Genomic DNA, 72,089 nt, shown 5'->3' on the forward strand with positions numbered 1-72,089 from the left:
GTGGAACTGTAAGCGGGATATACATAAATCCCTGCAGTTCGTGGTATATAGAAAAGCAGTGGGATACCTAGAATAAGCCCCTGCTGTAAACTAAGAGGTCAATAGCCTTGTGTGTGTTTTTTCATCACATCGTGGAGGGGAGGGATAACTAAGATAAGCCCCCCTGCACATGTGATAGCCGTCTGTTGGCCTAAAGTCACCCCAACCCGTGACGTAGGGGTGACGGTCACGGTGTGACTCCTGACCCATTGCTGACAGCGGTCAGGGGAATCGTGACAATTGGTGGCAAGGCGGTGGGATATCTTAGAGCATTAGTGATTTGGTTTGAGTAATCATTCCTCTCACTAAAAACTTGCAGAAAGTTCTTGCGAGGACTCTGCGCAAATAAGTTTGGAGAACGAACTCAGTGCTTTTTAGTTGTGAGACAATTGCGTACTGGTAATTATCCCCTCCCTTTCTCTTCGTTTTTCTATCCTATCTTTTATTTGGCAACCATGGTTGTGCTGGGAGAAACCTTCTATGAGCAGCAGACCAGAGACACCCTTGTCGCCTTATGCAAGTCACAGCACATTGACTCTGCAAGCAAAAACAAAGCCCAACTGGTCGCAGATCTGGTGCAATGGGAAGCCGCTCGAGACCAATCTCAGAGCTCAGAGGCCGCAGAAGCCAGCACCAGCGAACATGGTGCTGCAGCAGAGGTCCACCCACTGAATGCTGGCCCTGTTAGCAATCCAGGCGAATTGGACCCCCACCTGCAGGCGGCCTTGAAAGAATTCCCCATTGACGACCATGAGGGACGTCGGCAGCTGATTCAGCAATACCGGCAGGAGGCCCAGGCCCAGCAAGCCGAGAGAGAGGCCCGAGCTGAGAGAGAGGCCCGAGCTGAGAGAGAGGCACAGGCCCAGCGAGCCGAGCGGCAAGCTGAGCGGGAGTACCAGCTGCAGTTAGCCCGACTGCAAATGCAGGGGTTGTCTCAGACCAACCGTGAGCCTAGCAGCGCTCAGACACCGAAGCCCCGGCCTGATCACTTTCCTGTTATGGAGAAGGACGGAGATTTGGACACTTTTCTGCGGGCCTTTGAGAAAGCCTGCAGGCAGTACCAGCTGCCTACAGATGAATGGGCACGATACCTGACACCAGGGCTGAGAGGCAAAGCTCTGGAGGCGTTTGCTGCCCTCCCTCAAGAACAAGATGGTGACTATGAGGCCATCAAAAAGGCTCTGATAGCCAAGTACCAGCTTACACCCGAGGTGTACCGTAGAAAGTTCCGGACCCTCCAACGTGGCCCACACGACAGTTACAGTGATGTGGTGCATGGACTGGGGACCCACTTTGACCAGTGGACCCAAGGACTGTCAGTGACCACCTTTGCGCAGCTGCGAGACCTGATGATCAAAGACCAGTTCTTTCATCTTTGCCCAGCTGAGGTGCGACAGTTCGTGATGGACAGAGAACCCAAAGACGTGACGAAAGCAGCGCAGATTGCCGATGCCTATGAGGCCAACCGTAGATCGGAAGTGCGGAAGCCAGTCACCACCAGCTGGAGAGGGGGTAAGCCTGCAACCAACGCCAGTACCCCTGCCAGCCAGCACACCCGAGGTCCTGGCCCTGTGGCCAACAGCACCAGACCTACCACCGAACCTCGCACGTGTCACACCTGCAAGCGGCCTGGGCATATCAGTACCTTCTGTCCAGACAGGCCGAAGAACACCCCAGCCAAGGCCCCAGGGCCTAATGCAGCAGTTCTTTTGGTGGGTGGTGTGGTTGGGAGGGTGTGTGACAACGTGCAGCCCGTCACTGTGGGAGGCCATGTTGCTACAGGTCTCAAGGACACCGGGGCTGAACGAACCCTCATCCGACCCGAACTGGCGGCCCCTGAAGAAATCATTCCGGGGAAAACCCTAACTGTCACTGGGATTGGGGGCATCAGCTGTCCCTTACCGATGGCCCGGGTTTTTATTGATTGGGGTGCTGGGAGCGGGGTGAAGGAAGTGGGGCTGTCGGATAATTTGCCCACTGATGTTTTGTTGGGAACTGATTTGGGGAGGATGTTTGCATACTACGTCCCTGACACCCCTCCCCAATCTACTAATAAGGGTAACGTTAACCCTGATGATGATGATGATGATGGGAAATCGCATGTGTTACCTGACCATGCTTTATCTTGTAATGATGCATCTAATAACCATTTTTTCCCTAGGATTGATGGTGAAAATGTTGTACCTGTGCCAGCGGAACCTGATAATGATTTTTCTGTGAAGGTTAATGTGTCCATAGGTACAGGCGTGCCCAGCCACGTCGCTCAGCGGAGTGAGACGGCTGAGGAACCCCTAACAGGGGCAAGTGTCGGTGCTACAGGAAATGGGGAGATGCATGGGAACCGTGAGGAAGGTGACGCCATGAAAGTGACCAGTGCCACCGAGGAAGGTAACTGGCCCATAAGTAGCACTGCCCCTGGAGTGTTGGGGGTGGATGGGGAGGTAGAGCCCATAGCAGCGCCGGCTGATGGGCCTGTAGAAATCCCCGGGGAGACAGCCTACGTAGCTGCTGTCACCCGCAGTCAGAGTGCCCGGAACGCAGATAACTGTCTGCCTTCCGGACCCTCCTCAGTCCCCACTGTGACTGAACCAGAGGTGGACCCAGAGCAGGTCCAAGAGGGTTCCCGTGGGGAAGGGACCATGACGTCGCTTTTGGCTTCCCCTAGCCAGGAGTTTCAGGCCGCTCTGCACACAGATGCGAGCCTAGAGAGTTTGAGACAACTCGCCGAGACGCCCACCTCCGTGACTGATAAGGAGAGGGTGTTCTGGGAACAAGGAAGGTTATACCGGGAGACAGTACCCGGAGAATCACAAAAGGAGTGGTTGAGGGAAAGACAGCTGGTCGTCCCGCAGCAATTCCGGGGTGAGTTGTTGCGGATTGCCCATGAGATCCCGCTAGCTGGACACTTGGGGATCAGCAAAACTAAGGCCCGGCTGTCTCAACACTTCTATTGGCCTAAGATGGGGACAGATGTGTCAAACTACTGCCGCTCCTGTGTCACCTGTCAAAGAGTGGGGAAGGCGGGGCCTGCTCTTAAGGCTCCCCTGATCCCTTTGCCAGTGATAGAGGAGCCTTTCCAGAGGATCGCGGTGGACATTGTGGGCCCGCTGGCCGTCCCCAGCAGCTCTGGAAAGCAATACATCCTTACTGTGGTAGACTACGCTACCCGGTACCCAGAGGCAGTAGCTCTGTCCTCAACTAGGGCAGATAAGGTGGCAGATGCCCTGTTGGCCATCTTTTCACGTGTAGGATTTCCCAGGGAAATGCTTACTGATCAAGGGACCCAATTTATGTCTCGCCTAATGGAGGCTCTCTGTAAGAGAATGCAGGTTAAGCACCTGGTATCGAGTGCATATCACCCACAGACCAATGGCTTGTGTGAACGCTTCAATGGTACCCTCAAACAGATGCTACGCATGCTGGTTGAGACTCAAGGGCGCGACTGGGAGCGGTACCTCCCACACCTGCTGTTCGCTTACCGAGAGGTTCCACAGGCCTCGACGGGGTTCTCCCCCTTCGAGCTCCTGTACGGCAGGCGAGTCCGGGGACCCCTTGGGTTGGTAAGAGAATCCTGGGAAGAGGAGCCGAACCCTTCTGAAGTGTCCATAGTGGAGTATGTCATGCGCTTCCGTGACAAGATGCAGACCTTGACGCAGTTGGTGCATGACAACATGACGCAGGCTCAGGCTGATCAGAAGCACTGGTACGACCAGAACGCCCGGGAGCGGACCTACCACGTGGGTCAAAAGGTGTGGGTGCTGGTCCCCGTACCAACGGATAAGCTTCAGGCAGCCTGGGAGGGCCCGTACGTCGTCCACCAACAGCTCAACCCGGTCACGTACGTGGTCACGCTTGACCACGCTCGGGGTAGGCGAAAGGCCTTTCACGTCAACATGATGAAGGCTCATCACGAACGTGAACCTTTCGTCCTACCGGTCTGCAGCTTGCCCGAAGACGGTGAGGAAGACACCCTCCTGGACTTGCTGGCCCAAGCCAAGGCCAATGGGTCCATCGAGGATGTGGAGGTAAGCGCCTCGTTAACTGAACCCCAGCGGGTGCAGTTGCAAACCACCCTGGAACCTTTCTGGGTCGTGTTCTCCAACCGACCTGGGAGGACTGAGTTAGCAGTCCACGAGGTGGACACCGGGAATCACGCCCCACTACGGCGAACGCCCTATCGAATCTCTGACCAGGTGCAGCAGACTATGCGCCAAGAGATCGATGAGATGTTACAGCTGGGGGTGATTCGGCGGTCAAAGAGCGCGTGGGCATCACCTGTAGTTCTCGTGCCAAAGAAGGACCGGACCACCCGGTTCTGCGTGGACTACAGGGGGCTCAACGCCATCACAGCCTCGGATGCGCACCCAATGCCGCGCATGGAGGAGCTGCTTGAGAAGTTAGCTGGCGCAGATTACCTAACAATAATGGATCTGAGTCGAGGATACTGGCAGATTCCCCTGAGCCCCGAGGCGCAGGAAAAGTCCGCCTTTATCACACCCTTTGGACTGTACGAGTCCACGGTCATGCCCTTCGGCATGAAGAATGCCCCTGCCACTTTCCAGCGGATGGTCAACCTCCTGCTTCAGGGACTGGAGACGTACGCCGTGGCGTACTTGGATGACATTGCCATCTTCAGTCCCTCCTGGAAGGAACACCTGCAGCATCTCGAGGAGGTGCTCAGGCGAATTCACCAAGCAGGACTGACCATCAAGCCGGGAAAGTGTCAGATGGGCATGAGGGAGGTTCACTACCTGGGGCACCGGGTAGGCGGGAACACCCTGAAGCCAGAGCCTGACAAAGTGGGAGTGATCGTGAACTGGCCCACTCCCGTGACCAAGAAACAGGTGATGTCCTTCTTGGGCACTGCAGGGTACTATAGGCGCTTCGTAAAGCACTATAGTAGCCTGGCAAAACCTTTGACGGACCTCACCAGGAAGAAGCTACCTCACATTGTCAACTGGACAGATGGCTGTGAGGGGGCCTTCCAGGCGTTGAAAACCGCACTGTGCAACGCCCCTGTGTTGAAAGCAGTCGACAGCAGTCGACCGTTCTTGGTGCAGACCGACGCCAGCGAGTTTGGCCTTGGTGCTGTGCTCAGCCAGGTTGACTCGGAGGACCAAGAGCACCCCGTGTTATACCTGAGCCGGAAACTTTTGCCGAGGGAAGTGGCCTACTCCACAATTGAGAAGGAGTGCCTGGCCATAGTCTGGGCCCTGCAGCGCTTGCAGCCCTACTTGTATGGTCACACTTTCACTGTGGTGACCGACCACAACCCTCTTCGCTGGCTAAACGCCATGTGTGGAACCAACGGCAGGTTGCTACGCTGGAGCCTTGCCCTTCAGCAGTTTGACTTCACCATTGAACACAAAACGGGCAGGGTGCATGGGAATGCAGATGGACTCTCCCGCCAGGGTGAACCTACTGAGGTGCCCATGGAGGCATACCGTCGGGTTCTACCTCCCTAGCGCACACCAAAAGGGGGAGGTGTCACGATATGGTATGAAATATCATAAGTAGTTCTCTAGCCTGTGTGGGCTAAGCCCCCCTTCTTGGAGTAACAGTTTGTAGCTGCAAATTCCTGGCTGTCCTTCTCTGAGAGTATGGGGGAAGAGAGGTTTTATTGCCGAACGGAATTTACGACTAGCATTTCCTGTGTAAGCTCTTGTTCAGCTATAAGGAAAAGTGGCTCCAAAAATTCATGAAAGATTCTTTGTTTAGTTTTTGTTAGATATTAGGCAAACGATTTAAGCTAGAAATACGAAAATATATATTTTTATTCTCACTCGATGTATCTACACAACCCGCGAAACACGAGTTTCTAACTCCATCTGGTAAAGAAGTAGGGTTTTCTCTGTAAATATGTATCCCAGATAGGACATATTTGATCTCATTAGAATGCTCACGTTAATCCGAGATGAATTATGGGTTTGGTATGACTCTGTCATGTTTTGTAGTGAAGTTATAGAAATTAGAGAGAATAGTTTAAAGTGTAGGCAGAATGTAGAGAGAGGAGGGTCTGGATAAGCCTGCCTTTCTGTGATGTCACAGCCTTAATGGTTTAAGTGTCTGGCAGGCTCTGAGGAGTGACTTTTTGCTGATTTCTCCCTCTGGACTGCTTTGTCCTATTGTCCTGGAAGAGCTGGTACATCCCATGGACTGGGATGTATGGAAACTGCACTAGCCTGGATGCCTGCAATGCTTTTAATATGTGAGTGTTATCTTTTCTCATTTATTCCCTTTATGTTATAATTACCCTTGTACATATTTGCAATTGTCTCATGTATAACATCTTTATAAACTATTTTTAATAACGCACTGCCTAGTTATTTTGAATGGGATATACTATTATATATTAGTTCGTTCTCCTGCTCTAAACCGTACCCTAAGTCTCTTGAAGGGAAAATACGCTACTGTTACTGTTGTGTTGGGTTAGCTTCGGACCCGTTTAATCGAAGCTGGTGGCAGCGAAAGTGTGCTGACGGTTGGATTATGCTGAAGCAACTGCGGGTTTGATAATTATTGTTCCTGCCTGTGTGGGAGTAGTTATCGCGTCGCTGCAGCGTGCCCAATAGCCAGTACATAGCAGGCAGCCTTTCTGGCGACTAATTACCCAGGGTGCAGTACCTAATCTGACCTGAGAGTAAGGGGGCGCCAGAGAGCTGCAAGTGTTAAGTGGAACTGTAAGCGGGATATACATAAATCCCTGCAGTTCGTGGTATATAGAAAAGCAGTGGGATACCTAGAATAAGCCCCTGCTGTAAACTAAGAGGTCAATAGCCTTGTGTGTGTTTTTTCATCACATCGTGGAGGGGAGGGATAACTAAGATAAGCCCCCCTGCACATGTGATAGCCGTCTGTTGGCCTAAAGTCACCCCAACCCGTGACGTAGGGGTGACGGTCACGGTGTGACTCCTGACCCATTGGTGACAGCGGTCAGGGGAATCGTGACAGGGGTTTAGACAGCAGACTGGCACAAAGCCATAAAAATTCCTCAGTGATTCCAGTGAATGTTGCTGGACTGGTCTCACATTACAGCCATATGGCAGGGGGAGGGAGGAAGAGTGGCTTAGAATTCCAGCCTTGTGTGGGCAGGCAGAGGATACTGCAGCTGAGAGCCCTGTATGTGTAATTGAAGTAATCAGAACTTCTTCCTATTTCCTGACAGCTTGGCACACCCAGGCTATATTGCACTGTCCCTATCAAAATGTAGTGTGACATACAATACAGCAGCATGAGATATATAAATAATATATATTTATAAAACACGCAAACAATGGTATACAGTATATATATAGTTTATATATATATATATATCTCAACAACAGCAGGAGAGTTTAAAGGGGTAAAATACTCAACCCCTTACAAGCGCATGGTATCTTTCTCTACATTGGTGCCGCTGGAGGGGGGCGGGGCCCAGACCAAGCAGCCCATTATGGCATCGGTGCTCAGAGGACAGAGGTTATGGCACCGGTGCTCAGAGGACAGAGCACACTGCTCACCCGGCTGTGCGCTGCTGCAGATTCATGCCAATCTCCCCACAGCTTTGCATGCTTTTCTTTTTAATCTGCCCCTCCTACCCGGGTCATGAGGTCGGTCCGGCTACTCATTCCTTCCCCCAGTCAGCAAGGGAGGCAGCCTCAACAGTTCCAGACCAGGATCTGTACAGGTACCCGTGGTCTGGTCTTCCTCCTTATAGGTGCACTCCTAACTGCCTGAATACTTGAAAAGCGTTCCGCTGCATGAGCCAGCCTGAAAGGCTTAAGTATGTGGCATCACAATTGAGCACCAGATTACTATGGTAACCAGTGATGAGCAAATATATTCGTCACTCGAGATTTCCCGAGCACGCTCGGGTGACCTCCGAGTTTTTTAGTGCTCGGAGATTTAGTTTTCATCGCCGCAGCTGAATGATTTACATCTGTTAACCAGCATAAGTTCATTTGGGGGTTGCCTGGTTGCTAGGGAATCCCCACATGTAATAAAGCTGGCTAAGAGATGTAAATCATTCAGCTGAGGTGAGGAAAACTAAATCTCCGAGCGCTACAAAATACTCAGAGGTCACCCGAGCGTGCTCAGGAAATCTAGAGTAACGAGTATATTCGCTCATCCCTAATGGTAACCCAACAAGCAATGGAGCAGAGGGAGTTGTCTGCTGGGGAACGACAACAAAAAGCTCAAAGCTAGAGCCAGTTCTGGTGATTACAGGTATACATATATACAGTTGTGGCCAAAAGTATTGACACCCCTGCAATTCTGTCAGAAAATACTCAGTTTCTTCCTGAAAATGATTGCAAACACAAATTATTTGGTATTATTATCTTCATTTAATTTGTTTTAAATGAAAAAACACAAAAGAGAATGAAGCAAAAAGCAAAACATTGATCATTTCACACAAAACTCCAAAAATGAACCAGACAAAAGTATTGGCACCCTTAGCCTAATACTTGGTTGCACAACCTTTAGCCAAAATAACTGCGACCAACCGCTTCCGGTAACCATCAATGAGTTGCTTACAATGTTCTGCTGGAATTTTAGACCATTCTTCTTTGGCAAACTGCTCCAGGTCCCTGATATTTGAAGGGTGCCTTCTCCAAACTGTCATTTTTCGATCTCTCCACAGATGTTCTATGGGATTCAGGTCTAGACTCATTGCTGGCCACCTTAGAAGTCTCCAGTGCTTTCTCTCAAACTATTTTCTAATGTTTTTTGAAGTGTGTTTTGAGTCATTGTCCTGCTGGAAGACCCATGACCTCTGAGGGAGACCCAGCTTTCTCACACTGGGCCCTACATTATGCTGCAAAATTTGTTGGTAGTCTTCAGACTTCATAATGCCATGCACACGGTCAAGCAGTCCAGTGCCAGAGACAGTAAAGCAACCCCAAAACATCAGGGAACCTCCGCCATGTTTGAGTGTAGAGACCGTGTTCTTTTCTTTGAATGCCTCTTTTTTCCTCCTGTAAACTCTATGTTGATGCCTTTGCACAAAAAAGCTCTACTTTTGTCTCATCTGACTAGAGAACATTCTTCCAAAATGTTTTAGGCTTTTTCAGGTAAGTTTTGGCAAACTCCGGCCCGGCTTTTTTATGTCTCGGGGTAAGAAGTGGGGTCTTCCTGGGTCTCCTACCATACAGTCCCTTTTCATTCAGACGCCGACGGATAGTACGGGTTGACACTGTTGTACCCTCGGACTGCAGGGCAGCTTGAACTTGTTTGGATTTTAGTCGAGGTTCTTTATCCAACATCCGCACAATCTTGCGTTGAAATCTCTTGTCAATTTTTCTTTTCCGTCCACATCTAGGGAGGTTAGCCACAGTGCCATGGGGTTTAAACTTCTTGATGACACTGCACACGGTAGACACAGGAACATTCAGGTCTTTAGAGATGGACTTGTAGCCTTGAGATTGATCATACTTCCTCACAATTTGGTTTCTCAAGTCCTCAGACAGTTCTTTGGTCTTCTTTCTTTTCTCCATGCTCAATGTGGTACACACAAGGACACAGGACAGAGGTTGAGTCAACTTTAATCCATGTCAACTGGCTGCAAGTGTGATTTAGCTATTGCCAACACCTGTGTTAGGTGCCACAGGTAAGTTACATTACAGGTGCTGTTAATTACACAAATTAGAGAAGCATCACATGATTTTTTGAATAGTGCCAATACTTTTGTCCACCCCCTTTTTTATGTTTGGTGTGGAATTATATCCAATTTGGCTTTAGGACAATTCTTTTTGTGTTTTTCCGTTTAAGACAAATTAAATGAAGATAATAATAACAAAGAATTTGTGTTTGCAATCATTTTCAGGAAGAAACTGAGTATTATCTGACAGAATTGCAGGGGTGTAAATACTTTTGGCCACAAGTGGAATGACTCATAGACAGGAATGTACTGTGAAGCCTTTGAGAACAGATGCTACCATCTAGTGATGCTACCATCTAGTGATTAGAGGTATGAACCAAAAAGGACACAAGAACTAAATAGAGGAGGACTGTGTCAAGGGGATGAAAGGAGATGCTAGATGCACAGAGGGACTGTGACGCAGCAGAAAAATCCTGGAGGCAGTGCCCCCAGGAGGCCGTGGAGGATGAGGCCCACTTCCTGCTGAGGTGCCCCAAATACTCTGCATTGAGGGACACTTACTTCAAGAGACTGTCTGATCTTCTCCCAGACTTCACCTCCAAGGAGGAGGAAGAGAAACTGGCGATAGTACTGGGGGAAGAGGAAAGTGCAGTGGCCGTAGCAGCGGAATATGTCAGTGCCTGCCACAGACTAAGAGGAGCTTGATATGTCATGGACTCCCGTACCCCAACACTGGACATATCCCTATCCCCCCGACTGAAGAGCCTGATATGTCATGGACTCCTATACCCCCCCCTGGAAACACCCCCTATCCTCTAAAAGGAATCTAATATACCCTGTACCTCTATATGCCTCCCTCCCCCACCCCCGTATTTTTACCATATGCCTGGGCAATGATAACATGTACTTAGTCCTGCCAATAAAGCTCATTTGAATTGAATTGAATTGACATGTGATCTGCTGTGACGCAGCAGAAAAATCTAAAAGCCACAGGGGCCAGGACAGGAGTTTAGTCATCTCATGGATTTTTAACAAGTCACCTCTGGAGCAAGGCCTGTGCTGGCTTACAGCCAAATCTTGAAGAAGCATGGTCGGAAAACGCATAACCAGTATCGGAAGTCGGTGGAACAAGAGGTGAAGAGTCATTCCGGAAAATAAGGAAATCTGAATATGGAAACCTAGTTAAATGAACGAAACCTTACCCGAAGACGGTGAGGAAGACACCCTCCTGGACATGCTGGCCCAAGCCAAGGCCAATGGGTCTATCGAGGACGTGGAGGTAAGCGCCTCGTTAACTAAACCCCAGCGGTTGCAGTTGCAAACCACACTGGAACCCTTCCGGGTCATGTTCTCCAACCGACCTGGGAGGACTGAGTTAGCTGGCCACGAGGTGGACACCGGGAATCACGCCCCACTACGGCGAACACCCTATCGAATCTCTGACCAGGTGCAGCAGATTATGCGCCAAGAGATCGATGAGATATTACAGCTGGGGGTGATTCGACGATCAAAGAGCGCGTGGGCATCACCTGTAGTTCTCGTGCCAAAGAAGGACCGGACCACCCGGTTCTGCGTGGACTACAGGGGGCTCAACGCCATCACAGCCTCGGATGCGCACCCAATGCCGCGCATCGAGGAGCTGCTTGAGAAGTTAGCTGGCGCAGATTACCTAACAATAATGGATCTGAGTCGAGGATACTGGCAGATTCCCCTGAGCCCCGAGACGCAGGAGAAGTCCGCCTTTATCACACCTTTTGGACTGTACGAGTCCACGGTCATGCCCTTCAGCATGAAGAATGCCCCTGCCACTTTCCAGCGGATGGTCAACCTCCTGCTTCAGGGACTGGAGAAGTACGCCGTGGCGTACTTGGATGACATTGCCATCTTCAGTTCCTCCTGGGAGGAACACCTGCAGCATCTCGAGGAGGTGCTCAGGCAAATTCACCAAGCAGGACTGACTATCAAGCCGGGAAAGTGTCAGATGGGCATGAGGGAGGTTCACTACCTAGGGGAACCGGGTAGGCGGAGGCACCATGGAGCCAGAGCATGGCAATGGTGATGGGTTGGCCCACCAGGGTGAACCTGCTGAGGTGCGCATGGAGGAGAACCATCAGGTCCTGCCTCCCTAGCGCACACCTGAAGGGGGAGGTGTGAGGAAAATGTATATCGCCCTCACCTACTGTATTCTCACCCATCCCTTGTAGATTGTGAGCCTTCGCGGGCAGGGTCCTCATTCCTCCTGTACCAGTTATGACTTGTATTGTTTAAGATTATTGTACTTGTTTTTATGTATACCCCTCCTCACATGTAAAGCGCCATGGAATAAATGGCGCTATAACAATAAATAATAATAATAATAATAACCTCGACTGTGAGTAGAGGCTTAGTTAAAGGGATGGATTCTTGATTGTATGAGCACAGGCCTGGTTTAAGGGATGGAACCTTGATCGTGTAAGCAGGAGGCTCTGCGAAATTAATGAAGCCTCGATTGAGTCAGCAGATAGGGATGTGGGTTGTCTCTTAGGAATTGAAGACAATGGGAACAGGTGTGTGTCAGAAGTAATTGTCCACAGCCTGCAGACTTGCAGCCTAGAAGGAGTACATAGTACAGCCTGGAAAGGTGACAAACATTAGAAACTAAAGCCACCAGGAGAAGACCCCTACGGATTCAACTCGGACACTAACGGTTGGCTGTCCAATTACATAGTTATTAAGGTTGAATGAAGACTATAAGTCCATCTAGTTCAACCCATAGCCTAACCTAACATGCCCTAACATGTTGATCCAGAGGAAGGCAAAAAAAACCCATGTGGCAAAGAGTAAGCTCCACCTTGGGGAAAAAAATTCCTTCCCGACTCCACATACAGCAATCAGACTAGTTCCCTGGATCAACGCCCTATCAAGGAATCTAGTGTATAAATGCTGTAACATTATACTTTTCCAGAAATGTATCCAGTTCCCTCTTAAATTTAAGTAATGAATCACTCATTACAACATCATATGGCAGAGAGTTCCATAGTCTCACTGCTCTTACAGTAAAGAATCCGCTACTGTTATTATGCTTAAACCTTTTTTCCTCCAAACGTAGAGGATGCCCCCTTGTCCCTGTTTCAGGTCTATGATTAAAAAGATCATCAGAAAGGTCTTTGTACTGTCCCCTCATATATTTATACATTAAATTAAGATCACACCTTAGTCTTCGTTTTTCCAAACTAAATAGCCCCAAGTGTAATAACCTATCTTGGTATTGCAGACCCCCCAGTCCTCTAATAACCTTGGTCGCTCTTCTCTGCACCCGCTCTAGTTCAGCTATGTCTTTCTTATACACCGGAGACCAGAACTGTGCACAGTATTCTAAGTGTGGTCAAACTAGTGACTTGTATAGAGGTAAAATTATTTTCTCCTCATGAGCATCTATGCCTCTTTTAATGCATCCCATTATTTTATTTGCCTTTGTAGCATCTGCCTGACACTGGCCACTGAACATGAGTGTGTCATCCACCCATACACACAGGTCTTTTTCATTGACGGTTTTGCCCAGAGATTTAGAATTAGTTATACATCTAAGGCTACTTTCACACTAGCGTTAACTGAAATCCGTCACAATGCGTCGTTTTGCAGAAAAAACGCATCCTGCAAAAGTGCTTGCAGGATGCGTTTTTTCCCCATAGACTTGTATTGACGACGCATTGCGACGGAATGCCACACGTCGCATCCGTCGTGCGACGGATGCGTCGTGCTTTGGCGGACCGTCGGGAGCAAAAAACGCTACATGTAACTTTTTTCTCCTGACGGACCGCTTTTTCCGACCACGCATGCGCGGCCGGAACTCCGCCCCACCTCCCTGCACCTCACAATGGGGCAGCGGATGCGCCGGAGAAATGCATCCGCTGCCTCCGTTGTGCAGTGCGTTAAACGCTAGCGTCGGAATCTCTGCCCGACGCATTGCGACGGGGAGATTCCGACGCTAGTGTGAAAGTAGCCTTATTACTTCTACCCAAGTGCATGACCTTACATTTCTCCCCCTTAAAGCTCATTTGCCATTTATCAGCCCAAGCTTCTAGTTTACATAAATCATCCTGTAATATAAAATTGTCCTCCTCTGTATTGATTACCCTGCAGAGTTTAGTGTATCCTTGATATCATCTAGTGTATATTCACACTAAAGTCATACTGAATATAAAGAATACTGATGCTATGGTTGTAATTGTATACAATATATGCTCCTAGTGAGTAGCTCTGTAGGAGTATAGCTGAGTCACGCAAGGTGTATTAACTTGACAGTGCTAATTTGTATTATGGAAAGTTAGGGAAATCTAGTCACACTGGTGTCACACTTCTTAGTGCGGTAATGCCAGGATTATTATTTTATAACGCAGTGGTCAGGACACCAGGGCCAGAATTAGAAACAGACGGTAACAACTAGGCCAAGAGAGATTGCAGGAATTGTGTTGTATTTTTTGCACTTTTATTAATATACAAACTGCCAATTTTTTGTTATTGCACGTTGTCTTGTTAAACTTGTACATAGTTAACTACTGAATAACTTGTTTAATTGTACCACTGAGCCAGCTTTCTTTGTGTTGCTGTATTCCTGCACCTGTTAACACTGATAAATTTGGAAATATGGTATCAGGTGATCCCCTTATAATTAAAGTGCAGTGAGAGCCTCTATCTTTACCTAACAGCAGCACCCGAAGCTCTGCTGGACACTGAGGGGTTACCATAGCCGACGGGGGCATGCTGAAGATGCCAGTTCTGCTATACTGGTGTTACTGTGAAGCTTAGCTTCATAGGAGATTGCAATTTCCACTACATACTGCAATATTGTGGTATTACAGTATATAGTATGAACAATCAAATGATTGCTGGTTTGAGTGTCTTAAGCGAACTAAAAAAATAAAATAAAAAAGGCCAACAATTTGACTCTCTATTTCTGCTATTAAAAATATAAAAAACATATTTGGTACAACCGAGCACATAAAAGTCCAGTCAATCAAAATATAAAATTAATTAACCAGTACGGTAAATGCCATGAAGAGGACAAACATCAAAACTCTAAAATTACATGTTTTTTGGTGTCACCTACCCATAAATTCAAGTTTCAGCCTAGGAGAGGATTAGCATAGGTTCCCAGCAACGGGAGATCACCTTGTTGGCTGCTAGGCATGCATGAATTGGCCAAGTTATGTGCTAAGCATCTCCATTTTTTCTCATTATCTAGAGCAGTAATGCAATTCAAATTTCATATATTTCATGTTTACATGTTGTAGCACTACAGAGTGCAACTTTATTTGTTACTATTAGTTTGCACCTGTACACACCAGCTTTTTACTTGGAAGTGACAGTCAGTATTTTGTTTTGCATATTGGCTCTCTGACAAAGCACTCCACCCACCAGCCTCTCGTGGTTTTAATTGCAGAAGGATCCTCCCTACCCATAAATGCAAACTTCAGCCTAGGTTCTCAGCAACTGGAGATCGCCTTGTTGTGGGCTGCTGGGTACACATTAATTGGCCAAATTATAAGCTAAGCATCTCCATTTTTTCTTATTATCTGTAGTAATGATGGAAATCAAATTTCATATATTTTATGATTACATGCTATAGCACTACAGAGTTCAACTTTGTTTTTTATGCATAAAGATGGCTACTCTTAGTTTGTACCTGTACACACCAGTTTTTCTGTTTTGAAGCACAGCACAGCGGTGACGTCACCGCTGTGCTTTACGGCCGGCGCTCACAGTCAGTGCGGGAGGCTGACGGCGACGGACGTGACAGACACCGGAATGTGAGTATGTAGTGGTTTTTTTTTACATTTACAATGGTAGCCAGGGTAAACATCGGGTTACTAAGCGCGGCCCTGCGCTTAGTAACCTGATGTTTACCCTGGTTACCCGGGGACTTCGGCATCGTTGGTCGCTGGAGAGCTGTCTGTGTGACAGCTCTCCAGCGACCACACGACTTACCAATGATCACGGCCAGGTTATATCGCTGGTCGTGATCGTTGGTAAATCGTTTAGTGTAACGGTACCTAAAGTCTGTAATAGTGACTGTACATAGGGTGTGTTAAGCTTTGTTTATTGATGTGTGCTTATATGCTAATAGTGCTACTTAATTCCATCACCATTGTTTACCTTATCTTGATGTTGGACTGAAGGACCCTGGGTAATTCTAAAAATAGCTTACATGCCTTGGGTATAAAAAGACTCAGAGATCACATCCTGGGAGATGGAAGTAACACAGAGCTACCAGCCAGACATTCTGCAAACCACCCAACAGACAAGAGAAAGGACTGCAGCCAATTCATCATGGCACCATCACGAGGGACACTGATCTATGATTCTATAGGAAACAACCTAGGGATTTTCGGCTCCGGTTGGAAGGACACAGATCTGATCCAGTGACCATCTCTGAACCATAAATATGTTTGGAGAAAGCCAGGTTTGGGACCTGCTGGTGGCCTCGTTCAATATAGATGGTCAGATAAGCCAGGTGGTGACTCTCGTGTCAACTGGCTTTGGACCTTGTATGGACTCTATGGACAGTTCTTGGTCATCTCCCTATGCTTGTAGTTACCTCTTCTCTGTGTGTGTATCACAGGTGGAATAGCGACCCTGGGAGCTCTGACATCAAGTCATGCTGGAAATGCGTGGAGACGCAGTGATCTTTTATATGCGCCCATGTAACTGTCAACTGGCTTTGTACCTTGTATGGACTCTATGGACAGTTCTTGGTCATCTCCCTATGCTTGTCGTTACCTCTTCTCTGTGTGTGTGTGTGTATCACAGGTGGAATAGCGACCCTGGGAGCTCTGACATCAAGTCATGCTGGAAATGCGTGGAGACGCAGTGATCTTTTATATGCGCCCATGTAACTGTCAACTGGCTTTGGACCTTGTATGGACACTATGGACGGTTCTTGGTAATCTCCCTATGCTTGTCATAACCTCTTCTCTGTGTGTGTGTATCACAGGTGGAATAGCAACCCTGGGAGCTCTGACATCAAGTCATGCTGGAAATGCGTGGAGACGCAGTGATCTTTTATATGTGCCCATGTAACTGTCAACTGGCTTTGGACCTTGTATGGACACTATGGACAGTTCTTGGTCATATCCCTATGCTTGTCGTTACCTCTTCTCTGTGCGTGCATCCACAGATGAAGTAGCGACCCAGGGAGCTTTGACATCATGTCATACTGGAAATACGTGGAGACGCAGTGATCTTTTATATGCGCCCATGTAACTGTCAACTGGCTTTGGACCTTGTATGGACACTATGGACGGTTCTTGGTAATCTCCCTATGCTTGTCATAACCTCTTCTCTGTGTGTGTATCACAGGTGGAATAGCGACCCTGGGAGCTCTGACATCAAGTCATGCTGGAAATGCGTGGAGAAGCAGTGATCTTTTATATGCGCCCATGTAACTGTCAACTGGCTTTGGACCTTGTATGGACTCTATGGACAGTTCTTGGTCATCTCCCTATGCTTGTCGTTACCTCTTCTCTGTGTGTGTATCACAGGTGGAATAGCAACCCTGGGAGCTCTGATATCAAGTCATGCTGGAAATGCGTGGAGACGCAGTGATCTTTTATATGCGCCCATGTAACTGTCAACTGGCTTTGGACCTTGTATGGACACTATGGACAGTTCTTGGTCATATCCCTATGCTTGTTGTTACCTCTTCTCTGTGCGTGCATCCACAGATGAAGTAGCGACCCAGGGAGCTTTGACATCATGTCATACTGGAAATACGTGGAGACGCAGTGATCTTTTATATGCGCCCATGTAATCAAGCAATTCCAGCCATGTTGGGATTGTTCTGTTTGCTATTGTGTGCTGTGGTTCAATAAAGTATTGCCACACTGTTTTACCTTAACCCTGTGTTGTCTGTGTAGTGTATTGCCCACTGGGAGATAGAGCGGGCGTTCAGTGGTATGAGCCGTGGTCCATGCAGTCTTGCTAAAGACAGCCGGGCCAGCAGACGAGAGCACTCACTGACCCCGTTTGTTACATAAATTTAGCTTTGACCATAGCAAAATAGGAAAAAAATATTTATGTTGTAAGCTTGGAATTACCCAGGGAGCCTGAATAATCTGTATCATTAAAGCCTGTGGGACTCAATGGAAATTCATCGTTCGTAAGGAACGTTTTATGTTTTAATCGTTTTATGTTGGAGGACATTCCTCCAGTATCCCACAGACAGTTTTTGAACATAACATCATGTCGCCTGTAACTCATGCAGCGAATCTTAATAATTTGTGTGCCCAACTGCATTCAGGGTGGCAGAACATTCCTTACACAACCACTAATAACTAGTGATGAGTGAGTATACTCGTTGCTCGGGTTTTCCCAAGCATGCTCGGGTGACCTCCATATATTTGTTATTGCTCGGAGATATAGTTTTCATTGCCGCAGTTGCATGATTTACGGCTTCCAGTTACGCTGAATACATGTGGGGAATGCCTGTTTGTTAGGAAATTCTCACATGTATTCAGCGTATCTGAAAGCCGTAAATCATGCAACTGAGGCGATGAAAACTATATCTCCGAGCAATAACAAATACTCGGAGGTCACCCGAGCATGCTTGGGAAAACATGAGCAACGAGTATACTCGTTCATCACTACTAATAACCTCAATGATCTCATGCCAAGGCGTGTATTTCAGTGCACATACTTGATACTGAATAAACTGAAATTTCTTGAAAATTCTGTTTCCATTTTTTCATAATTTAAATATCATAAATATATCTACCGATCTTCTTATTCCCATAATTCCATGACCCTGCCTTCTTGTAATTGCAATTTCACTGTTGAGTGGAGTGTGTGTGTGTGTGTGTGTGTGTACAGTATATGTATTGTACTAAGCAAGAAATGCTGCACAATGAGAATGCTTTCAAAAATAGAAGTGCTAATATTTTATCTTTAGCAATTAACAAAATGCAGAGTAAATAAATGAAAAATAAATTTAATTAAATCAATATTTTGTACGACCACTCTGCCTTATATACAGCATCAGCTATGTTAGTCACACAAGGTCAGGGATTTTGGAGGATTTTAGTCAGCTGTATGAGTAATCATTTTTACCAAAGAGGTGATAATGATCACTATTTTCATATGTAGTACAATCATTAACTGAAACAAAAACAGCTGTGTGGGAAACATAAAACTGGATGAGGAACAGAAACTGCTACAAAGGTGAGGCTGTGGAAGACAGTTTCATATCATAGGTCATTCGACATGGCAAAACTGATCACATTCTAGAAAACACATCGTAGTTATACTGCATAAGCAAGGTCTCTCCCAGGCAAATATTTCAAAGCAGGCAGCAGTGAAGCACATAGGAGGTTCCTTGCAAGTTTGGAACTTCTTTTCAGCAAATGGAGTTAGGAATTTGCTCAGAATTAATGATGTCGTCAATGCTGAGAAATACATGCAGATAATTATACACTGTTCAAAAAAATAAAGGGAACACTTAAACAACAGAATATACCTCCAAGTAAATCAAACTTCTATGAAATCAAACTGTTCACTTAGGAAGCAACACTGTTAGACAATCAATTTCACATGCTGTTGTGCAAATGGAATAGACAACAGATAGACATTATTGGCAATTATCAAGACACACTCAATAAAGGAATGGTTCTGCAAGTGGGGACCACAGACCACATCTCAGTACCAATGCTTTCTGGCTGATGTTTTGGTCACTTTTGAATGTTGGTTGTGCTTTCACACTCTTGGTAGCATAAGACGTACTCTACAACCCACACAAGTGGCTCAGGTAGTGCAGCTCATCCAGGATGGCACATCAATGCGAGCTGTGGCAAGAAGGTTTGCTGTGTCTGTCAGCATAGTGTCCAGAGGTTGGAGGCGCTACCAGGAGACAGGCCAGTACACCAGGAGACGTAGGAGGGCAACAACCCAGCAGCAGGACACCTACCTCAGCCTTTGTGCAAAGAGGAACAGGAGGAGCACTGCCAGAGCCCTGCAAAATAACTTCCAGCAGGCCACAAATGTGCATGCGTCTGCACAAATGGTTAGTAACCAACTCCATGAGGATGGTCTGAGTGCCCGACGTCCACAGATGAGCGTTGTGGTCAAAGCCCAACACTGTGCAGGATGCTTGGCATTTGCCAGAGAACACCAGGATTGGCAAATTCGCCACTGGTGCTCTGTGCTCTTCACAGATGAAAGCAGGTTCACACTGAGCACACGTGACAGACGTGACAGAGTCTGGAGACGCCGCGGAGAGTGAAATGCTGCCTGCATCATCCTTCAGCATGACCGGTTTGGCAGTGGGTCAGTAATGGTGTGGGGTGGCATTTCTTTGGAGGGCCACACAGCCCTCCATGTGCTCGCCAGAGGTAGCCTGACTGCCATTAGATGCCGAGATGAGATCCTCAAACCTTTTGTGAGACCATATGCTGGGGCGGATGGCCCTGGAGTCCTCCAAATGCAGGACAATGCCAGACCTCATGTGGCTGGAGTGTGTCAACAGTTCCTGCAAGATGAAGGCATTGAAGCTATAGACTGGCCTGCCTGTTCCCCAGACCTGAATCCGATTGAACACATCTGAGACATTATGTCTCTCACCATCCACCAATGTCACGTTGCACCACAGACTGTCCAGGAGTTGGCGGATGCTTTAGTCCAGGTCTGAAAGGAGATCCCTCTGAAGACCATCTGCCGCCTCATCAGGAGCATGCCCAGGCATTGTAGGGAGGTCATGCAGGCACGTTGAGGCCACACACACATAACAGAACATCATTCCCTTGTCTTGAGGCATTTCCACTGAAGTTGGACCCGCCTGTAACTTCATTTTCCACTTTGATTTTGAGCATCATTCTAACTCCAGACCTCCGAGGGATATTAGTTGTGACTTACGTTGATCATTTTTAGGTTTTATTGTTCTCAACACATTCCACTATGTAATGAATAAAGATTTACAACTGAAATATTTCATTCAGTGATATCTAGGATGTGGGATTTTAGTGTTCCCTTTATTTATTTGAACAGTGTACATCATGCCATATCATCAGGGAGATGTCTGATTGTTTCCAAACATACAGCCTATGTCATTAACCAGTTCACGCCGGGGCCATTTTCTGTTTGAAGGCTTGTTTTTTTGCGGGACGAGTTGTACTTTTGAATGACACTACTGATTTTACCATATAATATACTGGAAAACGGGAAAAAATTCCAAGTGCGGTGAAATTGCAAAAAAGCAATTCCACAATTGTTTTTTTTTTTTTTATCATGCTCACCAAATGCTAAAACTGTCCTGGCAATATGATTCTCCAGGTCATTACGAGTTCATAGACACCAAACTTGCATAGGTTCTTTTTTATTTAAGTGGTGAAAAAAAATCCAAAGTTTGTTGAAAAAAAATAAAATTAATAAATTGCGTAATTTTCCAAGACCCATAGCGTCTTTATTTTTTGAGATCTTAGGCTGGCTGAGGGCTTATTTTTTGCGCACCAAGAAGATGCTTTTATTGATACCATTTTGGGGTAGATGCGATCTTTTGATCGCCAGTTTTTGCATGTTAGTGCAATGTTGCAGCGACCAAAAATACGTAATTCTGGCGTTTTGATTTTTCTTTCTTGTTAAGCCATTTACCCATCAAATTAATTCTTTTTATATATTGATGGAACAGATGATTCTGAACTTGGCGATACCAAATATGTGGGGGGGTTAATTGTTTTATTTTGAATGGGGCGAATGGTGGTGATTTAGACATTTATTTTTTTTTCTTTCTATTACTAGCTTCAATGGTCTCCATGGGAGACTAGAAACTGCGATCATCCCATTGCCTGTTCTACACATAGCAGGGTTTTGTGTAGCTAAAATGAACAACTGCTATGAGTGCCCAATGCTGGGGCGCTCATAGCTATCCAGCTATGACAACTACAGGGGTCTCCTGCTGACACCGGGCTGTCATGCCAAGCCATCGGCAACCCGTGGTCATGTGACATGGGTGACGATGGATGGGGTTTCATAGATTGACAGCAGCATTTAACATGTTAACAGCTGTGGGTTGATCGCGGCTTTTAGGGGCACAAGTCAGCTGATGAAATCACCTGACATGTGCCAGAAAAGATGCGGGCTCATCTCCGGAGCCCACATCAAAGGGGGAGACCCTACATGTGCTGTCCGTGTACACCACATATGATTAAGGGGTTAAGAACTATCTTCAGTGTAAAGAAGGAAAAGCTCTGATATAATGATATAGCCCCCACAGAGTCTTAATCTCAACATCAAGAAAAGAAGCTGCGGAGACACCATCACGTGTTTCTCGACGCAAGCAGTGAATAGCCAGGCCTTTCCCCGGGAAGGAACAACCACGGGAAGGGCAGCATCCTATGAAGGAAAGCCACCTATGCCAAGCATGGTATCCATCCACAGACAGCTGTTTCGGGGTTTTTGCCCCTCATCAGTGTGGAGTAGGAATCTGGCTATTAGGAGCAGTGCCTAGTAAAAAGGCTATAAAGGCACAGATGATTGGCCTCGGGGAGACCAAAACATCCAACACCGCGGAGACACCATCACGTGTTTCTCAACGCAGTGATTCCAGAACACTGCCCCCATCCCTTATGGGAAATATGCAGATGCAAGAAAAGAAGCTGCGGAGACACCATCACGTGTTTCTCGACGCAAGCAGTAAATAGCCAGGCCTTTCCCCGGGAAGGAACAACCACGGGAAGGGCAGCATCCTATGAAGGAAAGCCACCTATGCCAAGCATGGTATCCATCCACAGACAGCTGTTTCGGGGTTTTTGCCCCTCATCAGTGTGGAGTAGGAATCTGGCTATTAGGAGCAGTGCCTAGTAAAAAGGCTATAAAGGCACAGATGATTGGCCTCGGGGAGACCAAAACATCCAACACCGCGGAGACACCATCACGTGTTTCTCAACGCAGTGATTCCAGAACACTGCCCCCATCCCAACATCATCAAGTCCATCTGGGATTACAGGAGACAGAAGGATATCCATAAGTCTATATCTACAGAAGATCTGTGGTTAGTTCTCCAAGGTGTACTTAGAAGAGTTGTCAAAGGACCATCACACCAAATGTTGATTTGATTTAGATTTGTTTTGTTCATTCAATTTGAATTTTGTTAATTGATCAAAATAAATTATTATCAGTATTTTTTAAACCATTTTTACTTTCTTTACCATACCTGCCTAAGACTTTTGTACAGTATTATGTGCATATCTTTAGATCACTGTAAAGTATTGTAGTTTGATGTGTAAACATTCATTGACAATGCTCTGGCTAATTCTGATGTGCATCCCTTTGATGATGTCATGGAGTCAAGGGGCACATTTGATGCCCCACAATATATCGGGTTGATCAATGCTGGTCTGAGATTGATGAGCCAATCCTATGTTATCACACCACAATTATTTTCAGAGTCTTAAAGAATGAAAAGTCAGAAACGTTCTATAAATGACATATTTACTTTGATTTAATACTGCCTTCAAACATCCTCCATTTTTACAACAGAAGAAGGAAAAGGACAAGGCAGTCATCTTAAATAAGAGCCACAGAAAATACATTATCAACATAATTTATATCTCTTTACTTATCTTCTATGTGATTTATGCAATTTATACAAGCAGTCTCTTATTATCCATTGGACCTGACACAAATATACACCATTACTTAACCATTGTTCTGCCAGAGATTGTGTTTGGCAAAAAAAGGCCTAAGCAGCCATCTGTCTACGTACACAATTACTTTACAGATGGATTATATCATGATATCTTTTAGTATAATTCTGCATTCTCAGCTTGTACCAATGCTCAGCATTTGAAAACCATTCCTCTTATACGACCTGTGACCAGCAAGGTTCTCTAAAAGGTAGCATACCACAATTCTACAATATTGGTCAATCTGATGTGTTACCCACAAGGGACCTTCAACAACCACTATTCGTCCTGCAAATTATTATGGCTGAATAGGAGGTCAAATGGTGGGGGGACCTCTTTTAAAATTGTATTATCTACATTTCCTGAATTGTCAGCAGCAATATTCTCCCTGGACACCATCTGTGCTGTGAACCAAAGTCTAAAACCTTGGCCAGTTGCTTGCGACCATCAGACATCTCATCCAAACGAAGACTTTTAGCTTTGATAGCTTTTCGAGCTATCACCAGAAAAGTCTCTTCTGTTTCTCCTTAAATTCAGCAATGACTTTCCTCTTCACTCGTTCACAGCTTCTTCTGCACTTGTGTTCTGCGCCTCTGGCTCCCATAAGAAGAACTCATGAAGCAAAGTGTTAACGGTTTCTGGACACTCCAACATGACCATGTGACTTCCCTCTTCTATGATCTTTAGAAAGCTGACTAGAAGGATCTGGGGGTGTGAATAAAGAAAATGTGTCATCAAAGCAAAACACAAAATCATCTAAGAGAGACAAGGTTTTTTATTTACATGCTTCATTACAATTGAATCCTGAGTATCAGATATTTGAGTATCAATATACTGCAGTAAAGAGAATCTAAGCATAATACAAGAAATGAACAGCAGGCCCCAATTCATCATTTGGGAGGTTACGTCCCTTCTTTTGTCTTGTCTGTTTTTTCTCCGCTGGAGAATTTTGCACCAAATTCACTAAAATGATGCGGAATGTTCAACGCACAAATTCAAAAATGCCCTTGCTTTTCATTTCTGTTTATTTTGCACTTTTTAGAGTAAAAAGTCACAAGACCTTTTAAAATTTTGCATACTGGTCTGCAAGAAGTAAAGAAAAAAAAAGTTTGGAGTAAGTTTGCGCAAAAAAAGATAGTGATTTTTTTTACGTCACAAATGATTTAAGCAAGGCATTAGGAAGAAAAAAGTGGCAGCAAGCTTAAAAAAAAGATGCAAAATAAATAATGATTTAGGCAAAAATAATAGCAAAAAGGAGAAAATGACTGAAAACAAAAATTGCAAACTCAATGATGAGTCAATCACAGGACTGTAAAGAATCTGCAGTCCAGTGTTGTATAAGGTATTTCTAGCTTTAACCACAGGGCGTCTCTAACGTTACATGATGAATAGCATGAACTGCAGCAACTCGGTGCTTCATTTCTCAAACCTGTGTCTCTATTGCAAGCTGAAAACCTTTCCCAACATGTATTTTATATCATCTAATGGTAAAAAAAATGCTTAGCCAGACATTTCTGACCTAGCTATGTAGATTTAAAGTGATCCTGTCAGCTGACACATGCTGCCCAATCCGTTTCAGAGAAAAACATGATTTAAATGATTACACTTGGATTCAGTAGGAATATATGTATTAATTGCCAAATTAACAAAATGGATGCTTTTAGCACCTAGTGAACCGTTGATATTGCAATTTATATGTGTATGTATAGTTTGTATCTCAGAAGTGACAAGCTGGATGTACAATAGTTTATTATCTCCTTAAATATAATTGAATGTTACCTGGTACTATTTGGCCCGTTAGCGTTTCCCTCTTTGGGGTACGTTAGGTGCATAATGGACATGTGGCCTATTTATACAATTTTTAATTCTTTTCAATAAAAAATTATTTTTAATATATTGATGGTTCGCTTCATTTTGGTGGCGGTATAACTTACTGCCTCTTCTGAGTTGTATTTGTCAATTAGAAGTGCCATTTGGTATATTTTGGGACATTGATTAAAATAGTCTATAGCGCAGTCTAGATTCCTGGCAGCTTTTAATGTATGGTATCTTTTTCTCTGAAATGTTGCAGAGATTCAGAGTGTGAGATGCACCGATTGGGCAGCATGTATCATGTATCACTCTAAAGGGAACCTGTCACCTTCAAAATTGAAGATGAGCTAAGCCCACCGGCATCAGGGGCTTATCTACAGCATTCTGTAATGCTGTAGATAAGCCACCAATGTAATAAATAATAATAATCTTTATTTTTATATAGCGCTAACATATTCCGCAGCGCTTTACAGTTTTGCACACTGTCCCTGATTGGGCTCACAATCTAGAATTCCTATCAGTATGTCTTTGGAATGTGGGAGGAAACCGGAGTGCCCGGAGGAAACCCACGCAAACACGGAGAGAACATACAAACTCTTTGCAGATGTTGTCCTGGGTGGGATTAGAACCCAGGACCCCAGCGCTGCAAGGCTGTAGTGCTAACCACTGCGCCACCGTGCTGCCCATAAATGTATCCTGAAAGATGAAAAAAAGAGGTTAGATTATACTCACCCAGGGGCGGTTCCAGTCCGATGGGCGCCGCGGTCCGGGTCCTCCCATCTTCATAGGATGACGTCCTCTTCTTGTCTTCGCACTGCGGCTCCAGCGCAGGCGTACTTTGTCTACCCTGTTGAGGGCAGAGCAAAGTACTGCAGTGCGCAGGCGCCAGGCCTCCCTGACCTTTCCTGGAACCTGCGCACTGCAGTACTTTGCTCTGCCCTCAACAGGGCAAACAAAGTACCCCTGCGCCGAAACCGCAGCATGAATACAAGAAGAGGACGTCATCGTAAGAAGATAGGAGGCCCCGGACCGGACCACGATGCCCATCGGACCGGACTGCCTCCCCAGGTGAGTATAATCTAACCTCTTTTCTCATCTTTCAGAATACATCGGGGGCTTATCTACAACATTACAGAATGCTGTAGATAAGCCCCTGATGCCGGTGGACTTAGCTCATCTTTGATTTTGGGGGTGACAGGTTCCCATTAAAGATTAGAGTCCATTTTACAAAACTTGTTACACAAGCATTTTCTGTGGCTACTATAGGCAAGACATACCAGTGATGACATACAAAGACAAAAAGAGAAATGATCCAGCTGGAGGTGGAGGCAGTTCAGACTTTGTGAGACTTTATTAGACAACTAAAGCGATAAAAAGTTCTTCAACAAGAAAAATCTTTACATAGCAAACACCTGGCATACCAGGAGGATCAACGCGTTTCAACTATGACGTCTACTCATGATCATGAGTAAGACTTCATAGTTGAAACGCGTTGATCCTCCTCACTGGTGTGCCAGGTGTTTGCTATGTAAAGATTTTTCTTGTTGAAGAACTTTTTATCGCTTTAGTTGTCTAATAAAGTCTCACAAAGTCTGAACTGCCTCCACCTCCAGCTGGATCATTTCTCTTTTTGTCTTCATTTGCTGTGGGCGCTCACCCCGAACCGTGCTGGGCGTTGGTAGGTCTGGGGATTTCGCCTAAGACCGGTAAGCTGACTACATTCCTTTTTTCTTTAGTGATGACATACAATCCAAAAGTATGACCTTCATTTCAAGTGTAGCAATTTTGAATCAATTTACCTCTGCCATCCTTTGGTCTTCGTCTAGTGGAACAAACTTGTCATGCATGCCATGAACCAGCAGGATTGGGACAGTTAATTCTGCATGGTAAACCTCATCTCCCTCTGGCCAGTACTGGCCGCTCATCATGGCTCGTAGTACAAAGGATGACACATTGAAGGCATTACCCTCTCGTAAGAGCTGCTTCTCTTTGGCACCTTGTCGAGCAAAGCCAGCCCTAGCATAAGATAAAGAAGGGATTATAAAGACAATTCACATTCAGTGATCCAATCATTTTACTATATCTTATTGTGTACTTTTGTATAGGCACTTTTCAATTTTTTAAAGATGTCACTTTCCAAAACAAAACACTGATAAGAAATAACTAATAGTATTTTGCCCATATATTATGAAAGTCAAAGAACATTGTTTTATTCATTTAAATAGCTGTTCCTATTAGATCATCTGAAGGATTGATTGCTTGTGTAGATTTCTGAGAATCAGCTGTTAGACCACCACCTATTTCACACAAACTATTTATTACTTGTGATAAATATTATTTATTATTTTTTGAAGAGGTTGCCCGCTACTAGGACAAACCGTTCTTGATCTAAATGTTTAGCACTAATAAAATAAAAAGCCTATACTCACCTCCCGTGCCGATGCTGTTCCAGCTGGGTAGGCACTCGCGCTCCCAAAGTGTTATACCATGTGAGCCTGGCCCAATCAGCGCTGGTGTCCCTGTCTCTGCCTCCGAACATCAAGAGAAAGTGAGAGCAGCCCTGACTTCCTCATGATGTTCAATTTGTCTGAAGGCGAGGCCAGTAACGCCAGCACTGATTGGGTGCCTGGCTCACGTTTTATAACCGCGCAAGCGCCCCGGGAGCACGAGTGCTGACACTGGTGGAACGGCGCTGGCACGTGAGGTGAGTATAAGCTTTTTTATTTTATCGGGGCCAAGCCTGGGGTATGACAATGGGTTGTCCTAGTAGTGGACAACTTCTTTAATTATTATTTGAAATGACCACGTAATTTAGTTGCCTTTTCCACCTTATTGATCAGCAAGATTCCCTGCTGAAACTTCTACCCATCACTATGACACTAGTATAGTAGGTAATTGGACACTATAACGCTTTTGCAACATGATGCCTATAATGGAGACTCCTGATGAGCTGCATTGTGGTCACTACAAATTTACAAATTTAAAAAGGATCAGTGTATTAGGAATTAGAAATGTTAGAGTAGTTTTTTAAGATTCTGTCACTTGGAACTATTTTTTTTTAAATCAGGAAAATAAATCTTAAAGAAAATGTTACATCTTAAACAACCCTAAGCTACTATTATACTATTATTCCGTGAAGTAATTTCCATTCACCCTCCAGTAGACCTGCAAAAAGTCTGTGCATTGCATTATATTACCTGGACTCCTAAGCTCAGGTAAGCAGGGCAGGACTCCTGGATGCCTCATTAGCATAGAGAGTACACTTTACTACAGGGATGTAAAAGTGAGTATAGGGAAGAAGAACTTGTCAAGTACTTCATGCTGTCCAAACCACGGGCAGCATGAATCAGAGTCTGGCTGAATGATTGCAGGCAGGCATATTTTTCTTAGAAACATTCTGGTGTTTCAGAGAAAATCTAATTAGAGGATCCGCACAGACACCATAACCAGAGTCCAGACTAGTCCAGGGCCGCCCCAACTGGATTTTTACAAGCGCTGCTAGCGGTGATTGCAAAGTCTTTCAATATGTGAGAATTCGGTCAATTACCTACGGAGGTTATAATAGTCTCATCTCCTGCTGTGGTGCACAGTTGGCTTTTCTAAATATATTTAGTTACAAGATCTTAAACACCCTGGCATTTCAGAGAAGAATAACATTCAGCCAAACTCAGATTCACGCTCATGGTTCTTCTTAAAAAGCCTTTCTGGACACAGATAAATGACAATCACTCGAGGAAAACCTCTACCATTTTCTAATAAACTTTAGCCCAATTTCATTAATGGAAATCTATCAGCAGGATATCACACCCCAACCTATTAATATCCACATTTAGTTCTTTCAAAGACAAGTCCAGCAATACCTATACATGGCCAGTTTGTAACAAGGCCATCTCCTCCTCCATGACTGACAGTTCCTTTGCCTGAAGTCACACAGCATAGAGGCTGATGGTGAAGCAGGAGGAGGCGATGCCCAGTGAGGAATAGAGCTGCAGTGACATAGACTTTCAGAGCTTCAGCCTTATTTGCATATCAATTTAAATGCTGACTTCTCAGTAACAGAGGAACAGACTGGCCATAGAACGGTATTGCTGGACTTGTGTTTGAAAGCGCTACATGCACATATAAATAGTTTGTGGTGTGAAATCCTACCAACAGATTCCCTTTAAGAAGGACATTTTGTACGCTAGTCTAACGGTGCTTTCATATTGTATTTAGGCACCCGTTTAGTAGCTCACATCGGGGCTTGCATCTGAGCCCCTGCAAAATGGGATTTCAACAAACGCGCCAACAGGGCCTTAGACTATAATGGTGCCAGCAGAGCGAATGTGCACTGTGACTTACATCATTTTCAGGTATGTACACCTACCATTATAGTTGATGGCCCCATCAGAGCATACGTCTGAATCACATTTGCGGGAGGTTCAGACGTAAGCCCCAATTGGGCCACTGAACAGATGCCTCTACGCAATGTGAAAGCACCATGAATGAAGGGAGAGCGCCAGAGCATAAGCCTGTGCATAAACATGTGTGTCTTTAATTCATTTGATGTATATTTTTACTGTCTTGGGCAACCATTTCCATGCTGTAAATTTTGATTGGCGATGCCCAGATCCACCTGAACTCCGCCAACTTTTCAAAAAGTTGGTGGGGCTGACTGAAATTGGCTTAAAATGGGCAAAAATCACACTATTAGTGTGCAACATGAATTTGCACCAAAAAACTATGACATTTCAAGCATTTTTAAGTCAGAATTCCAGCAAAAACTGGTTGATGAATTGGCCCATTGTGATAAAGTTTCTTACCAGTTTGCTGTCTATGAGTGAGAACTCTCGTTTACAACCAGAGGAAGAAAACCTGCTCATAAGAAGCGGACCAAATTGTCTCGAGTCCAGGCAATACTCTCTAAGATAAAGACCATTGACTCAAGACTGAGACATTGAAACAAACGATGTAAACCGGGTACTCTCACAGTATTCTCACACTGCTGGTTGTGATATTGAAGAGTGTCTCCCCAAGGAAGAAACTGAAGTTAAGGAATGTAGAATTTGGTAGTGAGCTAGGAAAGAAAGGTCACAGTAGGTACTAAATGATTCAATTCTACTCACTTGAGGAAGCTCCACGCAAGGCAAGGAGACAGACAATGCAACACACAAGTCGGCATGTTGAAGATGGAACAGAGGCTGGGTTCAAGAGCTGTGGGACCACCACCATTTATCATGACCACCTTGTGGACCAAATCAGGAAACTCATGGGCCAAGAAAGTGCAAAAGGAGACTCTGTAAACCGAAAAAATGAGAATGTTGAAGTGTTACCCCAACCAAATAATCTGAATGCTTCGCTATGTATATCACCATCAGTGATTTAGTACAAAATATTGTCATACATAACAAACTACAGTAACACATTCCAATGGTAGCAAGCTGATTAGCAGTTAACACGTGCTTATCATATCCATGCCTGTGCATTAACATTTCCACGTGCATACTGGTAGTAAATGCAATGACTGGTCTGTTTGTATTTTTTTTGTTTAACGCATAGCCATCGTCATCTATGTATGATTCATTCTCATTACTCTGCACAAGTAGGATCCAACAAATAATACTGCATCATCACAAATGCAAACCATGTGATCTTTCATTCATGTTTGTGAAATACAATGATGCTCATAATGGGAACTAGCAGAATGGATGCCATATGTATAGCTGTCATTGTCCTTAAACACTTGGCTGGATTTCATCATTTTCACCCCGTATAATGCTTTTAATAGACAACCCAATAAAAACCAATTATATTTGTGTTATTCTTTCATAACAGATAATCCTTTATTTTTAAGCATCATATTTGCAGAATGCTTTTCGATGAAAATAGACTTTCCCATTTCCTAACCAATAATAGATTCTTACTGCATTTAGTATAAAACACTAAGTTCCCATTTTTTATAAGAAATAATGTATAACTTGTCTTAGTTAGGATGATCCTTTTACAACGGAATGGAGGAGTTAAACTTTCCATTAATGATTAGCTTTTATTATTTCTCAACCCCCAATTCATAATTGTTGATTCTCCACTTTCCTGGAGTAATTTGCTAATTTTTTAATGGCTTTTGTATTTGCACCTTATTCTTTATATGTTTCACTCCACTTTTAAACTTGTCTTTTGTTTTTTTAGCCTTTTTTTGTTTTTCCTCAACAGCTTTGTTTATCCAGGTATTTTAAACAGATTGACGAAATTAGACTTTTACCAAATGTCATGTTTTTTTGGCAAATATCACTCCAAACTCTCCTTGGAGTATGGAAGGTTCCGGAGGAGTTTTCATTGTAGCGTATTTTTTCTACATTTTGCAACTTTGATGCTGAAAAGTTTCAACAACCATTTTAAGACTAAATAAAAGGGATTTTTTTGCATGGAATTTATGAACAGGATCCATAATTTTTAAGAGTTTGGCGGAAACACAAGACAAAAAAAAGTGACTTCAATGAATCACAAATGATGAATAATGCCGCATGTCAATAAATACATTTTGTGAAAATGATTAGCAAATATCTAGGCAACCCATTCATTTACATTGGTACTGTGTAATGCTAGTATATTCCTGTATCTTTCAATATAGTAAAATATAAAACACATCCTAAATTTGGCATGGTCATAGCTACGCACAGAATAAATTAAATATGTAAACGTAACACAGTAAATGTCGTAAAAACAAAATAAAAAAACACAATTGTGAAATTCCTATTTTTGTTTTTCAGTTCCACCCTACAGTTATGTTGATGAGAATTTTAAAAAGTAATGGCACTAGGAAGGTAGGGAAGAAAAATGAAATAAAAACATGAAAACTGTGTACATTCTCAAGGGGATAAGTTACAGGAGTAAATGGTGCCTGAAAATTAAAGCAGTGCTTGGCTGAGTTAACACAGTTCTGGATCTAATAGATGAATCACATAGATAAATGATGACGTGGTACTGCTGCATTCACAGCAATTCCGAGTTATGCACCTAAAAAATGGCAGAAATTGTAAAAAAAAATGGCTGCAGGACTCTTCATGCATCTGTACTTTCTGCTACTTAGTCAAAAGTCTTAGAAATCTGACTGTGACATCAAAAAAGATTGTGCAGTCAGTACAAACCAAAAATGTTAAAGTGGCGTCCAGTGAAGATAAATTATATCCTATTCGCAGGAGAGATGGTAATTTGCTAATTGGCACAGTTTTATCCCGTTATCCCCATTTAGAATGGAGGGCAATGCGTATGTCCAGCAGACACTTCATTCATTCCCTGTGAGTCTGCCGAGCATTCCACTCAACTTTTTCTGGCAGCCCCAGGAAGAGTGAATGGATCGACGGTTGGCTATGCACGTTGCCACGTTATTGTAAAGGGCATAATGGGGATAAAGGCATCCCATTCTGCCGATCTGGCGGTTCACCCACTGATCTATAAGTAATCGCCTAACTTCTAGATCGATGATAACTTATCTTCACTGGACAACCTCCTTTAACTATGTTAAAATCTAATGCTTTCAAATATGGATTTGAAGAAATGCATCAAGTACATTATATACGATCCTTGAAAAACATGCTATTGATGTGTCCCAAAGTAAGTATAATATGAGCAATGAAAGTAAATGAACACATTCACAAGAAAATCTAAAAATGGATTTTAGTTTTCTATCTTACCCATACGAATGTCCCACCAAGATATTTCTCTTCTTGCCATAGCGCTTGAACACACATCTCATGTCCTCAGCAAGAGCATAAAAGGTATAAGCAGCACCTATCTGTGGTGCTGCACTTGAACCATGTCCCACCAAATCAGGTGCTACAACTTCATACCCAAGTTTTGAGAAGAAATCAAGTTGCTCTTTCCATATGTCAAGAGAGCCTCCAACACCATGAATGAAGAACAGAACTACATCAGAATGTGTGCCTTTGCAGCTAGTAACACGTCTTTGGCAGTCAACCTGCACCACTTTCTTCGGCTTACGTTTCCTGCGCCTCCCAGGTGGTAATTCATTCTCTTTTCCTGCAGCACTTTCATTACCTGTGCTGGTATAATCTGAAAGCTCCACTTCCAATGTTCCAGCTGGTTCAGTATTCCCATTGCGGCAGTGCAAGATCTCAGAACGAAGAGCGGTACCAAGATTTTCTATCACGAGCTGCCCATTGCGATAGACAGTTATTCGACGCTTGCATTGGATCTGTCCTCGGCCTGGTTTCTTCACTTCCTCTATGTCCTCCTCCGCTCCAGCTCCTGATCGAGAGGGCAAGATGTGTCGTACTCTTAAAACACGGCCTGGCTTTACCTCGACAAAATCGAAACCATCGCTGGTTTCGGAAATGTCTGCAGGACCCACAGAATTTGGTGTTTTGCCTGTTAGGCAGTACATTATACGTTCTGCTATGCTGGTCAACATGGTGTGTCCTATAATGAAAAAAAATAAGGCATCAATTGTGATCTCTGACTATTACCATCAGGTTTGGAACAGTGTTGAAATACTTGATTGTTCTGTAGCTGCATAGACTAAAATAATGAATTGAAATCATTAGTCAAAAAGGGGTCACACTGTGGCTTGGTGGTTTTCATTGTTGCATTTGGTCGTAGTTTCGAATCTGGCCAAGGACTACATCTGCATGGAATTTCTATGTTCTCTGCATGTTTACATACAGTTGGCATTCTCCAGCTTGATCCCACAGTCTAAAAGCAAATGTGTAGGTCAACTGGCCTCTTGTGAAATTGGCTGTAGTGTGTGTCCATCTCTGAGATAACAAAATTGGTTTGGATACGGGGACTGAGAGTAGTGAGAATCTTTTTATAGCACAATGGAATGGGTATATTATATAAGAAATGTGTATACTGAATTAGAAATAATAATAAATATGAAAAAAAAGGAACAACTAGCATCTACTTTGAGAGTCACTACCTCAGTGTTGTAACAATAAAGGCCTGGGCTACCTGATACGTGCAAAAAAAAAATACAGTAGCTGTACGCACTGTACTTGACTTTCAATAACAGTGGTCTTCAACCTCTGGCTTCAAGCAGTCACATGCTGCCAGTTGCAGTTGTTTGAAAGCTATACATTAGGAACTACTTTTCTGGATGATGGATCTGTCCCGTGAATAGCTTTAATCAATCATCAGCTTTCCACTATTCAGTCTGATTTTCCTGTTTGCAGTTGACAAGAACAGAAGAACAATTGTCCAGAAAAGAACCAGAATTATATGCAATAAATACAGCCTATTATCTAGGACAAGCAACACTGTTCAAAGATATTTCATGAGATTTTGTGTGTCAATTAGGTTTCATTTTTGCAGATTTCAACATTGTATATCTACATTAATTCTGAATTCAAATATCTTTTATGACAATAAAACGTCATCAATTTGCTATGTCAGACAAATCAGAAATCATAGCATCTTCTCTGTCAATACAGAGCAGAATTCACAGATAAGTTGGCCATCGCTCTCCACCCAGCTTTAAATCAGGTTGTTTGGATAAAGAAAATGATAGATGTGACAATATGTCGCCATGTTTTTAATTCCATGCCTAGAAGACTTGGTTCTGTCCTTAAAAATCATGGAGGCCATACAAACTACTAGGTATAATAGCGTTTGATGTGGGGTGTATTTATTTGTGTATTAAGTAATTTGAGTAAAACTGAAGATTTTGCAATTAAAATTATATTATTAACCCCTTCCCGACATTGGACATATCCATACGTCATGGTAGGCTGGTACTTAACGACCTATGACGTATGGATACGTCATGGCGATTTTGAGCGCACAGAGGCTGTGTGCGCGTGATCGCCGCTGGGTGTCAGCTGATTCTGACAGCTGACACCCGGCACTCAGTGCAGGAGTAGTGCACCTGGCACTTTAACCCTCTAAAGGCTGCGATCGGTAGGGAGCCCCCTCTGCTCTCCCATAGGCTCCCCAACTATGTCATCGCGAGGGGCAAATCGTTGCCATGGTGACCCGATGTCGTCATAATCCAGGTCACCAGATCTAGCAAACTTGCTAGATCATTCTCAGAGCATGATGTCTGCCAGTGCAGAGCTGACAGTTTGTAAACCATAGGAATGCTCCTGCTTTGCTATGCTTTACAAGCGATCAGACTACAAAAAGTGAAAGTCCCATAGTTGGACAAAGTAAAAAAAAAAAAAAAGTAAGATATTTTTAAAAAAATCATAATTAATAAAAAATTAAAATATATTGTATAAATATATACAATATATATATACACATTAATAAATATTTTTAATAAAAAAATAAAATAAACAAAAAAGTAAACATATTTGCTATCGCCGCATCTAGAACGACCCGGCCACTAAAGTTGTCACACTAGTTAACCCCTTTAGTGAACACCACAAAAAACTAAATAAAAATTAGGCAAAAAACGATGCTTTATTATCATACAGCCAAACAAAAAGTGGAATAAAACGCAAATAATGAATGTACTGTATATAAAATGGTATAGCTGACTTCGTCATCTAGTCCAACAAAAAACAAGCCACCATACAGCTCTGTCAGTGGAAAAATAAAAAAAAAGTTATAGCTCTCAGAATAAAGTGATGCAAAATAATTATTTTTTCTATATAATAGTATAATCATATAAAAAGTTTTTTATTGTGTAAAAGCGCCAAAACATAAGAAAAGTATAGAAATGTGGTATTGCTGTAATTGTACTGACCTGAATAAAGATGCCTTATCAATTTTATCGCACATGGAACGACAAAAAAAATCATGAATTGCTAGTTCTTGTTCATTCTTCCTCCTAAAAATCGGTACAGAAAGTGATAAAAAAATGTCATGTATCTGAAATTGGTACCAATAAAAATGTCAATTCATCCCGCAATAAATAAGAAGTCACATGACTGTGACAGTCAAAGTATGGGAAAATGATAGCTCTCAAAATATGGCGATGCAAGGTTTTGAAAAAAAATATTCTTTTAGTGTGTGACAGCTGCCAAACATAAAAAAATATAAATCTGGTATTGCTGTATTCGCACCGACCTGGAGAATAAAGTCATCAAATCACTTCTACCGCACGAGGAACAGCATAAAAAATAAATAGAGCCAATTCTTAACCTGCTGTTGATTTGTTCATTCTGCCTCCCGGAGATCACAGTAAGGCTTGAGGCACATTTAACCAGCCCTATGAGCTGAGTGCTTGCACCGGGGTTTCCATGTAAATCGCTGAAATACATGATTCAGACAGAACCCTCGGCAGAAGATTCCCTATAATGAGGCAGATGGAAACACTATAGACGCTGTTTTTCCTATGATCAGGCTGTGCTCTTCTTTTTATGCGTGCATAAAAACGTGGTCCACCACAGTTTTGTGCACTTCCAAAAAAAAGGACATAGTTGAACACAGATAACTCTGCTGCCTCATTATAGTTAATGGATCCTTCGGGGGTTTCATCTGAATTATGTCACTTGGAAATTTAGATGGAAACCCCAAAGTAAGTGCTCAGTGTAGAGCGCTGGATAAATGTGATCCTAAATTTTATGTAAAATGTTCCCAATAAAAGCTTCAACTCAATCCACAAAAAAAGGTGCCACACAGGACCATCATCTGTCAATGGAAATATAGGGGGCTTCCACGTTACTAGTAGCACAAAAGCTCTGGAAAAGTGAAATGGCTCTTTGCCCCCAAAAACAAATTCAGCAAATTCTGCGCGCTCCCAACTCCATATGCCCCCCTCCCTTGTGATCTCCACAGTGTGCCTAAACCACATTTTGCATCCACATGCTTGTAGCGAAGAGAGCCCGCCTAATTTACAGGTGTGTGTCTCCAGAAGCATCAGCTGGGCATAATGTACTGGTCACTACAACAGCAGTTTGCAATTTTCATTCATCAACATCCACTGCTGCTTGTTTCTGGAAAACACCCATGGAGTTAAAATCGTCACTACACCTGTAGATAAATTCCCAAAGGGTTATAATTTCTAAAATAGGGTTTGTTGAGGGGAATTCTGCTCTTCTGGCACTTAGAGACTCTGTATATGGAGTCTGCAAACTATTCTAGGAAAATCTGTGCTCCAGGAGACAAATAGCACTCCATCCCTCCCGCACCATATGGCTAAGCAGTACTGCACAGCCATATATAGGTATGTCTACATTAACCCCTTACCGACATCAGGTGTAATAGTACGTCCATGTCGGTATCCCTCCTCCCCTCACCGCCGGAGCCCACATCTTTCCCGGGACATGTCAGCTGTTTTGAACAGCTGACATGTGCCCGCAATAACCACGGGTGGAATCGCAATCCATCTGCAGGTATTAACTAGTTAAATGCCGCTGTCAAACTCTGAGCCAGTGGTCAGTGCTCATAGCATCATAGATCTGACCATCGCCTCTATGTAGCAGAAGGGATAGAGTTGTGCCAGCTTCTAGTCCCCTATGGAGACAATTGAAGCATGGCAAAAGTAAAAAAAAATGTTTTTAAAAATATAAAAGACATTAAAAAAATATAAAAGTTCAAATCACCCCCCTTGCGCCCCATTCAAAATAAAACAATAAAAATGAAATCAAACATACAAATATCTGGTATCGCCATGTTCAGAATTTCCTGATCTATAAAAAAAAGGATTAACCTGATCGCTAAACGGCGTAACGAGAAAAAAGCCAAAATGCCAAAATTACTTTTTTTTGGTCGCCGGGACATTGCATTAAAATGCAATAACGGGAGATCAAAAGATCATATCTGCACCAAAATGATTTAATTAAAAATGTCAGCTGAGCGTGCAAAAAATAAGCCCTCACCTACCCTGAGATAACAAAAAATGGAGACGCTATGGGATTTGAAAAATGGCGCAATTTTTTTTTTTAATAAAGTTTGGAATTTTTTTCACCACTTAGATAAAAAAAGGACCTAGACATGTTTGGTGTCTATGACCTGGAGAATCATACTGGCAGGTCAGTTTTGCATTTAGTGAACCTAGCAAAAAAGCCATACAAAAAAACAAGTGTGGGATTGCACTTTTTTTGCAATTTCACCGCACTTGAAATTTTTTCCCGCTTTCTAGTACACGACATGGTAAAACCAATGGTGTTGTTCAAAAGTACAACTCAGCCCTCAAAAAAGAAGCCCTCACATGGCCAGATTGATGGAAAAATAAAAAAGTTATGGCTCTGGGAAGAAGGGGAGCGAAAAACGAAAACGCAAAACTGAAAAAAGCTCTAAGGGGTGAAGGGGTAAACAGAAATTGTGGGACAAATTTTTGTGCCATTTTTTACCCATTTCTCAGTATGAAAAAGTAAAATCTGGGGCTAAAACAAAATTTTGGTGGTAAAAATGTAATTATTTTTTTCTTCACTGCCCAATGGTATAAAATTCTGTGACCCACCTGTTATGTCAATATGATTACTGCATCTAGATGAAATCATTGAGAGGTGTAGTTTGTAAAATGGTGTCTCTGCTGTTTTGGCAACTCAGCGGCTATGCCAATGTGACATGGCACAGTCAAACCAGTGCAGCAAAATCTGAACTCCAATATGATGCTTCTTCCCTTCTGAGCTTTTCACTGTGCCTCAAAAGTACCGTATATACTCGAGTATAATCCGAGAATTTCAGCCCATTTTTTAAGCTGAAATTGCCCCTCTCGGCTTATACTCAAGTCATACCCAGGGTTCGGCAGGGTAGGGGGAGCGGCAGCTGTGTAATCATACTCACCTGCTCCTGGCGCGGTGTCCCTGGTTCTCCAGCGCCGGCAGCTTCTTCCTGTAGTGAGTGGTCATATGGTACCGCTCATTACAGTAATGAATATGGACCCGACTCCACTCCCATAGGGGTGGAGCCGCATATTCATTACTGTAATGAGCGTTACCATGTGACCGCTCACTACAGGAAGCTGCCGGCGCCGGAGAACCAGGGACACCGCGCCAGGAGCAGGTGAGTATAACGCAGTGCGCGATATTCACCTGCTTCCCATTCCACCGACGGTGCCGCTGCGTCTTCCCCATTCTCTGCAGTGACGCTCAGGTCAGAGGGTGCGATGACGCAATTAGGGTGCGCGCTGCCCTCTACCTGAACAGTCAGTGCAGAGGACGGGGAAGATACAGCGGTGCCGACAGTGGAACGTGGAGCAGGTGAATATAGCAAGTGCCGGGGGCCTGAGAGGTATGTGATTTTTTTGTATTTTTTTTTTAATCGCAGCAACAGCACATGGGGCCATGTGCAGCATTATATGGGGCGAATATCTGTATGGAGCATCTTATGGGGCCATGTGCAGCATTATATGGGGCAAATATCTGTATAAGGCCATGTGCAGCATTATATGGGGCAAATATCTGTATGAGGCCATGTGCAGCATTATATGGGGCAAATATCTGTATGGGGCCATGTGCAGCACTATATGGGGCAAATATCTGTATGGAGCATCTTATGGGGCCATAATCAGCATTTGTGGAGCATTATATGGGGCAAATGTGTCTATGGAGCATCTTATGGGGCCATAATCAGCATTTGTGCAGCATTATATCGGCAAATGTGTATATGGAGCATATTATGGGGCCATAATCAGCATTTATGGAGCATTATATGGGGTAAATGTCTGTATGGAGCATCTTATGGGGCCATAATCAACATTTGTGCAGCATTATATCGGGCATATTTTAATATGGAGCATCTTATGGGGCCCATCATAAACTGTATGGAGCATTGTATGGGGCGTATTTTGTATGGAGCATCTTATGGGGCCCATCATGAACTACATGGAGCATTATATGGGGCTCCTGATTCAATATGGATATTCAAAAACACTTAACCTACTGATGTCTCAATTAATTTTACTTTTATTGGTACCTATTTTTATTTTTGAAATTTACCAGTAGCTGCTGCATTTTCCACCCTAGGCTTATACTCGAGTCATTAAGTTTTCCCAGTTTTTTGTGGCAAAATTAGGGGTCTCGGCTTATACTCGGGTCGGTTTATACTCAAGTATATATGGTAGTGTCATGCCCTCAGCCGCAGGTTCGGTCTCCGCTGTGCAGGGAGACCGGCGCCTATCACACAGCCTTACTCACCCTGTCCGTGGCTCCAGACGATCTGCGGCTTCTTTCTCTGCTAAGAACCTGCATCCTCTTGGCAGGTCTCCTGGAAATGCTCTTAGGAGCCGCGCCCCGCTTCCTGCACATACTTGAAACAGCAGGACACCTGTTTGCTATTAGGGCCGTCTGTGTTATGATGCTCTGTGCATAAAAAGCACCCTCCCCTTTAGGGAGGTGCCTGGGCTATGTGTTCATTCTTTGGATTGTTGCCGCAGCTTCAGGCCACGCTCTGCTGTGCTCTGCACTTTACTTATGTCTCTATTTTCACAGAGTCCTCTTCTGGTGAATCCCATTCTGGACTTCTCTGGTCTCTCCGGTTCTCACTCCAGGTTGCCTTGCCTCTCCTCACGGAATCCTCCAGATCCTGCTACCAGTGGAAACTACCTTGCTGGATTTCATGGAGCTTCTGGGATTGTCCCAACCAGCTGGCCCAAGTATTCTACTGTGTTGCTAGTTTGTCAGTATGGGTCGTCCTCTGGTCCTGGATTCGTAGCATTCAGGCCACTTGGTGTTGTGACGGGGGAATCCCTGTATAGGGGTACACCTTGCCCGGTGCTCCACTACGTGGTACAGTGCTGTGATCCAGAGGTTCTTTCCCTCTGACACCTGTTTCCTTTTTGTTAATAAATATCTTTTGGTTTATGAGATCTACTCTCCTGTCTTTTGAGTATCAGGTATACAGCTGCCACTGCACCATCAGTGGTCTAGTGAGTCCACTTTACCTTGTCACACCCTGTGGGCGTAACAGGTAGTTTTCAACCACATATATGGGGTATCGGAGTACTCAGGAGAAATTTCACAACAAATTCTGGATTTTCCTCCACATATTGGGTAGGGGCGTACTCAAGAGAAATTGCACCATAAATTGTATGGTACAATTTCCCTTGTTACCCTTATGAAAAGGAAAATTTGGGGCTAAAAAACATTTTTGTGGGAAAAATGTGATTTTTTAAATTTTCGCGGCTCAATGTTACAAACTTCTGCGAAGCATATCAGGGGCTCTCCAAACACAACATGGCATCCACAAATAATTCCAGCAAATTTTGCATTCAAAAAGTCAAATGGTGCTCCTTCTGAGCCCTTCCATGCACTCAAACAGTAATTTTGCCCCAAATATGGGATATCTGCATGCTCAGGAGAAATTGCAAAACAAATTTTGGGGTCCATTTTTCCTGTTACCCTTGTGAAAATAAAAACAAATTGGGTCTAAAGTTAAATTTTTGTGAAAAAGATAAATGTTCATTTTTTCCTTCCACATTCTAAAGATTAACTTCTTGAATGTGGTTTTGAGCACAATGAGGGGTACAGTTTTTAAAATGGTGTCACTTTTGGGCATTTTCTGTCATATAGACCCCTCAAAGTCACTTCAAATGTGATGTTGTCCCTAAAGCATTTATGCTGTAATGTCTATTGTCTGTACAAGTCCCCTCTATAAGTTGTAAACCGCTGCGGAATATGTTGGCGCTATATAAATAAAAATTATTATTATTATTATTATAAAGAAAAGGTTTTGTTAATTTTGTTGAAAACATGAGAAATCACTCGTCAACTTTTAACCCTTATAATTTCCTAACAAAAAAAAAAAGTCTCAAAATTGTGCTGATGTAAAGTAGACATGTCTCTAATTTAAGGGCATAAATATTAAAAAGTTTGAAAATTGCTAAATTTACAAAGTTTTCACCAAATTTCTGTTTTTTCACAAATAAATGCAAGTTATATTGAAAAATTTTTACTATTATAATGAAGTACAATATGTCGCAAAAAACAATCTCAGTATCAGTGAGATCCGTTAAAGCGCTCCAGAGTTATTATCTCAAAGTGACAGTGGTCAGAATTGTAAACTTTGGCCTGGTCATAAAGGTGAAAGCAGGTTTGAAGGGGCTAACCTTACTTTTATGGGTTATGGGTAAAAACAATGTTCAATGAAACAGAGTCTCACCCAAATTTTGGAAACCGTTCTTGTGTTCAGTGAGACATTGATTAAAATCTTACATGGCATAAATTATATAAATGGCATATATGGCACTAATCCTGTATGTTTTTCATTTAGCTGTAATCTTCAATGATGCTGTTTCTAGGTGTCACTTGAAATGTAAGAATCTTTCACCTCCTCCGCAATACACAATGTTCAGACTTTTCTCATTTGCAATTTAAACCCATCTACAATCAGTCTGCCGTTCGGGCAGATAATGTATTCCCAGTTTCTTATATTAAAAGAAATATCAACTAGAACATCTAATATATAAAGCTGAATGTGTGTGTGTGTATGTGTGTATGTATGTCCGGAATTGGCATCTGCACCGTCGCAGCTACAGCCACAAAATTTTGCACAGTCACACGTCTGGACCCCGAGAGCATCATAGGCTATGTTGTGAGGTGAAATTTTAACCCCATGCTTTCCAATTCACCAAACAATTTTGCCCCTATCTACATAATGGGGAAAAAGTGAAAGGAAAAGTGTTGGCGGCGTCGCAGCTACAGCCACAAAATTTTGCACAGTCACACGTCTGGACCCCGAGAGCGTCATAGGCTATGTTGTGAGGTGAAATTTTAACCCCGCGTGTTCCAATTCACCAAACAATTTTGCCCCTATCTACATAATGGGGAAAAGAGAAAGGAAAAGTGTTAGAGGCAAATTGACAGCTACCAGATGTGAACAAGGGGGACTTAAAGAATGAGAGCGATGGCGCCAAAGAGTATATACCGTACAGTTGCTAAGGTGGGGCCCCGACATGGGATACTCACCACACACGGGGATATAAACACACACACAAAATGCGCCACACACTACCACATGCTTGAACACATATTACCCTCAGCACACATTTCACCACAAATACATCAACCTCGCCACATAAAAGTCGAAACACAAAAGTCGCCACTCAAAACTCGCCACGCGCAGAACTCGCCACATGCAAAAACTAGGCTCTTGCAAAACTCGCCACAAGTGCAAAACTCACCTCATGGAAAACTCGCCACACGCAAAACTTGCACACGCGGAAAAATTGCCACATGCACAAAAGTTGCAACACATGCAAAAGTTGCCTCACACAAAACTTTCACATACTCAAAAGGCACCACACATAAAACTCGCCACACGCAAAACTCGCCATGCGCAAAACTTGCTGCACGCAACTTGCTACACTAACCTGTCACATGCAACTCGACACACAAAAAGTTGCTACACGCATGTTGCCACACAAAACTCATCTCACAACAGTCGTTACATGCATGTCGCCACACGCAACTCAACACACACAACTTGACAAACAAAACTCGCCCTAAAACACACACAAGTCTGGTATTATCCTTCAAAAATAAAAATCTGATTAATAAGCAGACAAACTACAACAAATATACCATATAGGAAATACGGCAGCTGTCAGTCACATGACCTGTCTATTATGTGTATGTGTGAGCTAATATATACTGCCAGGGGGAGGGCTTCCTGTTGGCTGGGGATTTATCAGGCTGCCAATTTAGCTTACAAATACTGAGGTAAAAATACTGAGCAAATAACGTGTGAACGAGCTCTAATACAGGAGGAGATGACACACAGGTATATACTATATACAAGGGAGATGACACACAGATATATACTATATACAGGAGAGATGACACACAGGTATATACTATATAGAGGAGGAGATGACATACAGGTACATATATATACAGGAGGAGATGACATACAGGTATATACTATATACAGGAGGAGATGACATACAGGTATATACTATATACAGGAGCAGATGACCTACAGGTATATACTATATACAGGAGGAGATGACATACAGGTATATGCTATATATAGAAGATGACATGCAGGTATATACTATATACAGGAGGAGATGACACACAGATATATACTATATACAGGGGAGATGACACACAGGTATATACTATATACAGGAGGAGATGACATACAGGTATATACTATATATAGAAGGAGATGACATTCAGGTATATACTATATATAGGGGAGATGACACACAGCAGGTATATACTATATACAGGGGAGATGACATACAGGTATATACTATATACAGGAGATGACATACAGATGTATACTATATATAAGGGAGATGACAAACATGTATATACTGAGGTGATGAGGTGAAAATGAGAGGTGTGAGGTGAAAATGAAAAGGTGTGAGTGCTAGTGTGTTATATTTCTCAGATACTTAACGATTCATATAAACACTTTAACAAGAGACAAGTCAACAACATTGCATTGGACCAACTATACACCTCGGGCAAGTTTGCTGTGCAAGTTAGACCATTACAAGAAAAATAATTACTGCACTTTCTACATGATAGTAAGGTACATGAAACTTACCTGGGTGGACGCCATCATAGAGCCAGGCTGTAGCCACTGCATTGTGCCTTATGCAAGGGAGATGTAGCTGTCAGCCTGCATTTCTATGTTCAATCAATACTTATTGAACACTATGCAAACATAAGCTCACCATGAGAGTGTAGGGCATAGCATGAGCTCTCTCACTTAGTGCCTGCATTGGTGACCTTGAATCCACATAAGATTAACCAGCAGACTTTTCAGTATAGTGCATCATTTTGTACACAACCAGTCTACTGTGTAAACTGATGTACTGACCTTTGTTTCTAACCTTGCTCCACACTTACTAAGTGCCACTGATATTGAACAGTTCCAAATAAACTGGTGTTGTGATAGGTCAAAATTGGTGAAAATTGTGCCCAATGCATGGAAATTGTGTCTTTCTCTTTTCCTAGCTATCCATCTTGTACAGTTTTGGTTCAGTTCCTTAACAATACACCCCTGACTTTAGCTTTCAAAGTCTTCATCCACAGTAATAGTATGTTAGCTTTCATTGCCGCATCTGGATAAGCGGTTGTTCTTGAATGTCAGTGGACACAAACAGTTCATTCAAAGATCAACTAGCATGGAGGCTTCTACTCAAATGTAATCATGCCAAAAATAAATGAACTGATGCTATTAGATAACATTAAAAGTAACCAGATTGGAAGTGTTTCCGCACTCTCTGGAAATATGACACGAGTTATAATAGATAAAATTGCAGGTTTATTGTCGACACATTTCAGAGTCTCCCGAGTCCCGACACTTTCCCCAGGACAGCCATACAAAAATAGTCTACTTAGTACTGACTATTTTTGTATGGTTGTCCTAAGGAAGGAGTTTGTTTACTCTGAAACGTGTCGACAATAAGCCTGCTATTGTATCTACTATAACTTGTCTTATAATTGCAGAGGGCACGGAATCACTTCCAATCCGATTACTTTTATTGATATTCTATGGAAGCTTCTGCATCTGGTCTTTAGGCCCTTTAAATATTTTGTCTCACACAACTTTACAAGGTGAGCAGTTTTACTTTTCGTTCATCAAACTTTTAACCTGGATAGGATCCTATTGCACTCTTGCAATTCTTTATACACTGCTCCAAAAAATAAAGGGAATACTAAAATACCACATCCTTGATATCACTGAATGAAATATTTCAGTTGCAAATCTTTATTCATTACATAGTGGAATGTGTTGAGAACAATAAAACATAAAAATGATCAATGTAAATCAAAAAGAATAACCCATGGAGGTCTGGATTTGGAATGATACTCAAAATCAAAGTAGAAAATCAAATTACAGGCTGATCCAACTTCAGTGGAAATGCCTCAAGACAAGGAAATGATGCTCAGTAGTGTGTGTGTCCTCCACATGCCTGTATGACCTCCCTACAATGCCTGGGCATGCTCCTGATGAGGCGGCGGATGGTATCCTGAGGGATCTCCTCCCAGACCTGGGATCCGCCAACTTCTGGACAGTCTGTGGTGCAACGTGATGTTGGTGGATGGTGCGAGACATGATGTCCCAGATATGTTCAATCGGATTCAGGTCTGGGGAACGGGTGGGCCATTCCATAGCTTCAATGCCTTCATCTTGCAGGAACTGCTGACACAGTCCAGCCACGTGAGTTCTGGCATTGTCCTGCATTAGGAGGAACCCAGGGCCAACCGCACCAGCATATGGTCTCATAAGGGGTCTGAGAATCTCATCTTGGTACCTAATGGTAGTCAGGCTACCTCTGGCGAGCACATGGAAGGCTGTGCGGCCCTCCAAAGAAATGCCACCCCACACCATTACTGACCCACTGCCAAACCGGTCATGCTGAAGGATGATGCAGGCAGCAGATTGCTCTCCACTTTGTCTCCAGACTCTGTCACATGTGCTCAGTGTGAACCTGCTTTCATCTGTGAAGAGCACAGGGTGTCAGTGGCGAATTTGCCAATCCCAGTGTTCGGTGGCAAATGCAAAGCGTCCTGCACGGTGTTGGGCTGTGAGCACAACTGCTATCTGTGGACTCAGACCATCCTCATGGAGTCGGTTTCTAACCGTTTGTGTAGACACATGCACATTTGTGGCCTGCTGGAAGTCATTTTGCAGGGCTCTGGCAGTACTCCACCTATTCCTCCTTGCACAAAGGCTGAGGCAGCGGTCCTGCTGCTGGGCTATTGCCCTCATACGGCCCCCTAAATGTCTCCTGGTAGCGCCTCCAGCCTCTGGACACTACGCTGACAGACACAGGAAACTTTCTTGCCACAGCTTGCATTGATGTGCCATCCTGGATGAGCTGCACTACCGGAGCCACTTGTGTGGGTTATAGAGTCCCTCTCATGCTACCACGAGTGTGAAAGCACAACCAACATTCAAGAGTGACCAAAACATCAGCCAGAAAGCTTTGGTACTGAGATGTGGTCTGTGGTCCCCACCTGCAGAACCACTCCTTTATTGAGTGTGTCTTGATAATTGCCAATAATTTCCATCTGTTGTCTATTCCATTTGCACAACAGCATGTAAAATTGATTTTCAAACAGTGTTGTTTCCTAAGTGGACAATTTGATTTCACAGAAGTTTGATTTACTTGGTGTTTAAGTGTTCCCTTTATTTTTTTGAGCAGTGTATATTATATAATATTGACTCATATAATCTATATGCTGCATCTGTTTCAAATTCTTCATGCCCATCGTATTATAATTCCTTCCCTTTACTGCTCCCTATGTCACCGCAATCTCCCAGCAGATCCCACGCTTGCTCAACGACTCTCAGCTTTACGGGCATGCTCACTGAATTTGGTGTGCGTCCCAGCTTCATATCCTACGTGCGCCTGCTCCAGAGCCACTGAGAGTCAGTGGCCACATGATAGTTTGTGAGCGTGCAAGCTAGGCGCGCCACTGTCTCCCCACTCACTGCTCTGACTCTTAGCGGATCCAGACCATGCGCACATAGGATATAAAGCTGGGACGTACACCAGATACAGTGCGCATGCCCAGAAAGATGAGAGTCATTGCGCAAGTGCAGAATTTGCTGAGATATTGCGGTGACGTATGGAGCAGTGAAGGGAAGGAATTATAATAACATAGACATGGAGAACTTGGAAAGACATTTGACTGGCCATGACTGGAAAGCTAGAGATCCCAATCCTATAACTGAAACAGAAGATACAGTTAGGTCCATATATATTTGGACAGAGACAACATTTTTCTAATTTTGGTTATAGACATTACCACAATGAATTTTAAACAAAACAATTCAGATGCAGTTGAAGATCAGACTTTCAGCTTTCATTTGAGGGTATCCACATTAAAATTGGATGAAGGGTTTAGGAGTTTCAGCTCCTTAACATATGCCACCCTGTTTTTAAAGGGACCAAAAGTAATTGGACAATTGACTCCAAGGCTATTTTATGGACATGTGCGGGCAATCCCTTCGCTATGTCATTCTCAATTAAGCAGATAAAAGGCCTGGAGTTGATTTGAGGTGTGGTGCTTGCATTTGGAAGGTTTTGCTGTGAAGTAAACATGCGGTCAAAGGAGTTCTCCATGCAGGTGAAACAAGCCATCCTTACGCTGCAAAAACAGAAAAAACCCTTCCAAGAAATTGCTACAATATTAGGAGTGGCAAAATCTACAGTTTGGTACATCCTGAGAAAGAAAGAAAGCACTGGTGAACTCATCAATGCAAAAAGACCTGGGCGCCCACGGAAGACAACAGTGATGGATGATCGCAGAATAATCTCCATGATGAAGAGAATCCCCTTCACAACAGTCAACCAAGTGAACAACACTCTCCAGGAGGTAGGCGTATCAATATCCAAATCTACCATAAAGAGAAGACTGCATGAAAGTAAATACAGAGGGTTCACTGCACGGTGCAAGCCACTCATAAGCATCAAGAATAAAAAGGCTAGACTGGACTTTGCTAAAAAGCATCTAAAAAAGCCAGCACAGTTCTGGAAGAACATTCTTTGGACAGATGAAGCCAAGATCAACCTCTACCAGAATGATGGAAAGAAAAGCATGGCTAAGGCATGGTACAGCTCACGATCCAAAGCATACCACATCATCTGTAAAACACGGCAGAGGCAGTGTGATGGCTTGGGCATGCATAGCTGCCAGTGGCACTGGGTCACTAGTGTTTATTGATGATGTGACACAGGACAGAAGCAGCCGAATGAATTCTGAGGTATTCAGAGCCATACTGTGTGCTCAGAACCAGCCAAATCCAGCCAAACTGATTGGTCGTCGTTTCATACTACAGATGGACAATGACCCAAAACATAAAGCCAAAGCAACCCAGGAGTTTATTAAAGCAAAGAAGTGGAATATTTTTGAATGGCCAAGTCAGTCATCTGATCTCAACCCAATTGAGCATGCATTTCACTTTTTAAAGACTAAACTTCAGACAGAAAAGCCCACAAACAAACAGCAACTGAAAACCACCATAGTGAAGGCCTGGCAGAGCATCAAAAAGGAGGAAACACAGCGTCTGGTGATGTCCATGAGTTCAAGACTTCAGGCAGTCATTGTCAACAAAGGGTATTCAACCAAGTACTAAAAATGAATATTTTATTTAAAATTATTGAATCTGTCCAATTACTTTTGGTCCCTTTTAAAACAGGGTGGCACATGTTAAGGAGCTGAAACTCCTAAACCCTTCATCCAATTTTAATGTGGATACCCTCAAATGAAAGCTGAAAGTCTGAACTTCAACTGCACCAAAATTGTTTTGTTTAAAATTCATTGTGGTAATGTCTATAACCAAAATTAGAAAAATGTTGTCTCTGTCCAAATATATATGGACCTAACTGTAAGTAGGGCAATCATCATAGTCTAATAAGTGAGTTTTGCTATAAATACTGGGACATTTTGCTTAAGAAAAACATGTTAGTGATGCAATTTGTATCACTAACAATACATTGGGAGCAGTTTAATAGCAAAAAAGGATGTGACAGGTTCCTTTAAATATAGTATTGTAACATTATCAGGCCTGAGTAGTTGACCAATGTTCACGTAATTCTCTCCCATACTCTCTTAGGGCATGTGTGCATTTATAAGCATCTTAAAGGCATCACAGAAAATTTAAACTACACATGTGTTGCCAATTTATGTTTTTATACACCATCCAGACTATCCTGCGTTGCAACCTGTCATCAATTTTTTCTCTGCCGTCCACGACCAGGGAGATTAGCTACAGTGACATGGGTTGTAATCTTCTTGATTACAGGATGCTGCGCACCGTGGGCAAAGGAACATCAAGGTCTCTGGAGATGGACTTGTAACCTTGAGATTGTTAATATTTTTCAACAATTTTGCCTCTCAAGTCCTCAAACAGTTCTTTTTTCCTCTTTCTGTTCTCTATGGTTAGTGTGGCACATACACAGACACACAATACAAAGATTGAGTCAAATTCTTCTCTTTTTATCTTGTTTTTGGTGTGATTTTCACAGTGCTCTATCCTGTTATTTGCCACATGTGAGTTTGAAAGAGCATCACATGCTTGGAAAAAAGTTGTATATCCACAATTTTGGAAAGGTGCCAAAAAAATGGTGAGGACAATTTTTGGAGTTTTACGTGAGATTATGTACAATTTGTCTTTTTTCTCAGTTTTTTTTCATGTTGTTCCAATACACAGATGAAATAAATATATGTATAACAAAACATGTGTAATTGCAATAATTTTCTGGGATAAATGCTTACTGTCTAGAACAATTTCAAGGTGCTAACACTTTTGGCCATTACTTTGTATTTTTTTTTTTTTGCTGTGTGACAAAAAACCTGTGTTATTTTTGTTTAAATGTTCACTTTCCAGCTAGCCAACGCAATACATGTGTTTACTTTGATTTCATTTAGCAGGCACAAAGCAGAAAGATGCCCTTTATATAACTAATGCCAAATAAATTGAAACACATGTGGATGGATCCTGATGGAAGAAAGGTGTTGCCATAGTGACAGAACACAGTAGCTATGGATACAGTTTCCATGATGTAAGGACCACTTGGTCTGAACTGTTTTTTTTTGTGACCTACTTTATGTCAGCACCAGAAACATTTTAACTCACGACTGAATAGTATAAAAAGCATGCGATTATAAATTATTACTCTCTTAGCTACCACAATATAACAAGAAAATGCAGAGACCTCATACAATAAACTGGTAAGAACATAAAATCAAGATCTGTATGACATAATGTCATACAATTATTTTCTGTCACTTGCTTCTTACAAATAGTCTAAAAATCTGCCACTACGCTCACATATGCTATTTGTAAAAAAATATTAACCTTTAGCCTGTTGGAAAAAGTAACTGGATAAATCTAAAATGTCATAAAGCAAAAGGAAAAAAAAAAATCTAATGAGGTTTTATCTTCAGTAATTGTCTAGTTCCAAGATTTATTTTTTAGACATAAGGTAGTCTCAGATATGTAACAGCTGCATGTGGAAAACTAATAATACCAGTTAGGAAAATAATAGAATGCATAGCAAGCTAAAATAAAATACATACAGAACCAGTCAACAGTTTGAACACATCTGTTCATAGAATGGTTTTCCTTGTTCTTATTGGAATGTGCACATTGTAGATTCAGACTAAAGGCAGCAAAACCACAAAGGAACAAATATTTCTCAAAGTACCGCCTTTAACCCTGACGACAGCTTTACAAGCCCTTGACATTCTCTCAAGTAGTAATCAAATGGAATGGCTTCCAGTGACCAGGTATACCTCGTCAAGAGTTAATTTGTTGAATCACCTGCCTTCTGAAAGTGTTTGTGACTATCGGGATTGTTTTGTAAATGCAGGGTTGGTGTACAGTTCCATACATTGCTGAGCCCTATTTCAGAATACGTTAAAAAATCACTCAACTAAGTGAAGAGAAATTACATTCCATCATTATTTTAATGCATGAAGGTCAATCAATCTGGAAAAACTGTTGGATCCTTGAAGATATCCTTAAGTGCAATCATGAAAACCATCAAAAGCTATGACAAAATTACCTCTGCTGCAGAGGATAAGTTCATCAGCATTACCATCCTCAGAAACCACAAATGGACAGCTCCTCACATAACATCCTTAAAAAACTATTCACATACATCAAGTTTCAGACACATCTCAATTTCAATTGTCTAGAGGACACTGCTATGAGCAGGCCTTTATTGTTAAATTGCTGCAAAGAAGCCCCTACTGAGGAAAAGACTAGTTTGGGCGAAGCAACACAAGGACTGGACATTAGATCATTGAAAATCTGTACTGTGGTTGGATGTGTCAAAATGGAGTGTGGACGCTTTTCAGGTGACATTGTTGGTGATTATTCCAAATTTAAAGCACATTTACACAGCATGGCCATTAAATAATTCTGATATGCTAGCCATCTGGTTTGGACTTAGTGGGACATCTAAAGAGGAGAGGGATGAATGCTGCATCATTTAACATTTTCTTCACAATCAACAAACTTCAACACAAGTGAGATAGTTTGGGATGTGTTGGATCACAGAGTGAATGCAAAGCAGACAATTGCTCTTCCACTCTGGGAACTCCTTCAAGACTATGGTAAAGCCATTCCAGTTGACTATCTGAAGCTGCTTGAGAAAATGCCAAGGGTGTGTAAAACTGCTATCAGTGTAAAAGAGGGGTTCTTTTAGGTATCTAATGTTTCACAGCTACTCTGTCACGCCATTCTGTCTGTTTCTGGTTTTCGAGCGTGACAATGCATATGTTTGCTTTAACCCTTTACTCTTTTCCCCCTAATTTGAGTTGGGATACTGTTGGCTGTTACTTGGATGAGCCTTCTCAGTTCCCTGCTCTGCTGCGCAGTCATACATGGGTTTTTAGGTATTTGCCCTGCTGCATACCTTCCTCATGTGCGGTCCCTGGTTGCTGCTGTGAAGCTGTCCGCGGGTTGTGAGGTCATTTGCAGCTGGTGCATGACTTTCCACGTTGCTCAGAGCATGCAGTTTCAGTCAGGTGCCCTGAGCCTCAGATCCTGCACTGTTTGTGCTTTAATGGTTTCTGTGTGTGCTTAGGGCGTGCGTGGCCACTCCTCCCCTGCTTTTATCAGAGTTTAGGGTGGGTACTTCAAATGCTGCCCCCAGCCAATTGCTGAGGGGCAGCTCATATATAAAGCTCCCCTGCCCTATGGGTGGGGCCTGAGCTACACTCACAAAGCTCTTGAACTTTGCTATGTGTGTTTGTGTTCCTGCACTTCTCCCGTCTATGTTTCGGTACCAAAGACCTTGCTTTCATTCCTGTTTTGTCCTGTTCTGTTGCCTGTCCTGGAGGTGGTATATCCAGGCCCGAATCCTTGATCCTGTACCTGTCCTGTACCTGAACCTGTCTGAACTGTGTCTGCTGTAATTATGTTCCTGGAATCCATTTGCATGTGGAGCCTCACTCCCAGTGATTTTGAGTCTCTTGAAAACGGTGTTTCTGCTGAGCATCTACTACTCTGTGCTCTGACTACCATTTGGTGTTAACCCCGTCTGGCTCATGTCCAGTACGGCGGTGTTTGCACCATCACGTTTGAGTTCCTTCCTAGGTCCGATGCCCGGAGCCTGACAACCGCAGTCTGGAACCTGATGACCGCTGTCTGGAGCTTGGAGCCTGATGTCTCTGGTGGTGCCTGTAGGTCGTGTCGGATGTCCAGAACCGAACGACTCCTGTCTGATGTCTGCCGGTGACCCTGGGTCCAGATGTCCTGATGTCCTGTCTGTACCCTGATGTCCTGCCTGTGTCTTGATGACCTCATGGACCCTGATGTCCTGATATCCTGTCTGTTCCCTGATGTCCTGATGTCCTCCCTGTGCCTCATATCCTGATGTAACTGATGCCCTGGGCTGCCACGCCAGTGTCCCAGCCAACGACCTGGGCTGCCATGTCAGTGTCCCAGATGTCTATCCGGTATTCCTGATGTCCTGGTGTAACCTGATTACCTGGGCTGCTACGCCAGGGTCCCAGCTGATGTCATGGGCTGCCACGCCAGTGTCCCAGATGTCTGTCCAGTATTCCTGTGTCCTGATGCCCTGAGGTCTTTCCTGAGTCCAGATGTCCTGATGTCCTGTTTGTATCCTGATGTCTTGCCTGCACCCTGATGTCCTAGTGTACTCTGATGACCTGCCCGGGCCCTGATGTCCCGCCTGTGTGTGCCTCGGCGATCCGTTGGTGCCTTGGGGTCCACTGGGTGGTACCCTTCTGAGGTGTGGAATCGGGAGCCTAACATCGTCATCATTTTTTTATGTACTGTGTGACTTTACTTTAGTAAACTTTACTTTCTCTATACCTGAAGTATTGGTGTAATCAAGTCCTACGTATTTCTTTATTTGTCCACATGCTCAACTGTCACAGTACTTCTTCATAGTATGTTTTTTTCAAACTACAAATCATATAAAAAATTATGGAATCACCATACTGAGAAGACGTTCAACCAGATTTGTTTACTTTGTGGTAAATGCACAAATCACACAAATGTTCCAGCGTCACCTCTTTGGCCATTGCAGATTCCTGATTCATCACTGAATATCTCTAGGATTGCTTCTCTAGTCCACTGTATAATATTTGCTACGACATGAGTCAACAGCCTCTATGTGTGGTGATTGCATCATTTTCTCCTATTTTGACTATCGGAGTGCTGTCATCCACTCAATAATTTGACCAATAATAGACTTAGTTTTGTATCCAAATAATAATAATCTTTATTAGATTAATAAGCAGAATAAGCACTTATAACAACAGTACACTAAGAAGTCACTTTCATATATTTCTTTAATTCTACTAATAAAACCATTGAGGCAGCTAGCTTTCTACTGGAAGGGTGATAACTATTAGCGTACTCTTGTTCTTCCCTGTATGTGCCCTGCCACTCCATTAGTCTATGACACTTGCATAAATAAGCAGAGCACAGCGCTGCGCTACGCTATGTTCTGATATTTTCAGTGCCAGGGCACATCTCTGTCCTGCTACTCTATTAACCTGTTTCTGGCCACAGGCTTTCAGCTAGAGAAGAATAAGAGACAGAAGCCCTCATTCTGACGATAAGTGGGGCTCCCAGTTATCACCCATAACAATCCAATTTTTAGGCCGGTATACTACTTTTAGCCAAATTATCAGTTAGTGAACGGCTTCCCAGAAACAGACCTCAAGTCTACAATAAAGACCAACTAACGGAAAAAGGAGTCGTATGCTGACATCTTCATCAGGATGAGCAAGTTTCATTCCCCCATAATCTTACATCGACATGTTATAGCTCTAATGATCCCCAATCATGCCATTTTTACTTTGTTGCTTAACGTTTTCTAACCTGGTTATATTTCCTATATATTCTATATACACAGGTATGTGAATATTGCAATCACAATCAAAATGATTCAAACTCCATTGCAAGATAGGTTTATTAGAAAATTGTACAATGTTTTCTACAATAAACCGATGAAACCAAAAATCTCTTGACTTAGGGTCCGGTTATACCGACCGACCAGCAGCACGACACGACCGCTGATTGGTAAACGTTTACCGATCGGCAGTGGTTTCAATGCCTATTTACACAGGCAGACCAAAGTATACGATGCGCACTGAGTGATCCATAGCCAGTTCAGGATTTTAATGTGTTTTAGTTCAAACTTACCTTTTGCGACTAATGAAGCCCTTGATTAATTGAATCACGTGTACTTGAGCCAACACCTGCCCTGCACATAAGTGCTCTTATGGGGGATTTTCTTCAAGAGGTTCAAGAATTCTGAGACTGCAGTACTACGGCGGCATTGTGTGGGGAATCTAGAAAACCCAGTTGTTACATTAGTTGTTTTGACTTCTTGAAATTGTTCTTCCTTCATTGGTTTCTTGCAAGCAGCAGAAACTTTGTAAACTTTTGCTAACAAACCTCACTTTCAGTGGGGGTTGAATCATTTTGATTGCAACTGTATATTTCTTTATAAGTGTTTTCCTTCTGACCCTCCACGTGCATGCTTGTCTGGCCAAGGGTGCAATAGGGAGAGGGTAATAAGTCACTGTCAGACATGTCTTAAGGCAATCATGTTTTCCCTGAACTTCTTCCATCAGCGCTGAGTGGTTACACGCCCATAAACATTACATGGTAGGTCCATCCTGCTGAAATAGGTTGACTTGGCCATCACTGCCTCATGTGTATGGGCAAATCAACCCTTCATTGTAATCATGTTAGATGGTAACATGGCAAATTAAGGAAAAAAATTTAAAAAAGTGATTTTCTGAAACACTCCCAAGAATCACTTCACCATTAAATGAATCTGCAAATGTACATACTTTACAGGAAAATCCATCCTGAAATAGATAACAGAACTGAGCAAACGCATTTATTTTAAAGGAGATGAATAAGGAGTGGGATTTGGGTAAAAATAAAGCCAAATATCCAAAATAATGTTTGTTGTTATGCTTGACTTCAGAAAACATTGTTGATTTAGAAAAAAGCATGTCGTTTGTGTTGCCAGGGAGTGAGCCGTGCGGGATGTGATGATTCACCTACATATAATCAGTGCTCCCAGACATAGGACTGACCTACTTATTGAAAACTAGATGGTGGCCCAATTCTAACGCATCGGGTATTCTAGAATATGTATGTATGTATAGTATAGTATGTAACACAGCCACATAGTATATAACACTGGCCACGTAATATATAACACAGCCCACGTAATATATAGCACAGCTCATATAGTATCTAACACTGGGCACGTAGTATATAGCACGTAGTATTGAACACATCCCACGTAGTATATAGCAGTGTGGGCACCATATCCCTGTTAAAAAACTAATAAAAATAAAAAATAGTTATGAACTCACCCGCCGGGGTCCAGCGAAGCTGTGCTGATGCGCGCGCGGCTGCCGCCATCTTTCATTCCCAGGATGCATTGCGAAATTACCCAGATGACTTAGCGGTCTCGTGAGACCGCTAAGTCTTCTGGGTAATTTCGCAATGCAACTCCGAGAATGGAAGCTGGCGGCAGGCGCGCGCATCGTCGGACGGCGGAAGGTGAGAATAGCAGGTTTTTTGTTTTTTTATTATTTTTAACATTAGATCTTTTTACTATTGATGCTGCACAGGCAGCATCAATAGTAAAAAAGTTGGGGACACACAGGGTTAATAGCAGCGTTAACGGAGTGCGTTACCCGCGGCATAACGCTGCCATTAACTCTGTGTGAGCGCTGACTGGAGGGGAGTATGGAGCGGGCGCCGGGCACTGACTGGACAGACGTAGGGAGGGACTAATTCTCGGCCTGACTGTGCCCATCGTTGATTGGTCGCGGCAGCCAGGACAGGCAGCTGGCGAGACCAATCAGCGACACGGGATTTCCGTTACAGACAGACAGAAAGACAGACAGACGGAAGTGACCCTTAGACAATTATATAGTAGAAGAGGTTATGCAGTAAAACGGACGGGTTTGTATAACACATCAATATGTCTTGATATCTATTTTTCTCATATCTGCCCATCTTCCTCATACCTAATATCTTCTATCTATTTATCTATCAATCTATCTATCTATCTACCTACCTATCTATCTATCTAATATCTATCTATCTATCTATCCTTCTATCCATTCATCTATCTATCCTTCTATCCATCAATGTATCTATCTATCTATCTATCTATCCATCCATACATCCATACATCCATCTATGTATCTATCCTTCTATCCATCCATCCATCTATCTATTATATCTATCCTTCTATCCATCCATCCATCTATGTATCTATCCTTCTACCCATCCATCTATCTATCCATCCATCCATCCATCCATGTATCTATCCTTCTATCCATCCATCCATCCACCCATCTATCTATTATCTATCCTTCTATCCATCCACTTTTCTATCTATGTATCTATCCTTCTATCCATCCACACATCTATCTATTATCTATCCTTCTATCCATCCATCCATCTATGTATCTAACCTTCTATCCATCCATCTATCTATCTATCTATCTATCTGTCTATCCTTCTATCTATCTATCTATCTATCTATCTATCTATCTATCTATCCTTTCCATCTACCTATCTTTACATTTGTCCATCCTTCTATCTATCCTTATCTATCTATCTATCTATCTATCTATCTATCTATCTATCTATCTATCTATCTATCTATCTTTCTGTCTATCTATCTCTATCTATTTCTATCTATCTATCATCTATCTATCTATCATCTATCTATCTATCTATCTATCATCTATCTATCTATTATCTATCTATCTATAGATCTATCTATCTATCTATCTATCTATCTATCTATCTATCATCTATCTATCTATCTATCATCTATCTATCTATCTATCTATCTATCTATCTATCTATCTATCTATCTATCATCTATCTATCCATCTATCTATCTATCATCTATCTATCTATCTCTCTATCATCTATCTATCTATTATCTATCTATCTATAGATCTATCTATCTATCTATCTATTATCTATCTATCTATAGATCTATCTATCTATCTATCTATCTATCTATCTATCATCTATCTATCTATCTATCTATCTATCTATCTATCATCTATCTATCTATCATCTATCTATCTATCTATCTATCTATCTATCTATCTATCTATCATCTATCTATCTATTATCTATCTATCTATCAATCATCTATCTATCTATCTATCTATCTATCTATCTATCATCTATCTATCTATCTATCTATCTATCTCATTCATATCTATCTTAAACCTTGTATTCAACACTGTTATATAATGTCTATAAGTGACTAATCTCAGACAAGTCCTTGTCTTCCATCCAATATTTGGTCAGAAGAGGCCATCACCCGCTGCCCAAGGTGAGCTATGGGGTTTTACATACTTCTGTCCATCATGTAATGATCTATTCTAGACAACTTCCAAAAGAATAATTGATGTCAAGTTTCAAAGATCCTACTGGGCTGATCCCAAATATTCCTAACACTATTAGAGGATTTCTAGCTAGAATTCCATCTGTATTACGGAAGTTTCCTACAACGCCACTCCTTGATGTACCACAACTCAAGCCTCGCACTGACATCTGACGCACAGACTGTACTAACTAATCTGCATCTATATTCCGAGATAAGTGAGAATGTGCACTGACCCTCGGCAATCAGATGTCATATTTACATTGCTACAGTCTAGTCTTCAGTTGCACATGGTGACCCCATCATTGCCATCTGACCTGATACCATCCTTTACCAAAGGTCTGTAACATGAAAGCATCTGTCTTGTCATTTATTGTACCCCATTGTTGTTCTCATCTGTCCTTGCTGTTCTGCAAAGCCCCCCTTGGGGCCTGCAGCACAGCCTTACAGTGCAATTTTCAGTCTTTCCTTCCCAGCCAAATACTTCTGCTGCACAACAACCTGCCCACATTCCCCCAATAGGTATACAGATGCTTGCGTCTGCTTTTTCTACAGAAGTTATAGTAATGATGACTATGTCCTTGCTAGACCCGCTTATATTTATGTCTCTGGCATACCTGTATGTAGCCTGTGGAGTAGTGCCATGTTAGTTTTTTTGCATTATTGCAGAAATCCCCTTTAGTGGCCTGCATATTAAATGACTGCGCAGTCTATTTACTCTGTATATGATGTATTGTGCTCCAAAATATAGCCACCTGGAGCTATGACGGGTATATATAATAGTGGGGGTGAGTAGAACCCCCTCAGTGTCTGCAGCACTCTCCAATAAACACATTGATTATGTAAATTGCAACATGCTGAAACCAAGGATAAAAGCACAATAGTCTGCAGGGCCAAAATGTATTACCCAGAAAGATAAAACACCCCTTTAACACTAGTGTGATAATAGTACAGTGAATAATACGCAACAATAACAGTAGAATAAGATCAGGAGCTGTAAACTGTCATAAGAGGCATGATTAGCCAGGGTGGCATTTGTTATGGCCAGGAACGTGAGACTGTGTGAGGACAGGGTTAACCCTGGCGATGATCCAGCTAAATGACAACAATCAGCACCATTCTTGTGCCTGTGGGAGCACTGATAGAAGCTAATAGAAACATGGATGGGGATCGCTTACCTCATTTATTGTCACGATTTTTGGTGCTTCTGAATTGGATTTGTTTGCAGACAAGGATCAGGATGAGCGATGGATAAAGAGAGAAAATCCTACAGCGCCAATCTGCTCCTGAGGCTAATTCCCTTATCCTGCACCCAATGCCTGTGTCTACAGCCACATGGTGACCTGATCAGCTGCAGGCAGCAGCCTGGAGACTTGCTGCTTGCTCCCCATCTACACCCCCTACAGATGTAACCCTTCTCCTGCCCCCCTACATGCTGTTGCCATACAGAATCCCACTGCACCCCTCCTTAGAGGTGTGTGCACAGCAGGGCCCAGAGGATGAGGCTCCTATCAGAAAGCACTGCAGGCAGGAGACCTCCTCCAATAGGAGAAGGGCAGGAGAGTAACCTAGTAACAGTGCTGCGTCCTGTCATCACAATGGGATGTGACAGTTAACTCTTCCACTGCTTACCTGTGTCTTTTCCAGATATATGGACTACAGCAACAATTATTCTTTTGATTGCTTGCAACTATCATAATAACTAATGACCCAGGTGGCAAGCAAAACTGAGGAGATCAGTAACCCCATGATGGCTGCTTCTACTGAAAGCAATATAGCATTGTTAATCCATTGTAATCGATAACCAGGTCTCCTAACCATCAATGCAATAAACTATCAATTACAGTATGAAACAAACCTCATGGAAACTCACAGAAGGGTCAAGCATGTAATTCCAAGCTTTAAAAGAGCATCGGAGAAGGGAAATCAACCAACATGTGCCCGAAAATCTCCAAAAGTAGTCGCGGCGTATCAAGCACAGACGTCAAATTGGATGTTGAAATATATGGTGCTCCACGGGAGCCCATTTGAACCCATATTACATGTGTGTGCGACATCAAAGCACAAATAATAGAGTACACACCCTCCTACACATGTCTGGAAAACAGGTACTAGAATATGATTATGTTCTACAAATGAAAAGGAAATGACTCACGAAATGGGGTCTTGTCTCAGTCACTTCCTTCTTGCTGACTATCCTTTCTAGCTATAGGAGGAAGCCCAAGTAGTGCTAAGCTGCTCACCATTTCCCTAGTTGGTCCTACATACACATGAGATAGCAATTGGGAAGATGTCTTTGCTCCTCTACAAATATGAAAGTTCACGTGTGCCAAGGATGCTCATGGAGAGGAAGATGACCAGCACCCAAACACTTCCAAAAGCGTTCATCTTGTGGGAGAACCGAGGAGTCCAACATGCCTGGGTCTTTCTTTCTGCCCGACGCTGGGGACAGCATGGCTGCCCCAATTACTATTATATTTCCAGGAGAACAAACCAATATAAGCAGATTTGGCCTATACTTATGTGACGTGTATGATCAGCTCCGATATTGAATGTGGCAATGAAAGGCAGCTCACCTGTGTTAAAGGGGATATCCGGGACTTTCTAAAAAAAATGTACCTAAGCACTAACAGGCACAAAGTGGTCACAGACACTCCTGCAGGGGATTCAGAAACATCTGTTGATGTGACGTCTACAGAGCGGAGGCTTCATTTCTTCTGTAGACGGGGTGGGACAGCCGAGGTCAGGTACGGAGTGGGGCTGAAATTCAGTCCTGGCATTTGAAATCACACAGGCCCATGTTGTCCCCGTCCCCAAAAACCAGATGGGATATATTACTAATATTACCCTGGATAGAGGAAAGGAAGATTTTCTACAAGACCAATATGTTTAATGATACCCCTGGGCTACTGGGGTAAGTGACGGAGTCAGCGTCTTCTTGCTCCATCACAGCTCTTAACAATATGGGTATCTTGAGAGCACCGATTCTGTTAACAATGTGGCAGACAAGGCAGCCCATGACCAGACAGGCCCTTCTGGCATTTGCCAGAATTGCCAGATGGCAAGTCCGGCCCTGGCCGAGGTCCTTCTGATTGACAGCCGGATCGCCACCGCCTATCTGTAGGAGCAAGCTGTCAGAATGATGCTGGAAGTCTTGACCTGTCGCAGCAGCAGAGGCAACAAAATCCCCGACAGGATCGTCTGTGACCACTCTGTGCCGGGGAAGAACAGCGCCGTCACAACAGGCAGGTTAGCTGCACTTGTTGCTTGTTAGTGCTTAGGTACATTTTTTGATTTTCAATAAAGTCCCAGATAGCCCCTTTAAGGTTAGGGCAACATGTAGCACAACAATTAAATCACAGTGCCATCCCACCTACGTCAAGGTGTACCCAAATTTGAGATGGTCCTGTCCTCTAGTATTAAAACCTTACTATTCATCATAGTGATATCAGTGCGAATAAGGGCTGAGCAGGACCGGGTCCCGAACACGCACACACAGCAAATGACAAGCTATATAAACGCGATGTCCAGCGCAAAGGAAGTGACAGTTTAGTTTGAGGTTTCGGCATTTAGTGCAGTTAAGGGTGTGGCCTCCCTTCCCTTGAGCCGGACAATCAGTAATTCAGGAATTGTTTTTTGAGGGTTTTTTAATGCCGTTCCGTGTGTGGTAAAACTGATAAAGCAGATTTATTCTTCGGGTCAGTACGATTACAGCGATACCTCATTTATATAATTTTTCTATATTTTGGCGCTTTTACACAATAAAAACTATTTTATAGATAAAAATATTTTTCGCATCGCTTTATTCTGAGGGCTATAACTGTTTTATTTTTCTGCTGATGGAGCTGTATGGTGGCTTATTTTTTGAAGGACAAGATGAAGTTTTCAGCGGTACTATTTTTGTTTACATTTGTCGTTTTGATCGCATTTTATTCCACTTTTTGTTCAGTGGCATGATAAAAAAGTGCAGTTTTTAACTTTTCTTTCTTTACGGTGCTCACTGAAGGGGTTAACTAGTGTGATAGTTTTATAGGTCGGGTCATTTCGGTCACAGTGATACCAAACGTGTATCTTTTTTGCTTATTTTTTAACATAAAAATTATTATTTATGGGTATAATATACAGTTGCATGTAAAAGCGTGGACACCACTGGTTAAAATTACTGTTATTGTGAACAGTTAAGCAAGTGGAAGATGAAATGATCTCTAAAAGGCCTAAAGTTGAAGATGACACATTTCCTTTGAATTTTAGACAAAAAATAATCACTTTTTTACATTTTAAAAATTACAAAAACGAAAATGATCAGATGCAAAAGTTTGAGCACCCTGTATGGTTAGTACCTAGTAGCACCCCCTTATTGAAAGTGTCCCAGCTTGTAAATGCATTTTGTAGCCAGCCAAGAATCTTTTAATTCTTGGTTGAGGGATTTTCATCCATTCTTCCTTGGAAAATTCTTCCAGTTCTCTGAGATTCCTGCGTTGTCTTATATGCACTGCTATTTTGAGGTCTAGCCGCAGATTTTCAATTATGTTCAGATCAGGGGACTGTGAGGGCCATTGTAAAACCTTCAGCTTATGAGTCGCCCCACGGTCCAGGGGTCACTCGGTACCGGGTCCGGTGTTCACAGGGGAATGTCACGGTGGCTGCGACCCGGTCCGTGGCCCAGGGCGCCCATGTAAAATGGAAAGGTCTTTAAAGGGATATAGTTTATGTTCATGACGCCACCTGTGGTATTCGGTCAGGGTGACCGATGCTGCTTTAAGGGGTCCACTGGGGTGATGTTATTGCAGCTAGATGGTATACCTTCCCACAGGTGAAGTAGATCCCCAGGGCTTCCCGGTGTGTAAATAGTGGTATAGTGAGAGAAGAACGAGGACACAAGGTTGAAGTCCCTGCTGCCACTAAGTGTCTCAACAAGGTCTTTAATCGTTCTGCTGTCCTAGGACAGGCAGCTCGGGCCCTGTGAATTGGGGTCTGTTCTCGGTGACTCCAGGCTCCTAGGTGCTGCTGTGCCACAGGTAATTATGGGCAAAGTCCTTGTAGAACAATACCCTCCGGTTCTGCTCTGTTTTATAATCCACAAAAGCCTCGGGCTCCCGGTACCTGGACTCTTGCGCTGATACTCTTCAGAGACCTGTTCGTGACCTCTTGGAGCTTTCACTTTCCTCTGTGCTCCACTCCTGTCTGTCCTCGCACACAGACTTCTACTACAAACTGAGCTGTCTCTGCCTCCAAACCAGGATCTTTATTGAGGAAAGCTGCCCTAAAACAGGGCTTGGAGCTCCCCCTCCTGGCTTGGAAGTGGAAGGTGTTGTGTGTGTGTAAACCTGCCAAAGGAAATCTCACTTGTCTCCGGACATAACACTATCCTGCCCGTGAGGAAGACAGCACTACTGTGGTACGCGAACTCCTGGGGTGCCACACTTGTGCCTTTTGAGGTAGTCTATTGTGGATTTTGATGTGTGTTCAGGATCATTATCTAGTTGTAGAAGCCATCCTCTTTTCAACTTCAGCTTTTTTACAGATTGTGTAATGTTTGCATCAACAATTTGTTGAAATTTCATTGAACCATTTTCCCTCTATCCGTGAAATGTTCCTCTTGCCATTGGCTGCAACACAGCCCAAAGGCATGAATCATCCACCCCCAAGCTTAGTAGATTGCAAGATGTTCTTTTCTTGAAATTCTGTGCCCTTTTTTCTCCACGCATACTGTCATGGTTTACTGTGATAGAGAGAGGCCAGAGGACCACAACGTCTGTTGTCACGTACTCCTGCACTGATTAGAAGCACATCTCTTTAATTTTAAATGGTGCTTGTTTCTGTTAGAAGTGCAGGGGTTAAACTGTTCAGCTTAGAGTCTCTAAAGCCTCCCTGCTTGGATAATCTCAGCTGTTCAGTATTAGCCACTCCCCTCTGCTATATATACTCCTCTGGCAATGTAGATTGCCAGTGTTAAGTCTTGTACTGCCTGGTGTGGAGTGGAGAAGTTGGTTTTTGGTAGAGGCATTTGGAGTATTGTTCTGTGACTGTTACTTGGACTGTTTGCAAATCTTCTTCCTATCTTGTTTGGTTTACGTTTCATTTCTCCCTGGTGTTTCCCTCTCTTGTCTGTGAGTGCATATTTGTATGATTGGTATTTTTCCTTTATCCCTGTACATCCTTCCTTGTATGGTTTGTGTATATTCATACACTATTACTTCCCAATTCCCTGGGTGTTGGCGGGAGACAGATATAGGACTGATTCAGGAGTTCAGCAAGATAAGTGGCTGAGGTGTCTTCACTATCTGAAGTAATCCGGGGAGCAAAGATAGCTAGGGCGCCTCTAGCATTAGAGACAGGGGAAGGAGTTGTGACACATACCTTTGATCATTGTGGCCAAATAGTTCTATTTTAACTTCATCAGGCCACGGGACTTGTTTCCAAAATGCATCAGACTAGATGTTCTTTTGCATACTTCTGAAGATGAATTTTAGGGTGATAACGCAGGAGAGGTATTTTTCTAATGACTCTTCCATGAAAGCCATATCTGTGCAGGTTTCTCTGAACAGTAGAACAATGTACCACAACTCCAAAGTCTGCTAAATCTTTCTGAAAGTGTTTTGTAATCAAGCGGGGGGGGGGGGGGGTGGCGTCTGATTTGCCTCTCAAGCAATCCTACAAGCAGCGCTTACTGAAATTTTGCTTGGTGTTCCAGACCTTATCTTGACTGTTCCTGTTAACTGTCATTTTTACATTACATTTTGAACTGAGAAAAGGACAACTTGAAAACACTTTGCTATCTTCTTACAGCCTTCTCCCGCTTTGTGGGCCTCCACAATTTTCATTTTCAGAGTGCTAAGCAGCTGCTTAGAAAAACATATGGCTGCTGTTTTTTTGGCACAAGGGTGGGTTTTTATATAGCTGGAAAATTTGCATCACCTGGCCTTTCTTAGCAATTATAGTGAACAAGCCTTAACCCTAAGGCTGCCGTCACACTAGCAGTATTTGGTCAGTATTTTACATCAGTATTTGTAGCCAAAACCAGGAGTGCAACAAATAGAGGAAAATACTGATGTAAAATACTGACCAAATACTGCTAGTGTGACGGCAGCCTAACATGTTCATTAAGGTCTGAAACCTTGGTCAAAGTTTTCTGAGCACACAAATCTCCAAGGGTGCTCAAACATTTGCATCAGCCCATTTTCCTTTTTGTAATTTTTAAAATGTAAAAAAATTACAATATACAGTGGAGGAAATAAGTATTTGATCCCTTGCTGATTTTGTAAGTTTGCCCACTGACAAAGACACAAACAGTCTATAATTTTAAGGGTAGTTTAATTTTAACATTGAGAGATAGAATATCAAAAATAAAATCCAGAAAATCACATTGTATAAAGTATATAAATGTATTTGCATTTTGCAGTGATAAAAAAATTATTTGATCCCCTACCAACCATTAAGAGTTCTGGCTCCTACAGACCAGTTAGACGCTCCTAATCGACTCATTACCTGCATTATAGACAGTTGTCTTACATAGTCACATTTATAAAAGAGTCCTGTCCACAGACTCAATTAATCAGTCAGACTCTAACCTTTACAACATGGGCAAGACCAGAGATCTTTATGAAGATGTCAGGGACAAGATTATATGTCATTGCACAAAGCTGGAATGGGCTACAAAACCATAAGTAAGATGTTATTAATAATAATTAAATAATAGAAAATAATATAAGATTTCAATATCCCAAAATAGACATTATAAGTGGAAAATCACATATCTGAACTCAAGCAGTACCAACATTGACAGTGTTTCTACAGCTGTATACTGGAAATGGAATGGCAAAGGAAACATATTCTCCCTCCTCTTTGTTAGCATCACTGATTCTCATGGCTGAAGAGATTAATCACTCTGTTCTGATTCCATAGTGCATAAGGAACACTGTGTTGATATGACACACTTTTATTACAACATGTGAAGAAAAGTGATCATTATGATTAGGCCTGGTAAAGATGTAAATGGGTGTTACCAACTAATGTAAATGACAAAGTATTATAGTATGTAAAAAAAAATTACTAAAAGAGGTAGTCTGAAACTAAACTTCATTTCTATCTACAGTATCTAATATATAATTGCCTAGAATACTACTTCCTGCAATTTGTGCCAACTTCCGTGGCTTTGTCCGGAGCTAATGTCCGGAGCTAATGTCCGGAGCTAATGTCCGGAGATTAATTGCCTAGAATACTACTTCCTGCAATTTGTGCCAACTTCCGTGGCTTTGTCCGGAGCTAATGTCCGGAGCTAATGTCCGGAGCTAATGTGCGGAGATAATGTCCGGAGCTAATGTCCGGAGCTAATATCCGGAGCTAATGTCCGGAGATAAGTGACGTCAACAGTGTCCAGTGTCTGATTGGTTGCCGCCTGCTGCGAGCGACCAATCAGAAACGTGCCGTACTGTGACACACTCCGCCCGCCATTTTGGTGTGATTTTTGAATTTTTACCTCACAGCAAGTTTCTACTGCGTGGAGGCGGGCCCAGTGACGTTGCTCTTCAAGCTCCTGCCGAATTTCGTCAAAAAAATGATAATACCATTTACCAAAACTATATATATTTAGTTGTGAAGTGGTTCAGTGACATTTTCACACCAATTTTGAACGTTTGTTTGGTGTTTTCTCCATATACTGCCTATTATTTTTGTTCTTTCTTACTATTATTTATTAATTGTATTATTCTTACATTTGAATAAATAAAGTATATATGGATTCTAGACTCCCGATTCTTTAGAATCGGGCTGCCATCTAGTTCAACAATGATCCAATATCTTTTTTCGTAAACAGCTGTATACCCTTTCTAGCTGCATATCAAAAACACAAAAAGATTCTAGCTTAATTAAAATGATGTTTTTTATTAATATATATTAAAATAAAAAACAAAGGAAAAAAAATAAAATAAGCAAAATGACCAAGTAAGAAAGAGGACCTCCTAATGGGGATGGTACAAATGATAAACTGTCTACTAAAGGATCAAATATCAAGAAAATATGAATAAATCTAAATCCTATGTGTTATTCATTATTCATCCCCTTAAAGGAATGTTGTCTATGTTTACATTGCACTTGGCACTTTGTATTTTGATTTGGGCAATCATAATGAATAACACATAGGATTAAAGCTGTCAGTAACATTAAGGTTAAGGAAAAAACAAAATTGTAACTGTTTTATTATTTTTAATACTTATATAGGAACAAAAAACACTCCCCTTGAGGAAGTACATCAGCGAAACGTGAGTTGGGGTGTGTGTGGCATTGTGGAGAGTAAATTTAGTGCACTATGGGTTAGCTCTATACTGCATCCCTCCCCAGGTGGACCGATTAAACTTTACTTAATTACATAGATCTAGGCATTGTTTTACTATTTGGGTATCCCTGGTATGTAGGGTTGATATATACTGATGCTACTAATACCCACAGTTTGACCTTATTCCATTCTACCACTCTCTCATACTTGATTAAAACTCCTTTTTTGATCCATCCAACGTGTATAATTTTTAATCCTTTGATTCATGTTCTTTAAATGTGTATTATTTTGTAATAAAATTTATATTATTTTTATAGATACCTCCTAAGTGGTGTTTTTGGATACTTTGTAACCCTTCTAGGCTGTATACACTAATAACTCACCCAGTAACCAATTCAATTATGATGGGGTGATTGATTTCTATATATTTAGAACTCATACAGCTATGATGATATGTTTTCGGATATTTTTATGGTCATCACCATGTAATAGGTTGTGTATTAGCAGGAGTCAGCATTACAACAACATTGTGGAAGAGAACGTGGCCACACATCTCCACATACTAACAGATAGGTCTGCCCCGGTTAACTTCTGAGTCTCCAAATTGAACACATAGCCTGAGCTTGCCCTTTATGCCTTGGAGGTGCTGGTCTGCCCTGCAGTAGCTGTCATGTCGGAATGTGTGTTTAACATGGTAGTGGGTATGATCACAGACAGGCGCATCCTGTCCAGATCCAGTGTGGGGAAGCTAACATTGAATCAAACATGGATCCCACATGACATGGCCATACCTTTGGATGACTCCACAACTATAGCAGCCACACCCAACCAATGTTCAACTCTATTTGCCTCATCCCCCATCAAAAACCCCATAAAACTGTGTTGGCTATCTCTTCCTCTGCCTCTTCCACCTACACCACCACGTCCACCTTCCTCCTCCAGTTGGACTGTGGCCCTTTGGTTGTAGCTTGTTAGTTTATTTTGGGTTCATTCTATGTTCTTTGAAGTCAGTTCCCTAAAAAAAAAAAAAAAGAAACAGTGTTGGATTACTCTTCACTTGCCTCTTCCACCTATACAACCACATCCACATCTTCCTCCACTGGACCTACACCTCGTGGTTCTAGATAGTTTTGCAAATTCAAGGTTATTTTACATGAGTTACATGAAAAAAAAACATGAAAAAGTGTTGGATTATTCCTCCCTTGTATCGTTATTTATTTTACTTATATAGCTACATTAATCCCACAGTGCGGTACAGATATTATCGGCACTATCCCCATTGGGGCTCACAATCTAATTTGCCTATCAGTATGTCTTTGGACTGTGGGAGGAAACCAGATTACCCGAAGGAAACCCACACAAACACAGGGAAAAGATAAAATCTCCTTGCAGATGTTGTCTTTGGTTGGATATTAACCCAGGACCCTAGTGCTGCAAAGCTGCAGTGCTAACCACTGAGTCACCATGCTGACCTGCCACTTGCATCTGTACTGCCATGTACATCTCCTACTCCACTTGGACCTGTACCTCCTGTTTCAAGATTCTTGTTTTTTATTTCTACTCTGCTTAATGTAGGGACAGGATGCAGATGTAGTGATTGACCGTGTTTATTTTTCTACTTGTATGCAACCATGTCTGTGATAGTACTGTGCCTAAAGCCGCTGTGTGTATTCTTTAACCCACATCTGTGGAAGTACTGTTACTTTAAGCCGTTGTGTATACTCTGCAACCCTGCCTGTGGGGGTACAGTACCCCATTCTCTGGGTGTGACATTTTCAATCAGCTTTCTCAGGGAAATGTGTAAACAGGCTCTGTGGGTAAAATGTTTTATCAGCTTCGTGGGGGAAATGTGGAAACATGCTCTGTGGGTGAAATTTGTTGTTATCTTCAGTGGGGTACTGTGTTCAAAAGCCTCTGTGTACTCTGCAGCTGTGTCTGTATGAGTAGTGTGCCTAAAAATGAATTTTACTCTACCTTTGTGGCTGAGCCTAATGTTCATTACAGGATTTAACTACTCATTCCAATTACAGAGCCTCTAAATGGTCATAGATGGCTATTCTGTCTCACTTTATCAATTGTTGACTCAGTTGAGAAGTGGTTAATTAGCTTGACTGCTGCTTTCCTTGCATATGGTACACGTTCGTCATGTTGCCTCTCCAGAAATAGAAACCTGATTCTCTGTTACTGATGTGTACTCTGCAGCCCTGCCTGTGGGCAGTTTGAGATTGGATGAGAGTGTCTCCAGTTCCTTCACTTTGTGTTCCACCGGTACCCCTCTTAATCATGGCCCCAGTTCAAACAAACAAGATACAGTAATAGAAACGGAGTACAATTCCATTATACCTAACTGAAGTATTCAGATGTGGTGGGCTGCTTTGAATATTAATTTTTTCAAGAAAAACACTTTGGGCCCCCAGGACCATAAAGCAACATAATTGGGGTGACATGCCAAGGCAAAGGGGCTGGGACTGGCGGTAGCAAGCCTCGCGGCTGACCACATGCTCAATTCAAGATCATGCTACCAGCTTTTTGTCAGCAGATGCTTGTACGCTACTGGAGGTGAAATTTCAGAGCTGTTGGAGAAATGTGAAAACATGCTCTGTGTGGGAAATTTTTTAGTAAGATTCTGTGGGGTACTCTTGACCATGCTCTGTGGGTGAAATTTTTAAGAAGATTCTAAGGGGGTACTCTAGACCATGCTCTGTGGGTGAAATTTTTAAGAAGATTCTATGGGGGTACTCTATACCATGCTCTGTGGGTGAAATTTTAAGCAGCTTCTTTCTGGGTACTGTGCGCCATGCTGGGTGACATTTTTACTAGAATTCTGTGGGGGTACTGTGAACCATGCTCTGTGGGTAAAATTTTTAAGAAGATTATATGGGGGTACTCTGGTCTATGCTCTGTGGGTGAAATTTTTCAACAGCTTCTTTGGGGGTAGAGTGCACCAAGCTCTGTGGGTGAATGTTTTAGCAGCTTCTGTGAGATAAATGTGGAAACATGCTCTGTGGGTGAAATTTATAACTGGACTGCCGGTAGCAAGGCTTGCTGTGGACCTACAGCTCGATCCAAGATCTTACTACCAGTTTTCATTGGCGGCATTTGTAACATACGTTACTAGAGCAGACATTTTGGAGCTGTGGGTGTTCTGAGTCCCATGCTCTATGGGTAAAATTTGTCATCAGCTTCCATGGGGAAAATATGGAAACATGATCTGTGGGTGAAATCTTTAACTGGACTGGTGGTAGCAAGTCTCAGTCTCTGTGAGGGCACTATTGAAATGTCAATGCTATTCACTTTTCTTTGCAGGGCAATTGTCGTGCTCTCAACCCCATTTTTCTTCCGTTTCCAGACCCCTAGCCCTTACTCCGACCATTTTAAAGCCATTTTACAGCACTGAAGTTCAAGTCTCCATTGACCGATATGAGGTTTGATGTCCAGGGTCAAGTTCAGGTCCCAAACCAGACTTTTTTAAAAGTCTGTTCAAACCCAAACATCCACGGGTTCACTCATCACTAGTTGTGAGCTTTGTAAAAGTTTGAGGAAAAAAATCAGGTTGTCAAATACTAAAAGATTTTTGATTGCATATAAAAGCTAGAAATAATGTATAAATAGAAGTAATCAGGTTGATAGAACAAATAGTAGCGTTCAGCCATGTACCCATGTGTTTCATTATCTCTCAGCAGAATGTGATGTTCAGCCTGCTGCGTTGGTCATACCCCTTGCCATGTGCTGCTGAATGACTCCTTGTGCTTATACACGCGCTAATTAGAAAGCAGAGCAGTGTGATGATGACATAACATGTCTACAAAGGCTTTTAAAAACAGAACATCATTATTATTGTCTGGATTGCATTATACGAATATCCTGTAGTATGCCCGCCTCTTCACTTTCTAGGCTCTAGTGTTCCTTGTTGAAGGATTTCTGTTTATAGATATTGCTGAAGGGCTTGAGCACATACAATTATGGTTCTGAGTTGTGTCTATATCTTTTTCAACTAATTTGTTTTTTTGTTTTCCAATGATAATGTTACACCCGGTCCGGTTCCTGTACCTTCGCGGGGTCCCCGTCGGGACTGCCGCTCTGTGCCGGCTCCACGCTGTTTGGACGGGACCTCTGCTTCTCCTCCCTCCTCTGCTCCCTGGCGTGCAGCCAGCAGGTCCTCCCGCTGTGTGCTTAGGTTGCGCGAGTGCTTGCTCCTGGTCTCTTAAAGAGATAGCGTGCATTTTCCAAAAGGTGCTTCTGACCAATGGCGTGTGAATGATTGCTATTTCTAGTCCCTCCACCATTGGGAGGGTGCCGGAGCAACAAGTATCTTTAGTTGCTAACTTCCTGTTCCTGCTAGCATGTGCTTCAGTTCTGAAGTCTCAATCAGTGCTTCGCTTACACTGTTTGTCTCCACAGACTATCTGCTACCCATTACCTGGCTTTTCTGGACGATCTCCAACCTCCTTACTCCAGTTCCGTCTCGACCCACCATTCAGTCACCTGAACCTTAGGACAACGTCGGTA

At 42.8% G+C, this 72,089-nt stretch overlaps 1 protein-coding gene across 2 annotated transcripts; it reads right to left on the reverse strand.

The window, feature by feature from the left end:
• Positions 1-23,054: 23,054 nt before the first annotated feature.
• Positions 23,055-59,774, reverse strand: ABHD8 (abhydrolase domain containing 8). Of its 2 annotated transcripts, XM_069767683.1 has the most exons (6): positions 59,485-59,773; positions 35,762-35,845; positions 32,751-33,495; positions 30,183-30,353; positions 26,877-27,093; positions 23,055-23,970 (listed from the first exon to the last, which is right to left on the reverse strand). In XM_069767683.1, exons 2-6 carry the CDS (start codon positions 35,814-35,816, stop codon positions 23,818-23,820), a joined length of 1,341 nt encoding a protein of 446 aa, XP_069623784.1. In that variant the 5' UTR covers positions 35,817-35,845; positions 59,485-59,773; the 3' UTR covers positions 23,055-23,817. The 2 variants fall into 2 exon arrangements, with proteins under 2 accessions (XP_069623784.1, XP_069623785.1); XM_069767684.1 differs by lacking the exon at positions 35,762-35,845 and having other exon boundaries at positions 59,485-59,774.
• Between the last annotated feature and the right edge of the window lie 12,315 nt (positions 59,775-72,089).

This window comes from Ranitomeya imitator, chromosome 1 (genome assembly GCF_032444005.1).
Source record: "Ranitomeya imitator isolate aRanImi1 chromosome 1, aRanImi1.pri, whole genome shotgun sequence".
Classification (NCBI taxonomy): Eukaryota; Metazoa; Chordata; class Amphibia; order Anura; family Dendrobatidae; genus Ranitomeya; species Ranitomeya imitator.

Excerpts from the sequence above, each read along its gene's own strand:
- ABHD8 (XM_069767683.1), bottom strand. The coding sequence starts at position 35,816 with ATGATTTTTTTTGTCGTTCCATGTGCGATAAAATTGATAAGGCATCTT. Across the intron at positions 30,354-32,750 it reads TTGGTGGGACATTCGTATGG|AGTCTCCTTTTGCACTTTCT; the intron begins GTAAGATAGAAA and ends TTCGGTTTACAG. Across the intron at positions 27,094-30,182 it reads CTTGCGTGGAGCTTCCTCAA|GGCTGGCTTTGCTCGACAAG; the intron begins GTGAGTAGAATT and ends ATCTTATGCTAG.